Here is a 72,089-nt window from a genome sequence, read left to right as displayed (position 1 = left end):
AGGAGACACCTAAACCCCAGCCCTGACAGGATGACTGAGAGCCGTAATTAGGCTAGAGACCCCCCCGAGACCTGCTGCTACCGTGTGTGTCTGTGTGTGAGATGAGCAGTAAATGTGTTATGTATGTGTATAAAAGCAGAGAAAAAGTGTGTGTGTGTGTGTGAGAGAGAGAGAGAGAGGGGATGTAAATATGTTAGTAAGTGGATAAAAGCAGAGAAGTGTGTGTGTGTGCGTGTCCGTGTGTGTGTGTGTGTGTGTGTGTGTGTGTGTGAACACTGGTGTATGCATTTGAGTGTACATGTGCTCTTAATATCTGACACGTGCATCAATCACTCCTGGCCTTTGGAGGCATTACCCACAGCAGCCTGTAACCTTTTCAAATTATGTCAATGCGCATTTGGAGATGAATCGATATCTAGCGCTGTAATCCACAGCTGCCCTGATAGAGATCAGGCTTTAATCTGGCCCAGCCTGATATGACAGATGGTGATGGATCCTCTTCTCCGCCCGTCGTGTTACCCACATCCTCAACGGAATGGTGTAATAATGCAATATGGCCAACATGCCAATGGGGGGTTTTAATGCCACTTTCGTTTTGTGGGATAGTCTTTCAAAGAACCATGGAGAGAAGAAAATGGACACTTTAATGTAGATGCAATGATGACCAGATTTTGTTTTGTGAAATTAAAAAGCAGTATTTCTTTTCGAGAATACATTTCAGCTAAACTTAGGCAGAAACTCTCTTAAAATGTGGAATAAATTGCATGTCTACCATCTGTTTATGAAAAAAAAACATAAAACAAAATAATGATACATTACAATGTTACCACAAGCGTCAAACTTTACAGGCAAACTTCAAATGGACAGGGGGACTGAATGTGTGTTTCTTGGCCCTAGGGGGAAAACACAGAAGGGCTGAGAATGTTTTTCATCTATGTTATCCTCTCTAGTTAAAGCTGCCATTTGCTGTCTACCGCAACGCCTCGACCCAAGAGCTTCTCCAGGGTTTGTTTCCCATTCACATAACAACATTTAGAGCGGAACAAAACGTGTAAACATGAACTCACGCACGGTTAAACTACTCTGACATTGGTCACATTGTTGTTTCGAATTTGACAGATGTTTCGATTGGAAATGGGCTGACACCTCTAGGCAATCTTGGCCTGTTTGTGCTGTTCAAAAAGAGAGGGTGATTGGCATGTTCCCATAACCCAAATTAACCGATCTTTGGGTACACACACTTTGCGACTGCTCCAAACATGCCAGGGGTAAAAACATCCTCAAACAACCATCTCTCTACCCCACCAATCTCCCCCTCTCTCTCTTTAACCCCATCAATCTCCCCCCTCTCTCTTCTTAACCCCACCAAACTACCCTCCCTCCGCCTCTAACCCCACCTAACTATGATTTTCCCTCTCTTAGCTCACCAACCTGGCCTCGGTTTTACCCCACCTGCCACCCCTTTCCAAACTACCAAACTCTCCCTCCTAGTATAAGTATATATACTCATTTTTTCTCCTAAGGTACACTCTCACATCTTCTCTCTGCCTACAAACAAATGAAACATGTCTGTTCTCCTCAGAGGGGTGGAATAAAAAAATAGATTTATGTGTGAATGTCAAGAAGTAGATTCACCAAGAGAAATATATTCAAGATCTCAAACTTTAGGTGTTAAAAATGTGTGTGTGTATGTGTGTGTGTGTGTGTGTGTGTGTGTGTGTGTGTGTGTGTGTGTGTGTGTGTGTGTCGCGCACATGCATGTGTGTGAATGTGTGTGTGAATGTGTGTGCATGTCTGTGCGTGTGTGTGTGTGTGTGTTCTTACTTTTGTCATCCCTGAATCACCAATTGAGTGAGTTATCACATGGATAGCATGGAACCATCATTTTTCGTTTTGATCTGTAGCCCCCCCCACCCCCCCTGGACCCCGAAGGAGGGGTAGGGCACAGTTCTCTGTGAATATCTTGAGAACTGTAGGGCCTAGGATGACCATTTTTTTCCGTATGTTTGCCTCCAGGGGTCATGTTAACCCATTTCATGTGCACACATGTGCACAAACAGATACACACACACACACACAAACATTCACAGTACATACATATGACACATACTCACACAGTAGACATATGTACGCTTGCATGCACAGGCACATGCACAGGCACATACGCAGGCACACACACAAGCACGCACACACACACACACACACACACACACACACTCACATAACATAAACATAACACAAACAATCAAGAATTTCTCAGAATTATGAACAGGCAAGATGGAGGTGGGGTTGTATAAAATGAATTTTACATGTGAAATCTATGAACTAATCATGTTTTGGTACTTGTTGTCTAGCAGATACCAGTGAGAATTGAGTGTGGATAATGCAATTTAGTGAGACAGTTAGAATCATATAGGCCTTTCAGCGTGATTTCTTTTTGTGGAAAAAATGTGCTGGACTGGGCGGCGGTCATATTTTGTACCGCTCTGCGGTACATCTAGTTTAAAATACTTTGCAATGGCCCCAAGATATAAGACACAATTTAAGAAAATTTGAATATTAAAGTTTCCCCTTCAGTTTTCATCTGTCAACATGGGAGTAGCACTCTGTGCAGGTGTGACTATGGAGACACACACACACACACACACACACACACACAATAATATCATTGTACTGCTTTGGTAGCATGCCACCAATTGATGGGGGCCATGGGGTTGCTTAGGCAATTATATGTGTCATATGTTTAGATATTAGAGACCAAGCAGGGAAGTTGCTACTTTTTCTTTTCTTTGCTTTTGTGTTTTCTTTCCTTTTGGCAGCCTCTAGAAATGCATGGTAAATAGTACTGAAATGTGCCACACTTACTGTGGCAGGGCCCCATCTGTTTACCTAATACGTTTACGCCTTGAGTGCTCTAGCACCACCATTTTGGGTTTCACTGAAAGGTTTACACGTTTCAAAGTAAGACAAGTACAAGCAGCAATGTGGAGGCCAAGCATCCCGGCAGGGCATAGTTGCCATGGAAATATGATGTCACCAAGCACTGAGGCCAAGTTGTATATTAATTGCCCATATATTGGCCCAGATATGAGGTCATTTAGCTATTAGCTTCACCCTAGTGGGTCTGGAAGCATTTGTAACATCTGTTGACACAAAAGAGGTGTTTGCTTGCATTATTTCCAAAAGAATTCAGTAAGAGTTTATTAAGTTTAATGAAACTGCTGACTATATGCCCCTTTGAAATAGAAAATGAACAGATAGGGCCTAGCCTAGAAATCTAGACGCGCCCCTAGCGGCAGCGAATTACATTTGCTGCCAGGGCTAGTCTAGCAACCCTCCGTTGGCTTGTGAGCTCCAGAAATCGAAACTTAATCAGGCCAATGAAATCGTGTATAGAGTTGTTAGGTGGGCTTAACATAATGATTGATGGCAGAGTTGCAACGGTTTGGCTTGAATTCCCTGCTACTTGAAAACAAATAAGATGGATGTTGCTGCTGGCGAACAGTGTGACACGAGTTAAGCTTTTATTAAGTTGGCAAAACTAGCCAACTAGCTCCGCTGGTGGGAAACGCATGGGACTCATAGCGCTGCCGCTGTCCTATTGCGTGCAGAGGGAATTTGAAAGACAACTGATTATCCTGCCCCTCGGACTGAGTACTGCGAACGGTGAGTGTCCAGACCCTACATTTTAATGTGGGTCTGGCTCGTCAGGCTAGATAGGGCCCAGACCAATACCTCTATTGAAAATTGAAAATCAGCAGGGGGTCCCAAGTCCATAATATTAAGTTTGGTGCCATTTCATCAACTACCTATGATCTCAATCTCTGTTTGGTGGCTTAGGGCTGAATCTTCTGAGCTGTTAGGGAGAAACAACATTTTGAAAACAACTCTATGAAGCTTGAAAAATCCAGCTATGTCAAGGCACAGATATGACGCTTGAAAGTGAATCATGATGCTGTTCCTAGTAGCTTTGCTGCTCGGTCCCCAATAAGAAAAGGAAAACACACATTAAGACACACATCCTTAGGTCCCTGCTTGGCCTCCGGTTATTGGTGGAAACACTAGCCAAGTTATTATAATATTGGTAAATTATTGCATAATTGGGTTCTGAAAAAATAATGTTAAACCCAATAATTTAATACACTCCCTTCATTGTAAAATAATACATTGTATTATATTATTTGGAAGTTATTATATTATTAAGTCTCACTCTCTCTTTCTTTTTCTCCCATTGCCTTTCCATCCACCCTCACATGTCCTTCAACACACCCCAATTAGAGCCACGTGAAGAAAAGCCAAGCCATCGGCCAGGGGATGTAAGAAAGTTTTGACATCCTACCCCCTGGGAATGCGGTCAACAAAACAGCACACACACACACACACACACACACACACACACACACACACACACACACACACACTCAATCTGTGATGTGCGGAACCTCAAGGTGAAAAGAACAGCACCTACTTAAACTGTGATGTAATTTCATCCCTCGCAGTGGCAACCGATATCCGGCGTTTTCCAGAGCCTCGTGTCCACTCAGGGACTTCCTGCTGCTGTGATGTACCCCCTGCCCCACCCCCTGTTTCAATCTGACTCTCAGTGAGTCCGCTGGCCACATCATACTGGACTGACAAGTCAGGAGCTCTCGCACTGACTCAAGCCCAGTCAGCCCTCAGCCCAGAGTGGAGGTCCCTCTTGCATCTGAGTTTTGAATGGGAAAGAGATCGACACTATCAGGATCAGTGCAGTTACACACAAACAGTCCGATTTCAGTCCACTTCTTTACTCCGATTTAAAAAATATCATGTGTCATGTAAATTCTGAAATCGAATTAAAATCCAATTTACAGTTTTTCTTGATTGCTTTGACCTGCTTAAAGAAACTGGGATCCACTTGGCCTTCAAGAACACCTTCTTTGCACAGCAGAGGTCATCTCTTGCAAATGTGTTCACACATTTCATTAGGTTCACACATTTCTCACACCCTTTTGCAAAACAGTTAATACAGATGTAATTCGTCTAAAACTCTGAAACACATGTGTGAAACTCCTTTGCACAATTCTTCAATCAGCAATCATTCATTATCCATAAGAGATACCATGGGTGTGTTCCAAACGGGAGACAGCTGCCTACTGCCTCCCTCCCTACATAGAGAGCTGTCTCACTAGACATGACTTTGGATTAAATGCATCTTTTAAAAATGAGCGTAGCACTCTAGAATCTTTGGTTAACACTACGGTATGACGTTAGCAAAGGCCTGACGTTAAACTAAATTAGCTTACGTAAGCTAGCAGGCTAACGGTATAAATTAGTTTTACGGCCGGCAGATATATCAGACCAGACGCTATTAATGGTTACAACAATGGCATAATCAGATAGTAAATTGTTTATTTCTAATCTGTAATCTGCAAATCTAAGCAAAATAAGATCACACAAATGACATTTTAAACAGATTCAGCAGCCATTACCGATGTCATCCGCCATGTTTGTTTACCTTTCACAGCTGTTTCAGACGTTGCCGCAAGGGATTATGGGTAGGAGGCAGCATGAAGTGTGCATCGATGCTGCCTTCAAAAATGACCGTTATTTGGGAATTCTAAGATATCTTAAAAGGCAGCAGAATTTGTTTTTTTGGTTTCGAACCGCACTTGCTGCCTTGCTCCCCAGTTAGATATCTTAAAAGGCAGCAACTTTACCCGTTTCGAACACACCCCATGTCTGTTCTGTGTTGCTATTTGCAACTATCGATCTAAGGCACATATATATAAAGTACTCTACTGCCTATTTGGTGAAGAAAACAGTACAAAAGGTGTTTACTGTCTGTCTATTTCAATGAAAAATGACAAGTTGTAGTTCAATGAAATTTGTCTTGTATAGGTGCTTACGGTAGGTCTTACATGTCAATGACAGATACATCTTGAGAAGAATGAAATCAATTCATTCAATCATTTTTACAGTATTCAATACATTTAGTCTTTTCAAAGTATTTACTTTTGTGAGATGAACTAAGGATTTCTGAGCAAAAGACTGGCTTTTGCAGGAAATCCATGGTGTTTTGCTATTTGTCTGAATTGTTTTGAAAGATGCACTTACTGTTTTGCAAATGTCAAGGATGATTCGAGAAATGTACCAAAGCGACTGAGAAAAACAAAATGTTTTGAGAGTGTTACAGTCTTTTGCAAGCAAAATGTGTCATTTTGGCCAGAGTGATTCTGTTTAGACCTGTGTGTTAACTCTTTTGACAATGTGATGTCAGAGTTGACGCAAGCATTGAAGCGGTCGAGAAAAACTGTAGGTGTCAAACTGAGTCATTGTAACCTATGACTTACAGAAAATATGTCAAACCCTATACAAACTGCTTAAAATTTTGCAAATGTAACAAGAACACGGGGTTGTTTTTGTTAGCTTTGTTTTGAAAACAAATTGATGCTAGATTTGAGAAAATGTTATAAGACTAGCATTAGTAGATTGATCCTTGTTTTGTTTATTCTAAACTGACTGTCAGTCTGTATTCACCTTATTTTGGTGGACATGACACATCTAAAATAATTAAAGCAAGCAAACATGCTTTAGGGAAATCTTTTTATGAAGGGCCTTCAGAATTACATCATTATGGTAAGTCTGGAAACAGGTTTTTACAACAACAACAAAAATCCCTACACATTTTTGGCTCAAAAAGCCCTACACATTACACCTTTAAGGCTCTGCTGCTTTGTATTCTTACAGCAGCGTTTTGAGTCTTGGATTTTCCTTGCCTGTAATTTTAATGAAATATACCACCACCCTCTAAAAGGCTATGCTTGTGTTTTGTGTTTTTTTCTCTACTCCAAGTCATTTCATACTCCTGGGGCTTCAATTTGCCTATGAAAGCATTTCCGCTCCCTCAAATTTTCATTAGCCATCAAAGTTCCTTATTCAATTTGAGGAGAGAGCGGGGGAGATTTAAATAGCATTACATGCATGGTTCCGATCATGCCTGGCCTCATTGGCCGCAGCCATGCAGCACGCGCTCAATGCTGATGACCCATGCAAGAAAGAATACAGACTGCAATACTGAGTGGATAGGTCTATCTGGCTCTCTAGCTAAGCCCGAGGTAGTGAAGTATGGGAGAGGACAGGAGAGAGGGAAAGAGGAATGGACAGAGGGATGAGAAGGAAGTAAGGAGAGAAAGAAAGAGACAGACAGACAGACAGACAGATAGATAGATAGATAGATAGACAGACAGACAGACAGACAGACATACAGGAAGACCGACAGATAGATAGATAGATAGATAGACAGACAGAGAGACAGACAGACAGATAGATAGGAAGATTTAGCCTATTTGTAGTTCACTCCTCTGTTTGTGTTTGTTTCCTATTGCTTTCTGCCCTGGTGGTCTATTTGTTTACCATTTCAGAATACTTTTGAGCCGTGTTTGTGTGTTTTGACCTCATGGCTTCCGTTTCTTTCCTCCTTCATGGTGCACCAGGCTCTCTCATCTCCATGCAGCAGACTCGGGGTATTTGTCATCTTTAACACCACACAGATGTGCTGCTGCTCCCACCGCACAGCTGGGTTCATTTCTATGGCGGCAAATCAAACCATCAGACGCTGAAAAATTAGGGTCCCATGTGTCTCCATGGAAAGAATGAAAGAATTAGGGAGAAAGAGAGTGAGAGAGAGAGTGTGTGAGAGAGAGAGGGGGCAGAGGAAGACGGGGAGGGAGGGAGAGAGAGAAAGGGAAGGAGGGAGAAAAATAGGGAGAGAGGGACACTTGCCAGTTTCACAGGGGTATTCTGAGCTGGTTAAATCCTAGAATTCCTAGCCTGCAGTTTGTCTGCTGGGTGCTGCCCCACTGCTGGCTGGTCCACAGTGTGTGTATGTGTGTGTGTGTGTGTGTGTACCCGGGCGAAACAGATTTTGAGGGCTTTTTTCTCGCTGGGTGTTCAGTAATACCATCCACTCCCACAAACAGATGTGCCTTTGCCCAACACACACAGATCGGTCCAAGCAAAAACCATGGGCAAGCTTGAAAAACCACAATGTTTCCAATGACACACGGGGAGGAGAGAGAGAGAGAGAGAGAGAGAGAGAGAACAACATACATATATAAATTCCCCTTCAGTAATGAATGATTGTGAAAGTAGCTAAATTATTTTGTTTGTGATTCGCCAAAAAACGAGAGCATCAAAGTCAGAGAGCAATTATGGGCTTTTCTTTGGTGGTGAGAAAAACATGGGAGACATGGGAACAGTCACTGAGCTCTGCGAGACGCACCAAACAGCCGCAGACGCACCACACTGGGTATCACACAAGAAGATGGACAGAAAGAGAAGGAGAGAGAGGGAGAAAGAGATGATGAGAAGTGGGAAAGAGAGAGAGAGATGTTGAGAAGAGGGAAAGAGATAGATAGAGAGAGAGAGAGAGAGAGAGAGATGTTCAGGGTGACAAGCTTCAAAACGTGTGTGGGAAACTGTATAAAGACTTGATTGAAGGGACAGAGAAAGAGTGAAAAGAGAAGGACAGAGAGAGAGAGAGAGAGGGAGGGAGAATGAGAGAGAAGAAGAAGTAAGTGGGGAGTGAGGGCTGACAGTAAGGACAGTAGGGTGGTGTGTGGTGGGGATTTCTCATAAGCAAAGCTACACAAGGGGAGGGAGAGCTGCAAAGTCAGCACAGCAGGCCTAACACACAGGGCTCCTACTCTCAACACACAAACACACACACACACACACACACACACACACACACACAATTACATACATACACACGCACACACACACACACACACACACACACACACACTTGCAGGGCTCCTGCACACCACTCAGTATGTCAGGCTGTGTGTGTGTGCATACTGTATGTGTGTGTGTGTGTGTGTGTGTTATATGAGTTGTGTGTGTGTATGTGTGTGTGTGTGTGTGTGTGTGTGTGTGTGTGTGTGTGTGTGTGTGTGTGTGTAGTGCATTTATGTGTATGGTTGTGGGGGAGGGAGAGTGGACGTAAATCCACTAGTTGTTCTCCTCATTGCAATCCTGGCAAACACACAAACAAACACACACACACACATTATTAGTGAACGGTGAGCCATCCCATGGTCCCGACTCCCCCGCCTAAGAAAGTCCCCATAAGATGGAGAGAGCAGTCAAACCCTCACAGCTGGAGAGACAACAGCATGTGTGCGCTAAATTTACTCTGCCGTTGGCTTTTGCAGAGTGAGTCTGCACACATTAACCTAAAAAACAACCATTCAGAGAACAGAACAGCAAGCACTTAGGACAAATAGTTCCACAGACACAGTCTACAGTATTTTAAAGACTATAAATAGCAGCACTGGCAGACTGATGCTGCCCTCCTGTTGATTATGTGCATTTCACATGCAGGTTTTTGTCACAGTGTTCAGAATTTGTAGACATATCTGTTTAGCCTTCAAATTCTAACTCTTTTATACAGCAACAGCAACAACAAACAACTGTCTCCCTAAAACCAACTGGAAAGGGAAAATTACTGTGATCATGTATCCTTTAGGTACTCTGTTACTCTGTTTGCCTATTGCTTAAACTAAAAATGTATTTTGAGGCAGCCGTGGCCTACTGGTTAGCGCTTTGGACTTGTAACTAGAGGGTTGCCGGTTTGAACCCCGACCAGTAGGAACGGCTGATTTGCCCTTGAGCAAGGCACCTAACCCCTCACTGCTCCCTGAGCGCCGCTGTTGTAGTCAGGATTAGTGTGTGCTTCACCTCACTGTGTGCTGAGTGTGTTTCACTTATTCACGGATGAGACTAAATTTCCCTCATGGGATTGGTGAGTTACAGTAAGTGTTTTCAGGTATGTGTGTGGATATTACCAATTACCAGATATGCTTGCATTTTGAATGGAAGTATTTTCCCAATGATAACAGATTTTAACAAGAGATAACAGAGATTTCATTTTTGAACAAAGTGTACATGTATGTAATGTAAGAAACCATGTGTAGTGTTTCACAATATGTGTGTTGCAAACATTGAGCAAAGCATTTGTCTAAGCATTTGTCTAAGCATTTGTTTTTGGTGTGTAAACAATGGGCAAAAACTGTAAATTAAAGCCTTTCATGCTTTCAATCTCAAAAGCCATCCGAGGCCCAAAATCCAATTGCATGGTGATCAGTCAGGGTCAATGTCAGCTTTTCAGCTGGCAGAAGACAATTCCCTTCCCCTGTTCCCCGCCTCCTCCCTCCTCCTCCGACACCTCCCTCCCCCGCCTCCTCCCTCCTCCTCCGACACCTCCCTCCCTCGCCTCCTCCCTCCTCCTCCGACACCTCCCTCCCCCGCCTTCTCTTCCTCCTGTGAACTCACCTCTGTCCATCTCGGGTCATCTACAATCCCAATTCCATTTCCAGAAGGTTCCAACCTATCCATATTCAATTTCCCCTAACCCTGATCAGACCCTGTAGATAGACTCCAAGGGCCACACTAATCAATACCAAACAATGGCTCTCCCAGTCTGGACATGTTTTATCACCCTCAGATCTCCACCAGACAGACGCCTGAGCGTTTCATGTGGCAGAACATAAGGTCTCTATAGCAGGGGTTTTCAACTGATTGTTACACAGGAACCACCATTTCAACTAAGGAAACATTCTGAAGACCACCATTGATCAAAGGTTGGTGATGCCCAAAGTGTCATTTACAGTAATGGTATGGTCAGGGACTACCAGCAAAGCCACCAGAGGGCCTTAGAGAACTGGCTGCTGACCCCTATACACCAATCCGCCGCAAACTTTATGGGCGCTGCCATCTTGCCTGCCGCCATTACTGCGTGCCTGCGGAGTGTGACTGTGTGACACTAAGCCGGTGCCTTCTAATGGCTTTTCAATGAAAGCATCCTGTCAGAGAATATCAAATAGGAGATCCTGCTCATGAAAAAATGTCAGCTGAAAGGGAACATTGGGTAGATGATGTCAGGCAGTGGCCAAAACTTACCGATTAAGGTCATTTATTGACAACATAATGTATTAAGACGTGTATTAATTAATGACAACAATAAAATGAATCGACAAGGAACTCAGTGTAATCTGTAAGCCTGTAAACATGGGCACTCAATGTGCAACAAAGGTTTGTGAAGTTTAATTCTAGGTCTGTATATTCCTACTGTTGTTAAAATAGCCGACCACACAACACGCTTTTCCCGGCATCACTGAACAGCATACGTACTAAATAAAAATTAAGAAAAAGAAGATTTCGCATCTACAGCTAACGTCTGCTACAGCCGCCTACGGGATCAACACATTACTTCGCTACTTCCTTAGCAGCAAGGCAACGCAGTAATGGTGGCACTGCTTTACTTCCGTGTTTCGCCGGATTTGTGTATAGGAATCAGTTGTATCTTACAGTAAACAACACACAATGACAAATAGATGGTTAAGTAAATAAATTAAACTTTGTAAAGCTGATTTTTGCCTCTTACAGTAATACTCATGACAGATCCACAACTGATCAGGACCTGGCGTACCAGAGGATTATGGTGACCATGGCTTGGTAGAATTTGTTGAGGCGTGTGTCCAGAACATCAGTTAACTTTTGATGGTTGCACAAGTCCCATTTGTCATGTAAGTTAAAAATAGACTCAAAGTAGCAGAAAAAAGGGATTCTACAAACAAGTCAGTTTTAGTTGTCAAAATATGGAAATTGCAGAAAGCATAAAGACAATTTAATCACATCTTTAATTAATTTCACATCTTTTAAATTTGAGAACAAAATACGGCAAAGTAAGAAGTAAGAATTAGAGCTTCCTGAAAGAGCCAGAAGACTATGCTGGTTGGCTATGCCAATGGATGATGACAATCATAGCAGGAAATCATAAATGAGTCTCTCTCTCTTTCTCTCTCTCTCTCTTTTTTCTTTCTTTCTCACTGTCACTTCTCAATTAACCTGACTCTCACCAGATTTTCATTCCACCTAGCTCCACTCATCCATCTGGGATCAATCCATTGGAGTGTTGCTTCAGAAGGCTGGGCCCAATCAAAAAATGCTTGCATATGATTGAATAAGCCACTTTTCCGTCATCTATTGACATATTACTTCAACCACTCACATCGAAGCCAACACGTGACGCTGAGAACAGTCTCACAGTCGCTTCGACGCTATGTCATATCTATGAAACTCCCGCCCTTTGATGTTAACCTGTGATGGGGAACAAAAGTTCATGCACTATGATATGACAGAAAGTGAGAGGGAAGGAGGGAGAGGGACAGGACCAGATCAACACAAAAATGCTCCTTCTCTCTCCCTCACACACACTCCCTCCTCGCGCTGCCCTCTTGTAGAACTTTTGTCGGCTGTCTCTCGAGCACAACGATGCTCCACTGTGGCGGGAAATGGAGACCCCGACCCTCCCAGCAGGCTCGGGACACAGGAACTCACACACAAAACGTGAAAAACATTGCGCAGACTTGTGTCGAACGTGCGCACTTCAAACTTCAAACAGTCCACAAAACGATAGCTCCCAAGGCTCTACAGGTCGACGTTACCCTCTTGGTCACTAGCTGGAGCACCGCAAGCTCCCGAACCAGCAGCTATGACTCCATCACACTCTCGACCGGCAGCTGACGCTCTGGAAGTTCTTCAGTAGCTGGCGGTGTGTGGCGGTCGTGTTCCAAGGTCGTCAGAGAGTTTGCATTCTCTATGGATGAGATCCTCGGATGACGGCAGCATCGACATCGGCGTCAAGCCGGGAACTTCTTGCCAGCCGCGGACACTTCCGCGACATCTGCCGGGACCGCTTCCTCCAGCGCTGGCAGCTCTCGTCGGCTGTGCAGGGCTGGTCCCGCTGGTCGCCTGCACAGGTCCCGCGCCGGGCCGGAAGGTCCTCCATCCTCCGCAGTGGCGAGCTCAGCGAGCTGGCTAGTCCTTAAAAGGACCATTGGAACATCTGCTGAGCTTCACCGCCATCTTGCTGGTCTGGTCTTCGGCCTTCTTCTCCATCTTGATCTGGCGTAGATCTTCGCGCCCCGGGAGGGGTCCATCCCACTTCTGACACCAATGTAGCGATCTCACCCTCAGACAAGAATCACCTTTGGCCAGGACGGTCATTTATTGGAACAGGAAGACTCATCCGTACACAGACATACGGACAGGGCAACACAGGGGTAGTCTCAGCCGCACATGCTACACACAATAAGGGTTTACCACACACATCAAGACGAGGATAAACACATGAGGTACAACCAAAGAGACTAACACGCTAACAAATACACAACATGGTAAATGTAACTACAACTATTATAACCGACATTACACATTCTAGCACACACACACATACACACACACACACACACACACACACACACACACACACGCACACACACACACACACACCCCTGCCTCCATGTCCTGCAAGGATTGGGTAGCCCCTAACAAGCATAAACACAAACATACAAAAACATATACAAGCTCTCTCTCATATAGCCTACACACACACACACACACACACACACACACACACACACACACACACACACACACACACACACACACACACACACACACACACATGCACACACAAGCACAGACAGCCTTGGAGCTAAGAGGATGAGGTGAGATGAGGAGGAGGAGAAGGAGGAGTAAGAGTAAGAGGAGGAGCAGGGTGATAACTCTCATCTATTATTCCTCTTTTCGTTCTCCGAGCATTTACTCAGCCAGCAGCAGGTCTGAACAGCAAAGGACCCCCAGAGAGGGGAGCCGTTCTCACTCACCGATACGCGCCTCGGAGCGGCCTACCCCCCCAGTGTATAGTCAACACACACCCGGGATGAAGAGAACATGATCAGTGTGTGTGTGTGTGTGTGTGTGTGTGTGTGTGTGTGTGTGTGTGTGTGTGCATGTGTGCGTGTGTGTGTGTGTGTGTGTACTCCACCCACCACAGACTACAGCAAATTACAGAGTGTTTTCATGTGCAAAAGTCAGTAAATAATCTGCAAATAAAACAATAGAATAAATGCAACAAAGAAAAATATAATATGTTTTTCATAATTATAATAGTTAGTACTGTCGTCAATATACTGGATATATCAATATCCAGTCTTTGGAGATAATGAAAAGTTAGTGTTAGCACAGTGTAGTTCTCTCTGATAGCAATAATGAACAGATATTTTGTTTGTGCTTTCCTTGCCTAGCAGTGTTGGTAGTTTTAATTTGCTGAGCTCTGTTTACGATTGCTATCTCCACAAATAAATCAAATGACTCACCAGAGTCTCCACAAGATGTATTTTCTTTATCATTTAGAGATGAATTATGAGTGCATGGAGCCAATTCTGTCTTTGGTTTGGGGTTTGAGCATCAGAGCCTTCCATTCTGGGCAGCATGCACTCTATTGCAGATTAGTGGAGATGACATCATAGTCAGTTTTAGATTCGTCAACCGCGCTCTGACACTTGTCTTTTGTAGGAGAGCCAAATGACTGTCTTCTTCGACATGGGAAAAGGCCTGGGCATGCACACACGCACACACACACACACACACACACACACACACACACACACAGACAGTCAGAGACACAAATACACAAATAAACACACACACACACACACAAGCACACACACACACACACATACATACACATACATACATGCTTACACAAAAGCTAAATACAAACTAAATAAGTAGTATAAGTATATATACTCTTTTGATCCCGTGAGGGAAATTTGGTCTCTGGATTTATCCCAATCCGTGAATTAGTGAAACACACTCAGCACACAGTGAACACACAGTGAGGTGAAGCACACACTAATCCAGGCGCAGTGAGCTGCCTGCAACAACAGTGGCGCTCGGGGAGCAGTGAGGGGTTAGGTGCCTTGCTCAAGGACACTTCAGCCGTGCCTACTAGTCGGGGTTCGAACCGGCAACCCTCCAGTTACAAATCCGAAGCGCTAACTAGTAGGCCACAGCTGCCCCAATGAAGTTGGGCTGAAATGAAGTTAACTGATGACAACATTAAAAGGAATCAAACGTTTAGCGATCATGAAATAATACAATACATGATAAAATGTCAACAAGCGGGAAAATAATCAAGAGCAGTAGTTCTACTCAAACTTGTACACGTAGGCTATGGAAGATTGGCCAAATCTAGCAAGTAGGAATGTTTGAGTGGATGGCGTGAAAGTGAAAGTAAAACATTTGAAAGGCAAACAAAAGGGGCAGCCATGGCTTACCTTGAGCAACGCACCTAACCCCTCACTGCTCCCAAGTGCCTTGCTCACTGCTCTGGGTTAGTGTGTGCTTCATCTCACTGTGTGTTCACTAATTCACAGATGGGATAAATGCAGAGACCAAATTCCTTCTATGCAAGTATACTTGGCCTATATAAACCTGATTTACATTTATTAAAACCCACAATTGCTCTCGCAAAATGCCTCAAATCTCCAGCAAAATGACGCAAACATGGCATCATATTATAAACACGTTTGTCATGTGACATTTTGGATACATCGTGTACACACTGTTCAAAACCTAAAGCTCTTTGGTCTTTCGTGGGCTTCTATGGATACTTCCGTACAAGCGTGATAGTTATCTACAGAGAGAAGTTGAAATATACAGTAAACGATATTGAAACCAAAAATAGTGATTTTGTCCCCAAATAGTTTGCTGTTATGAATACAGTATTACAGTTTTTTGCAGCTGTACTTTTTAAACTCTGTGACTGTTTTCCAAAACTCTACACACAAAACCCAATTGCTCACACAAAATGCAAAATGTCTCATATCTCCAGCAAAATGACAGACAACATTCAAAATGTCAGAAACACATCTCTAAAACAAACACTTGCCTCACATTATAAGGACATCATAATGGGACATTTTGGATACATCACACACTGTTGCTCAAAACCTAAAGCTCTTCTGTCTTTCATGGGCTTTATATATTTCCATACAAGAGTGAAGGTCATCTACAGAGAGAAGTTGAAATACACAGTAAACATTCAAGCAATATTGAAAGCAAATTGGAAAAAATGGGCCCAATTTTCAAAATTGTGCTTAACCAATTTGAAAAAAAAAACTGTAAAAGAATGCCATTCTCCACACTAAAGAATCCATCTGATTGTATTCAGTCATTTTTTTTCGTCTACTATGTTTTTTTATTTCTGAATAAAAAACAAAGTAGACTCAGCTTTGCTTGTGACTGCCAAAAAAGGACAGTAAAATAACTGAGGGGGGAAGAAGGGGAACTTACACAGAGCTCATTGTTGCAGCGTCCGACAGAGAACATTTTGTAAAACAGTTCTGTGATTCTGTAAATCGTGATTCTGTCTTTTTAGCCAAGTGAAAGGCCACACACGAACACGGACGAGTCCATAGAGGTGGCATTGTGGCTTTAACCCTCCAGACTCCCCCTCCAGTGTGTGTTTATTGCAGACATGATTAAAAGACAACTGGGTCATTTAGGAGGGCCCTTGGGAAGAGTTTACAGAGCCAGGGTCCCTCTCTGTGCCAGAGCCCAACAACATCAACTGACCACATTCATACATATTTGTTATTCCATTATCCAGTCATCTCCTACAGTTGTGCCTCTGGATAGGGTTTTTAAAGGGCATTTTAAAGGGCAGCGGTTCACCATAAGTATGCCTGGCACTCTGAGCAACACCTTCCTTTTCCAGGCACCATGTGAGGGGAAGGGGACAGAAATCTCCCATAGGAACATAGGCCACTAACCAGCACGACGTCTTTGAGTTAACCACTTCTGCATTTCCTGAAAGAATTGTTTAAAAAGTACCATAGTCATAGTACCATATATAATGATAGAGAGACTCTCTCTACAGACTCCACGGTTATCATAGTGGTTGTACAATGGTGTCTTCTGAATATGTTGATTGTGGATAGGACCTGTTTCTAATGCACTTTAAGGGTATGATTTTAAAAACAACATTGAGACACTTAGATTTAGTAGTCACTCTATCACCCCAGACTAGTCCAGACCTGGATGTGCATAAATGTCCAAAATGAGTCCATATTTTCCATAAAATAGTCCAGTTTATCAGTTTCAACATTGAATGTATTGTCCATTTTCTTTTTGCAGATTATCACATCATATTTTATTTACATTTTATTTTATATACAGAGCCTCACAACACTTTTTTAGAAATGGATTTAAATGCAAATCTATAGTGTGTACACACATAGTATATCAAATGTAAATAGAAATGTTTACTCTACAGTCAGACCTGAGCATACACTCTCAGTTTATGGCATTAGTAAATACTTATGATGTACAGCAACTGAGTAGTTGACCGATCTTCTGCGTCTGTCCAGTTTATGGAGGCTAGTTGTAGAGGCCCAGCCGTGGTGCAGCTGAGCCGCCCATGGGTTCAGGGGGTAAGAAGGCCTGCAGGCTGGCCTGGGGCCATAGCTGCTGACCAGATCTTTAATGGGCTTTCTGGTCATTAGTGCAACCCAGGCACCTGTGCACAGATCTAAGCAACTGAGATGCATGCATTTTGATGAAATTGTGCCACTGTGTGATGCCTGTGATTCCTCGGTCACTTGATAGGTCTTGTTCTAATCATGTTCGCTCTTGTGCTCTCTGTTTTGTTTGTTTCTTTATGTTTTTATTTTTTATTTTTTGTTAGCTCCTGTTACTTTCATTTCATTCACAAGGCATATCATTCTCCTCATCTCCATGTTTGTGACACATCTGGTCTTGGGTGTTATTTCACAAATGTATTCTGTTATTTCATGTAGCATTGTGCTATCTTGTTACAAATCAAACATATATAGTGAACCTGACATATTTTCTATTCCTTTTCATTTTGATAAAAAAAAAACTTTTCTCCTTCATTTTGGCTTGTTTGTTTCTCTTTTCTGAAGAACACCTGCCACATTCTTTTTGATTTTTTTATCAACAATCAAAAGAATACCCCCAGCTTTTCCCCTGCCATCTCAAAAGTTCTACACTCAGAAATTGGTGGAAGAGCTGAAGAAATACTTAGACTTTGTTTGAAATTGGGCCTTGTTTGGTGACTGCATCTAGTCTACTTCTCCTTAATCTCTCCACTCCTTCTCATATCTCCAAAACAATGCTGCATGCACACCTTGCAGCCCTATCGTGCACTCCCTGAGAAATTGTGGAATTTGTGCCGTTTGAAGCAGAACTGGCTGCGCAGAAATAAAACCCGCTTCAGCCATGGAGATCACAGGACAACCAAATTGGCACCAAAGTGTGCCGTTGAAGCACAGAGGAAATCAGCACAATATGTATCTTCCCCGAGTCTGCCAATTCATGATTGTGGTCCTATTCTCTGTAATTGAAAGCTCACATTGTAAACAGAAGATCTAAGGGGCCTTAGAAATATAGTTTGTTTCCTTTCCACTTTTTTTGGACGAACAGACCCGAATAATTTACAGCATTAGTGATTCTTTCTTTCTGTCTATCTTTCAATCCTTCTTCCTTTCTTTATTACCAATTGTAAAACAAAGTTTCTGTTCATACTAAACACCACCATGCTTTGTTCGATCCAATCGAATCAAATATAGGCCTACAACATGCAGTATTTGAGCGCAATATAAAGCAGGCCTTGTTGTCTGATCCTTATTAAAGGTAAATAGAGCAGAATAGCAGAGGCTGTGATGGAAAGGATAGGCTATGTCAATAAGGAAATGTCAGCGTGCTGTAAATATAGACATGGTTTTATTATTCACCTCCATTTTGTCAGAACCAATTTGTCATGTTATTCTCCTTTCAAAAGGTTGTGTGACATTACACATCACAGCATTATTAGATGTTCAAACACATGTATCAATGTGTACCATACTTAAAGGCCTACTGGTGTGTGTGTTAGAATGATATCTATGTTGATAAAGATCCATTTAACATCCATCTAAGCAATCAATCACTACTGAAATAACTACAGCTTCAGCTATTATGGTAGTAAAGGTATTATGTGTATGTTGTGGCATATCAGAGTCATAGCCCCATAGTGACTATAAGGAATCAATCTGATCCTGGTGATTTGGATATCTCTATGAATTTTGCTTTTGCTGATTGCGTTTATTTTCAAAACATATGCTGGCTGATGGTGCATTGACCTTCAACAGCATGACCAGTGCCAAGACTGTAAATGTATAAATTAACCACTAATGGCTTTCCCCCTCAGTAAACAAGGAGTGTATGTCCTTGCTAAAATTGCACAGCATGTGCCAAAGTAGGCAAGCAACAATATGAACTTCTTACCTCCCAAAACTGACACCAGCAAACATCACTGTCAACACTGATGTGATTGTGTTTGCATCACATTATCGCCCCATCCACCAGGTGTTAACAAAGGGCTCTCGTTATCCTGATTCCGACATGTATTCCTTACTCACTGCTGGGTAGTACTGTATGTTCAACTGTGTGAGATTTTATATTTCATGTTGAACTTTGTACAGCTGTGTTGCTTTCTGAAACTCTGGCACTATTCTAAATGAGAACTTTTCCCTCAATATCTTTTTTTTTTTTTATTCTGGGGCTTAAATAAAAAGCTTGATTGATTGACTTCACTACTCCTGACTGTATACTGACTCTAGTGTGAACCCTTCGTTGACCTGCCTGCATGTCACCTGTGAGTGCTGGCTTAAAAAGCTGTGCCTCTACCCGTAGACTGCCTTGTCAGGTCCAAGAGCTGCTAGATCAGCCCGCGCCCCCAATCTGTCGCGGTGAGTTCTCAATCACAGATGTCATGCCATGTCACCAAGAGCTGCCATCCTACTCCACACTTGTCAGTTTACCCCAGAGCTGAATTAATATTCAATTCCAAGTCATCAAACTGGTCTGGGAATTCTACAGAGTGAATATGGAGCAGATGTCAATGGTTGTGTGTGTACGGTAAGGCCAAAGGTTGCACTCTCAACAAAATAGCTCACCAATTCACATTTATTCAGTATAGAAAGCTCTTGGCAATGATCGTGATCATATTACATGATATGCATCCCATGACTGTGCACATGCATACAGATAGTAAACATAAAGTATGTCATCAGAGAGAGAGAGAGAGAGAGAGATTTTGTGAGACAGAAGGGTAGATGCACAAAATCATAAGCTCCTAATTCTTCACCATGAGCGCTTTCAAACATGGCATGATATGTATGAACAGACCACATATTGATACAAGTGCATTTTGCCCATCACAAGAGCACTGCGTGGCAAGCTGGGCCTTTCTCATGTACTGTATGCATGTTTGTTCGTGGGAAGGTTGAGGGAAAAGGGGGAGGCTGGTGTAAAGACATGAGGAGAGAAGCATTAACGGTGGTAGATTAGGTATTCCGGAGTTTATATATGGGTGGCAGCACATACCTTTTGCTCATTAATCGTTAAAAAATCAGGTGAAATCCAGACTGTGGTTAAAAGTGTGAATAGTAGGAACTTTCATGAAGAAAATATAATCAGTATTCAAAGCACCAGTTTTGCTTATTTGTATCATGTCAAAGCCAATCTGTTTTGCAAATTGCAATCTACTTTTGTTTGCCATTTTAATATCTTAATTTCACTTTTTTACATCATCCATGTCCCTATAGCCTATGCCTCCTTTGCGAGTCCTTTGCAGAGTAAAAAGCATCAGTGTTGTTGCATCTGCCTCGGAGTGTAGGACGTGTGTAGGGGGACGTCCTGAAATCCCTTTATGTATATTATTATGGAGGCATTGTTCTCTGATGTTTGCTAAAGCAAGCAATGTGCTGCATTTTACTGCTGTGATGCGCTCATCAAGACTCTACTGAATTAGCACAGCAAAGAGAGACAAAGACCACCACTCTAAGTGTTAATGGCTTTTTAACAAGCTGCTAAACTCATTTACCCTTTGACCTCCCAGCAATTATTAGGCCCCTAGAAATCAATTGCTATCGTATTCCTTTTGCAAATGAATTGGCCTTGTCAAATGACATATTCACATATGGAGACCAGACCGGAGGGTAAATGTATAGTTCTGAGGCACGCTGTGAACAATGAGAGTGTGTTTTTCCCTGTGATCACCAGTATGGTCAGTGTTACAGAGAGACAGATCAGTGGCCATGTGTGTGTGTGTGTGTGTGTGTGTGTGTGTGTGTGTGTGTGTATGGGGTTATATACAGTGTCTGCTGGACACATTAGGGGGGACAAAAATGAGGTGTACTGGCAAGGTTTCATTTGTGCTGAAGCGCAATCCGGGACCTCCCAGATTTGGACCACATACACACACACAGGCACACACAAAGTTCTACCTATCTACACTAATCTACTATTGTATCTGTATCTATCTATTAATATTGGCACATAATATACGATATGAGATCCATATTTTTCAATCCTGCTGTTACCTTTTAGTGCTGACTACCAAGTGTTTTTTTTATTTGAATGTGATGAGTGAGTCATTTCTACTTTACATAAAAAGCAATGCTCAGTAGTAAAACACTGTCATTGAAATAATTATTGTAATTGTGCGGTGATGACTATAACATTTTTTTGACAATACTTTCTATAGCACTCATATGAATGAGGTGGCTGGCTGGCTGGCTGGCTATTTTCACTGCAACTGGATATGCATAGAAACACAGACCTGCATTAGTTTAAGAAGACCTGATCCATTATCCTTTACTTTCCAATGAGAGTGCGAGCCTCAGACAGTAATGATCTGCCTGGTTGACTTGGCCCTCCTCTGGCACCAGTTCTATGCCAGAATCAGGCCAGATCCAATGCAGGTTCAATCTGGCTTTGGTACCCACGCAGCCAAAAATTGCCATAAAGAGGAAATTTTTAAAGCTCCTGTCTGTTTTTCTATTCAATTATGTTTGTGCATGTCCATTTTCCATGGCCAGACTTGGAGAGTGTGTGTGTGTGTGTGTGTGTGTGGGGGCTGGGGGGCAAAAAATCAATAGAGCCGCTTGAGAAATTCTATGAAAGCCATTTGAGGAAACTCGATCATCTGTCCAGGATCCTCTGCTCTGCCATGCTTTGCTCTGAGGTGAAAGCTTAAAATCTGTAGCAGCCATCCATCATGCTATGCACCACCTCTGATGTTCAAGCACAAAGGCAGAAAATAAATAAATAAATAAATAAAGGTAGAAAAAAGATAAGAGGAAAAAATAGCAGGCAAATAATGGAAACCTTTTATCATCAATATCCATTTGTCCCTGCTGTCACTCGTTTCCAGCAGCCTTCCTCCAAAATTGTGCATTAGCAAATTGATAGGCTAATACCAAATAAAACATCACCTTGAAACCGAACGTCCGCATCTGTCTTCATTTAGCCGGCGGGCCTTTGACTGGCCTCTCCCGCCGTGATTCTCCTCTTTGTTGTAAAGATAAACACATGGGGGCATAATGCATGGTCAGCGCACTCGCCACAAGGCATCTCTATGTGGAGCCCAAGGTTGAACACTGGCATGGCTCAGCAGTGATCGTTTGTTTCCCCTCTGTGTAGTAGGCTTCACTTCATCATGGAATCATTTATCTCAGACAATTTGGAGACATGCTGTCTAAAAGCTTTATGGTCTATGGAAAAAAGCAGTTGAACTTCATACATTACATTACAATACGGTAATAGGTGAACAAATTGCTTGAATAGATGGGCCTGGAGTTAGGACTGATTAGATGAGAACTAAGTAATTGTGTTGGTTTATAATACAGTGTGTCAGCACCTACATGCAGACACAGAAACACACAGAATAACACACTCTCTCTTTTATTCACACACACACACACACACAGAAACACACACACTGAATATAATCAAACATGAAAAAAGACCAACAGATGATAAATGATCATACAAAAAGATGGCAGGCAGCAGTGGATATTACTTTATCAAGTCCTGATCTGTCAATCCCCTGTACATCATCCCTCCCTCTGTAAGGATGCTGGACTCAGAGCTGCTATATGGCTCCACAAAGGCAAGGCAGAATGTAGATGCTGGGATACGGTCTGAATACAACAGCCCGGCTGACAACTGACGACTGACCTTATCAGCTCACCGCACGCCGCCACTAATTGGGCACAGTAGGTGGCTTGGCATCTGCTGGGAGCATGCTCAGTATGGCAGCGGTGAAGACGACTGGACCGAGGAGCGCTCAGACCAAAAAGAGTTGCATTTCAGTACTGCACGTAACCCAGCGTTCTTTGCTGGCGTCAAAGGGATGCTGACATTTCTAACGTCATTGGTCAGCTTAGTGCTATTCATTAGTCTCATAATGGCGTCTTTCTCTACTGGCAGGCCTACCGCTGTTTTCTGCACAGTACAGAGTCCTGAGCTAAAGGTTCTCTGATGGAGAATGAAACATAATTGAATTACTTCTGAGTGTCACAATGGAACTACCAAGTTCCCAAGGACAGAGTTTAGTGTGATTTGTTTTGCAGGGATTAAGGGGAAAAAACTGCTCTTGGCCCAGAACTGAAGGGATATCAACAATCATACAGCCGCCCTTGGGTTTACCTAAGAAATAGAGTGAGATGGAGAGAGAGAGAGAGAGAAAGAGAAAGGGAGAAGGAGAGAGAAAGTGAGGGATACAGTACAGCCAGGCATGAGAGAGAAAAGAAGTAAGAGAAAGACAGTCAGATAGATAGAAAGAGAGGAGGTGAAACAGACAGAGAAAGAGAGAGAAGAAGTGAAGAAGTGAGAGAGAGGCAGGCACACAGACAAAGTGATGTATCAAAGCAGACAGTGTGCAGCCGCATGTGAGATGAAATTTGAACAGGGATCCTCATACAGTTAGCAGGCCTGTCGACTGCTCATTGCACACAGCCACAGATGCACACACACACACACACACACACACACACACACACACACACACACACACACACACACACACAAAATACCTGTATTCACCCACATACAGTGTGACTGGAAAGTTTTCAGACCCTTTAAAGTTTTCCACATTTTGTTATGTTTCAGACTTATCTTAAAATGGATTCAATTTTTTTTCTCGTCAATCTACACACAATACTCCAACACTCCACAAAAAAGCAGGTGTTTGGAGTTTTTAGTAAATTTATTAAAAAAAAACAAAGACTGAAATATTCCATTTACATAAGTACAGTATTCAGACCCTGTGTTATGACACTTGCAATTGAGCCCTGGTGCATCCTACTTCTATCCTTCTATCCTTGGTCCTTGAGAAGCTTCTACAACTTGATTGGAGTCCACCTGTGCCTAAATTAATTCAGTGGACAATATTACGAGAGGCACACATCTCTTTATATAAGGTCTCACAGTTCATGGTGGATGTCAGAGTGAAAGCCACAACGTCGAGAGAATTGTCCGCAGACCTGCGATACAGGGTTGTGTGAAGACACAGATCTGGGGAAGGATACAAGAACATTTCTGCAGCATTGAAAGTGTCCAAGATCATGGTAGCCTCCATCATTCTCAAATGGAAAAGTTTGGAACAACCAACAGTCTTCCTAGATCTGGCCACTCAGCCAAACTGAACTAGATGTACCGCAGAGCGGTACAAAATATGACCGCCGCCCAGTCCAGCACATTTTTTCCACAAAAATAAGTCACGCTGAAAGGCATATATGATTCCAACTGTCTCACTGAATTGCATTATGCATACTCAATTCTCACTGGTATCTGCTAGACAACAAGTATCAAAACATGATTAGTTCATAGATTTCACATGTAATATACATTTTATACAACCCCACCCCCATCTTGCCTGTTCATATTGCCTGCGTATGTGCCTGTGTTTGTGCATGTGCATGCATGCGTGCATATGTCTACTGAGTGAGTATGTGTCATAAGTATGATTACTGTGAATGTATGTGTGTGCGTGTGTACATCTGTTTATGCACATGTGTGCATATGGAATGGGTTAACATGACCCCTGGAGGCAAACATACGGAAAAAAATGGTCATCCTAGGCCCTACAGTTCTCAAGATATTCACAGAAAACTGTGTCTGCCCTACCCTCGGGGGTCCAGTCCAGCAGGGGGGGGGGGGTTCCATGCTATCCATGTGGGGTTACATGCCCACCAAGTTTCGTGTACCCCGGTCTTTCAGTGTCCCGGGAATCCTTGACGGAAATTTGGACGTGAAAAAAAAAAAATCTGACTAAACCTATATGAGCGCCGCTTCGCTGCGCGGCGGTCATAATAAATAAAAATTCTGACTAAACCTATATGACCGCCGCTTCGCTGCGCGGCGGTCATAATAATCAGGGACGAAGGGCCTTGGGCAGGTGTAAGGATCCTGTCTTGTCTTGTTTTCCCAGTCTAGTGTTTTTCCCATCATGTCCGTTCCTCTTGTGTCTTCCTGGTTGCTTTGTTTACTTCCTCTGTCTTGTGCCATGTGCTCCTTTAAGTTTAGTTTAATTATGGTTTCCACCTGTCTTGTTCCTTGTCCACCTGTGCCCTGTTACCCCTGTGTATTTAAACCCTCTGTCTCCCCTCAGTCCCTGGTCGGTTATTGATGTTGTTATACGTGGTTGCTGTTTAAGATTCCTGATATTAAAGATTCCTGATATTAAAGATATTAAAGATTCCTGATATTAAAGATTCCTGTTTGCCTCGATCTCGCCTTGCCTCTACTTGCCCTGCACCTCGGTCCAGCTCTCCCCTTACAGCTACCATGACAGCAGGTAACCAAGGACCCAATATTCACTATTAATGAGATCCAGAGTTCCAGATGTTTGTTCTTCATTATGCTTCTCTCATCTTCTCAAAGGAACTCTGGATTTCATTTATAGTGACCATTGGGTCCTTGGTTACATGTGTGACCAAGGCCCTTCGTCCCGGATTACTCAGTTTAGCTGAGTGGCCATTTCTAGGAATCTGAAAGGGTTAAAAAAAAAAACCTTGAAAGGGTCCATCTAAACATTTAAAATAGGAAATGCTTCCTGCAATGCAATGCTTGAAGGAGTTTTCATCTTATTAAGACCTTCACAGAGCTCCGCCTTTGAGATTGTATAAAAGGATAATTACCATTTAAATGTAAATTCAGAGGAATGATATTTGTCTGACTTTGTGTTATTGTACTTTAATTTCAGAGTGAATTTTAATGGCAATAATATGGTGCGCCAAAAGATGATTGAATATGCAATAAATGAAACTCCAACTCATTTAGAAATAGGCCTTATTATTGTCAAAGAACATATAGCTTGCATTTCATAAGTAAATAATCATAAATAATCAACATAATCAAAACTAAAACATCTAAGCCATCCTATAGAAGCACTAAAATGGTATTTTATTTATTTATTATCAGTGACAGTGAAATCAACATCACATAAATGCTTCACTAATCATAAGCAGACTTGATTGATAGGAGGCGGACACTGAGGAGCATGGTGAGTGGCTCGTCCATGTTCACCACTTCACTCCTGGCTGTCCCACAGTATTGTGCGCGTGTCTATGACAGATAAACAAATGAGGGTGAAGTGTGTTTATCACCAGCGCAGCTCGTTTGACAGTGATTACTCAGCGAGGGACGTCCACCCTGCTCGGCAGGTAAAATACGAGCGCAGATGGACCACAGGGTCAAATGCTGGCTCACATTTCCTGCCCACATAATCAAATCTGACAAGCTACTTCCCGCTAGACAGGCAGGGGCGGGGAAGGATCCAGAAAAAAAACTAAAAGTGTGTCTACTCAAAATAATATCAAAGCCTTATTGTATTGATTTTTTAAAGCTCCTTGTGTTACTGACTGGTATTCCTGACAATATCGAGAATAAAAACATAATAAAACAGAAACTGCAACAATTATTTTGGGTAATTTACTTTTGTATGCCGTCAGATTTCCCAGTGGACACATTTCCTGTGGTGACAGACTTTTTTTCAGCTACAAAATGGATTTTAAAAGCAAAAAACAACTCTTCATAAATAATTAAATACAGAACTCTCACTACAGTAAATTATGTGATCTACAATAAGCTTGGATGACAAATGATGCTACTCCTTAAAATGATCTTCCATTTTGGTCATGGCTTGTCACGGCATACAGTAGTGGAACATTTAGACAATTGTTGTGTACATTTATATCAGTGAATCGAGTGGAGACAAGACCATCAGAGAAAAAAAAACGTTGGAAAAAAGTGTCTTTCTGGCTGACAGGAGAGAATAATTTAAATCCTCTAAAAATATATGTTTTTTATCTGGTTGGTTGAAGCTGTAGCAGTTTAATAAATCCTGTTTTACTGACATAGGAAAACAAAAGTGTATAGGAGTCAATATAAATTTAAGTTACTTGAACAATACCTATAAGCTGAGTATAAGTTATGTACATTAGCTAATCTGCACTACAATTAGCATGATTGACCTCCTTGGCATGAAGTGGCTATGCATGAACATAATCTGCATAACTACAACTACTAATAGAGACTAAATGAGAGACTAAATGATTACTGTCTTATGCGCTAAGTGTTTTTTGATAGGCTAATCATGGCAGTAGGCTCCATGGGTATCTGTGACATTTTAATGGAGACATGTATGTTCATTTGGGAAGATGCACAAAAAGAGATTAATTAACTGTATAATGAACAAGCAACTCCTTCTAGTATAAATCGTCTGTTGTATTCCCTATATACGACTGTATGGCTGCACGCGAGTCCAACATCATTGATAAGTACACTGATGACAAAGCAGTGGTTGGCTTCATTTCTGACACCAGTGAACAAGCTCACCTGAATAAGGTAGATAGACTAGGACACTGGTGCCAGGACAGCAACCTCCTCCTCAACGTTACTAAGACAGACAGAGGAGAAGTTTATGGATGCAGGTGCATTTCAGCAGAAGGTAAAATGAATGGCTCTCAGGTGGAGAAACTTTTGATTATCTGAATATTACTGAAGACCTGATGTGGACCAAACACACTGATTCATTCGTGAGGAAGGAACAGCAGCGTCTTTTTCAAGAACTTCAGACTGCTCTGACAACTGCTAAAGAACTTTTACAGATCCACTATTTATTTTTTTGAGCATAATTTTTGGCTTTTTACCTTTATTGTGACAGGATAGTGAAGACAGAGACAGGAAGCGAGTGGGAGAGACAGTTTGGGTGGGATCGGGAAATGACCCAGGTTGGACTTGAACCCAGGTCCCCATGGGCACTTCGACCCAAATGTGGTACGGGAGCTGTGGCCAGTTGCGACACAGCACCCCCCACAGATCCACTATTGAATGTGTTCTTACATGCACTTCAGCTTACATCATATAAGCATATTAATTTTACATTTATGCACATTTTATTATATAACAGTAAAACTGATCTTTTAATTCATTTATTTGTTTTAAGTATTTATATCTACAATGCACACTACATAGTAATCTAAGCCAGAACACTACTTTGTATAATTGTATATGACAAATAAAACTTTATTTGTCTTAACTGGTTTTGATCAGATAGACAGAACGATTTGTGTAGCCTATGTATGCGTGCTGATGGGCCATGGACATATTTTTGAAAATTAGTGTGTGTGTGTGTGTGTGTGTGTGTGTGTGTGTGTGTGTGTGTGTGTGTGTGTGTGTGTGTGTGTGTCTGGACCCCGAGAGAGCTATGTCATTGTGAGCCAACAGACACATTAATCACAGCAAATGTCACGCCTGTCCGACCTTCCCAGACCCGCGACACAGCAGCAAACACGAGGCAGACCACACCACACCACATCGCATCACACCGCCGCCGCAAAGCACTGAGAGTGACAGGTGCTTCAGGAGGCACACGGGGGGGTTGGCTGGGGAGGGCGGTTGGGGGGACAGGATGCTGCAGATATTGAAGCCATCCTCATTTGTAGGTTCCTGTATCGCTATCTCGGCCTCCATCAATGTCTCAGCCGTCGCAAGTTCAATCTCTCCTGGCCTGTTTTCCTGTTTTCTAATCATGGCCTGAGTGGCTATCCACCGTGGCACAAATGTCAGGCTATCTTCAAAACCTGTCTTTCCCTTCAGAGGGGCCAGTTTCAACATTAGGAGTCTTCCTCCTCTCTACTCTCTCTCTCTCTCTCTCCATGCTTCAAGTCACTCTGCCTCCCTCTCTCTCTTTCTTGCTCTCTCCCTCTTTCTCTCATCCCTCCTCTTACTCTCAATTCCTATCTTCCTCTCTTTTTGTCTTTACGACCTCCTTTTTCATTCTCTCTCCCATTCCCACTCTTTTCCTCTCTCTTTCTCTTTCTCTTCATCCCTTTTTCCCTCTCTGTCTTCCGCTGTGGCCACTCAGGGGACTCTTCTGCCCTTTCACTGAAGAGGGAAGCAATCAATTAACCTCTGTGACAAAGGGAGTGACACCCCTACCATACACTGCGCACACACACACACACACACACACACACACACACACACACACAAACCCGACACAGACCCCCATGACCCAAACACCTGTCTGGCATTCAGGACAAAAGAGGCAGGGGGTGTGGAAGATTAAGGCAGTGGAATTGGAAACAATCTGCCCCGCTGTGGATGAGGAAACACACACGTCAATGCAGGCCACAGCAGGGCTTGTGCTCTAGGTGGCTATGGATCTGCTATTGAAGTGCACAACCCAGCTGTCGATGGCCAAGCTAGACCAGGTGCCCCGGTGAGAGGGTCCATGGGTCAATCCAACCATTAGCATTTCCTTTTGTTTTCTGGATCCAGAAACAACAAGGCACCATGGGAAGGGTTGGCTGGGCTAGAGCCTATTGAGTGGCCCAAGTTCTGCATCAACCCAATTATTAGTCCAGGTACACACACACAAACACACACACACACGCACACACTCACACACACACACACATACACACACACAAACACACACACACACACACACTCACACATACACACACACATACATGCACACACACACATGCACACACACACACACACACACACACACACACACACACACACACATGCACACACACATACATGCACACACACACATGCACACACACACACACACTCACACACACACACACATACATGCACAAAAACACACACACGCACACACTCACACACACACACTCAAGAGGGTGAAGTAAATATGTTTGCGGTGACTGCTCCTGGACCTAGAGGAACCAGTGGACACAGGGGACGGCAACCATAAAGAGCAAAGTGCCTTACTTCGTCTCTCCTGCAAAAAAAGAGGAGCCTTGGCTATTGATCTGGAAGGGCCAAGTTTCGTTATGAAAGCAGATCTGTGTACATGTGTGCAGCTGTTTAACAGGCTTCACAGTCGGTCAGATGCCTTTCCATTGATCCTCAGGTGCCTGATTACTCTCTTAAATACAACTGGCCAACAGAAACAAGGGCAATGACTGATCCGGTCCCAGGGTGTAACCAGGAGCACCTGCAAAGGCACTGTGACCAAGGTTCAATTTAATGAGAAAGAAAACACAAACAAACTAATACATTTATAAATACACAAACAAATAAATACAAAATAGATAAAGGTAATATAAAACTGAATTGCCCAATTAAGAGAACACTAACTGTGTTGTGTAATTACTTTTATAATTAATTAAACGTTTCAGTGTTATATTGCCCACACGCAAGCAAATCTCTAAGAACTACATACACAAACATACAGACATATGCACACACGTACTAGTGTTTTTGAAATGTAAAACACCCATCTATGTTCTTATAACGTACTGTGTTTTAAAGTGTGCCACTTGAAAATCAGATTTTTATTCAATCTCAACTCCCCTCAGAGAGTTGGGGGTGCAAACGCACCTCCTGGGAAATAGCCGAAGACCCAATTAAAAAAAAAAAAAAGGTATATCTATTTCCAGCATGTCTTGCAGACTTTGTGCTATTATCCAGGAGAAGGCCGCCTACACTGTGTCCTTGGACAGAGATATGACATGTGCTGTGCTGCGCTACTCGCTAGACGTAATAAGTGTTAAACAAAAGGACTGTCGAGCCATATAGAAGCAATTACTGTATCTGCTGGAGCTATATATGAGTCCTAGATAGACACAGCCTGTGTCTCACATCTGGCCCAGATATGTCCCACATCTGACTTTGACCTGCCCTGGACCTGATGGCTAATATGGGGGTTTCACACAGAAACTGACCAAGCAGCGATAATAGTTTCATTAGTTTGAGCAAAGTCTTGTTGTGAAACACTATTTTTCTATTCACTGTAATTTCAGCCTGTGTAAGAATCTCATGGCTTTGATTAGTCAGAATGCGTTAAACTGACCTAGTATAACACACTACCTTTTGCCACAATACCATAAACATAACCATATATCATCAATGCAATATGGCTTGCTACCACTGGTCAGTGTGATTGCAACTCTCTTCTGGGGTCTGGACAGCAACACTGACTGAGCCAGTCCTCTGGGAATCTTCATTGCAAATGCACTCTGATCTGCCTAGGTCCATAAAAGACAAACAGCGCAACTGCCATGATGTTCATACAGAACAGGTTACACTAATAAAGTTTTACTGTGCTCAGACTGCGCTGACTGTATGCTGTTCTGACCTTCATAAAGAGCAATGACAACAGCCACACGGGGAGCTGGTCTTGTCTTGTTTTTTCCTCCCTTGTGCAAATGTTGGCTTTTCAAACATTCATGGCCTGATAGTGGGTAAAGGAAATGCCTAGTTTCCTGTCAGAGAGTAGACTTACTCACCATGCAGAATACTGCAGTGCTTCTTCCGCGGTCAGATGATATGGGACGAGACACCACAGATGGGGGTCCAGATCCCCTGAGATAGACTAAGAAAGTCACCTACGCAGGTCTGATTATATTCTTTTTTTAATCTTCTATTACAGACACACTATTGACTTAGGAAGCTCAATGTAAGTCTTTGCTTCCCATTTTGAATCACTGGCCTAAACTTATTTTGGCTCTGTTTGTATTATGAACACACAAATGAATTGGAACCTGACATGTCAATAAAATGGTGTGCTTATGATGAAAGTGTATTCGTGTTTTCTTGTTTGACCTCCGTGAATTGATTGCCCGGCTGCTGAATTTGTTTTTCTTTGAGTAAGTAAGTATAAGTAAGTATATATACTCTTTTGATCCCGTGAGGGAAATTTGGTCTCTGCATTTATCCCAATCCGTGAATTAGTGAAACACACTCAGCACAGCCTGCAACAACAGCGGCGCTCGGGGAGCAGTGAGGGGTTAGGTGCCTTGCTCAAGGGCACTTCAGCCGTGCCTATTGGTCGAGGGTTTGAACCGGCAACCCTCTGGTTCTAGGTCCGAAGCGCTAACCAGTAGGCCACGGCTGCCCATAAGAGGTCTTAATAATATTTTGCCATTTGAAATATGTTTGACAAAGACAAATTATATAAAAAAGAAAAACATATATCAAGAAAAAAATGCTACATTAGTACTGTAGGCTCACCCCACCATCCCTTCTGTAATTGCCTACCATCACGATCCTCACTTTAATATATCACCAGAGAAAGAGCCATTCAATGGTAATCTACTTCAGGAATATGCTTTTTACAAAGTGGCACTTGCTAAGTGATTTATCAGGTGTGGAGATTACCAGTGTTTATTTTTCAAAGTGTTTTCCAAGTAAATGTCCACAAGTGCTTTTAGCATCAGTCATGCTCACATCTGTGATGGGAAGGCAATAAGGCTGAGTGGCTCACAGGCATGTACCTCAACTGCAGAGCCTTTATCACTGCCCATTATGGCATTTATGACAGAATAAGTCACACACACACACACACACACACACACACACACACACACAAACATACATAAACACATGGTTGAGAATACACAGAAGGCAGATAACCTGCAAACACACACACACACACACACATACACATAAGCCCACACACAGAGATACACGCACACACAAACACGCACATGGTTTAGGACACGGAAAAGAACTATTTTCATTGTACACTACTTTGTGATTACAAAGAAACTTTTGTGGCACATTCATTGGCGGATGGTTAAAATTATGACTCTATTTATTGCCCGTTGTCAAAACTGCTGTCATAAATCTTTGCTGGGACGCAGAGAGAACACAGCGTCTATTCACTCCGGCCCTTCTCAACACTTCTCCCATACTGCCAGATGCTCTGGAATCAATTTCAGGGCTGGAAATGCACTCCAGCCCACCACGCTGTCATGATACTGCTGAGTCTCGCATGCAGAGCCAAGAGGCTTTTGTTTGTGCCTCTTTGTTTTGTGGCTGCCAGTTGAAACTGTAGTCGTTGGTGTTACTAGTGCAATAGGCATGTAAATGGATTTGATTTTTAGAGTATTGATATCGTATTACATTGTTATAACAGTTAATGTTTCCCGTGTTAACACATTCATTATAAATTATATATATATTTTAAAGAAATACAAACATGGGATGTTTTGGCTATAAACATGTTTGTATTTCTTGTTGTTCAACTTCCCTACATGAGTGCTGAGAGCAGTCCTACTCCCTAGACCCTGTTTACACAATACTTATCTGACTGATCATTTTCATGCAGTTGTTATATATTGTATATATTTGTTATATGTGAGGTATCTATCTATCTGTCTATCTATCTACAGTATCTATATATATATCCATCGATAGCTATCTAGCTATATCTTCCTTAAATGTTCTTCAAGAACCATCCAATTATAATTCAGTTAGAGGAACATTCTACAGGTTGGGTACTGGTCAGATGGACACCCTCCAGTCAACAGCAAATAAGCAGTTCAATGATTTCATATTATTCATGCCAGTGAGTCTGATTAAATATGGATTTATTTCAAGTCTTTCCATTTGAGAGGGCTTATGGGAAATAGTTACAAAGCCTACTGACTGAAGCAGCAGTTAAATCAGTCTCCACTTGTGATATGGTAAACTCATTAAAATGTCAGTATTATGCCTTTTTGAGAAACCATATTTCCATTCATTTAAAGTTAATGCCATTCCAAATTACCACCGATGATTCCTGGAATGCCTTTGGTGTCCATGACACAACATCGGAGTATTCCTTGAATATGTTTATGCCACAGTATTGGTATGCTTCTCCTACACATTCATGGCACCACATGGGCATGTTTTTTTTTCCCCCTGTGTGCCCGCCCATGGCACATCGTGGGCACATTTTTCCTATGGGACATATTTCTCCTGTGCGTGTGTGGTGCGGGGCGGGCGCGTCCCTCCTGCCACAGATGAACATCAGAGGCACAGACAGAGCTCTCCTCGGAGGGTGACTGACGGCAAGGCAAACAGATTTTGGCACAGAGCAGAAGCACAGAGAATTAGTTAAGGGCTGATCTGAATTCATCACGCCTCGTCCACATGGGACAGTGAGAGACATGGGAGAGAGAGACGGAGAGAGAGAGAGAGAGACAGAGAGAGAGAGAGACAGAGAGAGAGAGAGAGACAGGGGAGAGAGAGAGAGAGAGAGAGAGAGAAGGAGGGACAGAGTGGAAAGAGAAGACAGCTCAACAGATGCCTCCCTCTACTAAGCACTCTCCCACCTCATTCTCTTTTCTGCAGCTGTACTTATGAGGCTATGCTCATGCAAATTCTCTGAAGAAAAGTATCTTCACATACTCGTTAAAAACAGCCTACATTTAAACTTTCTGTATTTGATCACACCCATCTAACCTTTTCCTCACATCTGCCCTGGTGTCATGGTCTCTACACTCTATATATCCATCTCTACCTATCTATCTAGTGACCACTACTGGCCTTGTCCAATACACAGGAAGCTTCTTTTCAGAAAAATGTATTGACCCTTGTAGACCCCTCCAACCATGAGGAATTCACAGACAAGCTCAGGGAGATGAGATGATGGTGTTTGAAATTATGGTTATAATTATGGTGTCATTATTTCACATCACAGATTTGGGCAGAACTGAGAAAAACATGGACAAAGAACTCATGTCTCAACTATCAACTCTCTGGGAAAATTGCTTCTACTTAAGGTCACAAACATGTGTGAGCCCTTTGAACCTGAACTTTGAAGACAGCACCATTATGTTGAAGAGCAAGAGACCAAAACTGGGATAATAGCAGTAATTTTCCTTTGAACTGCTGAGGTGTAGCCCATATAGTGCACATCATATTCTTTCATATTCACTATTATCAATGGCTACACCATAACATTATATCTTGATGGTTAAAAATATACCCCTCTGATTTCATACTAGGAAGGATTCTATTTTCTTGTATGTGTCTGAAGCTCTTTTTATGCATTATGTCAGTGTGTCTGTATATAATGTGTGTGCATGACCTCAGAGGACTTGCCAAATTAATTGTTTCATTTCCTGTTTTTCTCCCAATTCCCGTCCGTACAACCACACTGCATATAATCATTCACAGCCGGCGAGTGTGTTGTTGACAAACAAACCTCGTTCGGGTGCTAGTCCTGTAAAATTGGATTGTTTGCTCTCCAGAAGAGACAAACAATAACAAAAGCTCTGTTGCCTGTTTTGGTTTAACAATGCGCTGGCGGAAACCCTATCAAAGAGACAGAATGCCAAGAGGTTAGAAAATATGAGGCATTCATCTGTCCATTCAGATCTCCCACGGCGAGACATTGTGGTTTAAATTACACAGTTGATTAGCAGCTCTCTCAACAATCAGATTTTTTAATCTTTAAATGTCAGGGCCACGCTGTCTTCTCAAGCCATGTTTATTTGAAACGCATGCTCTAATTTAGTCCACGGGCTGCATATGCACGTCAGCATCTATTTGCCTTTAGTCAGGGTTCTTGTCTTACCATAAGCTAATTTTTCATCCAGGGGTGACAGATCTGGGTTGAAAACAGAATTAAACTACAGATATTTCTATGTATAAACCTCTATATTTTTCATCGATTCTGTCTTTTACAATTTGAGGAGAAACACTGTACATGTGTCATGTGGTTATGAGTCAACATTTAATCTTAGGTTCACACATCTGAATCTCATAAATTGTGGAGAAATAAAATGAGAGCAGTGTCTGCGGACTGTTGGCTCGAGTGTCGGACGACTAATTCTCCCGTTCCGCTCTCCTCCCATCCTGACAGAACGCTCCTAGATGACGGCTCGGGTTCCAAGCGCAGGAAATGGCAAATGCGCGTCTTGTGTTGCGGGTGGCTGTGGCAGCAATTGCCCAGCCTCTCAGCATCTCCGCTCTGCATGCCCTGCCTAATGCTGCACAGACGTGCGCATACACTGAGCACGCGCAAAGATCTGTGCTGCTGCCATAGTGCAGAGCCAGCATGGGTTGGGTGTGGTTCGGCCCGGCCTGACTGACTCTGGACCACCCACACCGGGCGCTGGCCTGGGAGCTGCTGGCGGGCCCATGGAGGATGCCAAGAGCAAATTGATATCTTCAATTAATATCTTTAGATATCCATCCATGCGCCTCTATTTATAAGGAACAGGGTTTCAAAAAAAAAAATAGTATTTTTATGTGAATAGTGCATAGACATGCACTCACACAAACATATACAGATGCACCTTGGACCCTGGGAGAGGACCTCCCTCTGAGATGTGTGGTTCTGTTTAGTCCCAGTAGTGATTTAAGAAGGAAATCATCAGTATGCTTTGGTTATTTCTCCCACCAACACGATCAGCATGTTTGTGTTGCTTGCAAGCAAGCCTGGTTGCGATATCCTAACATACAGGCTGAGTGTTTGACCAAAGTGTTCTTGAGTTTCAAGGGAAAATACAAAAATATGACCTTACAAATCGAACACCTTGCAGCACCACCCATGTGAGACTGGACTTCCCCATGGGACAGAATTCAACTTGTCATTTTATCCCACAACCATGTGCATAGTGACAAAATAACTCCAACATTTTCCTATATACATGCTGTGATTTGTATAGTTACAACGTGTACAAATAACAATGTAGAATGAGACACAGCCATTTTATAAGCATATACATACTTGGAATTATGTTTTCATTCAGGGAAATCACTGCACCTTGGGGTTTGAAGAAGTAACACCGGAGATTTTCAGGTGCTGCCTGCAAATCACTCCGACCAAGTAGTAGTGCTTCGTCGGCATGTGAACATAGTACCAAGTATGTAAGTCCATAGCAACTTCGCAGCTAAGGGACTGTTCGTTATTTATAAAAGGGACCACCGGAGGGATTTTCAGTGCTTCAGTCAAAAGTTGCATGACCCTCCCTTGCCTGCAAGAAATGTTTCAATAACCCTGCAACAGAATTTTTAAAAGAGACATGACCCTCCTCTGCCGATCATCATGTCTTCCGCCCGCACTCCTTTACGCTACGAAATAAGTTCTCCTCTAGTTAATAGTATTCACATGAAATAAAACAATAATACATTGAGACCATTCAACAAAGCACACTGGGGAATAACAAATTCAACACATGAATTGGTTGCTATCGACTCATCTCTAGGCTTACTCAGTCATTGTAAAGCTGCCGAAGCTGAAAAACTTCTCAGACGAGCGTCAATTTGGGAGCTTGCATGCTCTTCCTTCTCAAATGACTTGAAAAGGCTATTTGCACAATTTCACAAATAATCACAGGGACCGAAACATACCTAACTTTTTCCGGGTTTATCACGTATATTAACTTTTCCCCCACTGTCTTTTTTTCCCGTAGAATATCCCATATAGGCTACTCTCATAACATTAGTCCTGCCATCTGGCCTGTCTCTGTGTTGTCCTGTTGTTACCCCCTTGCCCTTCCAGCAAAACAGATGTCTTCAAATCATCGTTTTGCTTGCTTGAATGCGAACTTGAGTGATGTTAACCTATTTAAGTTAACGGCGTGGTTGTCGTGAGAGCACGATTCATTGACGCTTGCAGTGTTCGGCCGTATGTCTACGTGCACACCTGCCTGTATACCATCAGGCTACTCAGCTACGAGTAGACAAAGAATTTCCCCTGTTTGTATATTCACTCCAAGTTGGCCTACCATAACTTACCAACTCTACACTGTAGACCATAAACTGGCTATATATGAAATAACCAAATGTATTTGTTCAACTTTATGAAGCAGAATTACGCACTGCTAATTGGAACGTAACACATTTTTGTTTGCGCAGGAGAGAGAATGACAGCATTAACAAATTGCACTTGTTGGTTACAATATATATTTTTTTGCAAACAACAAAAACAGAAAGGATGGAGACAGCAAAGCTAGAGATGGGCAGGAACAAGGTCAATTAAAATGCTTGTCAAACCGTTAGGAGCTGGATGTGTGGATGAATGAAGCACAAGTATGCTTTACTATGTTAAGCATCCACACTGTTTACAGTTAGGCTACACGGTAAACTAAAAGTAAACCAAAGGTAAATTTAGCCTTTTTAGGGCTGTACAAAGTTGACCAAATGAATATAGGCTGTTAGGCATGAATAAAGTAGGCTAGGCTACTTTGTTGCTCCAACCCTTCCGACGTTAATGGGGATGAATGTTGACATTTTCCCGTATTTTGGGTGAGAAACACCCAACAGGAAATCGGGAAACAACGGGAAATCTCCCTAATTTTTTATAATGTTCAATGTTGACAGCTATGGAACGAAAGAGAATGTTATATGGCGACAGAAATCAACAATCAAACAAGCCATTTTGATTTTTTGCTGTTTTCATGAATACAAAAGTTGGATGACCCCCCTCCTAGACAAAAAAAAGTTGGGTGACCCTCCCCTCAACAAAGAATAAAAAGACATGACCCTCCCCTATTTTCCTCCGGTGGCCCATTCAATAAATAACGAACAGTCTTAATAAGCTTAATAAGCTATTAGTAGTGTTCAGGTCGACATAAAAGTGTGGAGCATTTTGCAGACATTTCTCACAACTGAACATCACACAGATAGCAGATAGCAATACACTGAAATGCCATTAGCAATGAAGACATATGTACTACACAGTTGGACAATAAAGCCAAAACTGTGTGACATCTAGGTGCTAATCAATGGTATTTGACTGGGTAATCAATTTCACAGCAATTTAACAGCTTGCTTTTCTCCCATGTTGTTAAGGTTCATGTTAGGTAGGCCTGCTGAGGAGGAATCGCTGTGAGCGGGCAGGGGTGTAGTTTTGATGTAGTGTACAGGACGCAATGAAGCTGGATGCGTCAATGAAGCTGGATGCGTACATATGGCCAGTGGATTTGGAGAGTGTGCTGATCCTTGCTGCAGAGCTTTGGATTAATTGGAGCTGGTGGAGTAGCTTATTTGGGATGCCAGGATGGAGTTGCCATAATCAAGACGCATAGTGCAGAAGTCCTAGCCAACTCTTGTCTTGCAAAGTTGCGTAGGTGGAAAAATTCACATTTTAGTCTCCTTGGAAATTTGAAAAGGCATGCACTCGACTTTGGTTTGGACATTACAGCAAGTGACCAAGGGAGACAGAGGGACGTGCCTATACAAACACTGGATTTATACTGTTTCTTCACAATTACTGAGTGAAACACGCATATGTCTTGTAAGGATCATGTTCATGTTTCACAGCACTTATAACATTCTGAGTATGTTAATATCTACAGTCTAAAATCTGCCCCCATAGCATAGCTTTGTAGTTGCCTGGCTGCGCTGCAGGATAATTTGAGTTATGCAGCATCGATAAAATAAAAAAAAATACAGTACTCGGTGACCTCGTACATCTATGTTGTAAATAGCCAGAGTTCTCCTTTTATTATGTTACATCATTTTTTTCATTTAGTTTGACTGTTTGGGTGTGCAGTGATATACAACATTCTAATATCATGTTAACTCTGCTGAAACTACTTCCTCTGTCCATCTTTTTTTCTTATACGGAAGTTGCTACCTGGATGTTATTCTTGTAAATGTGTGTCTGTGTGTGCGTGCCTAAGTGTCACATAAAAACGTCAAGTTGTATTTGTTTGGAGTTTGTTGTCTGACACACAATTTGCTGCCGAGGAACACACCCTGTGAGCGCCAGCACTAGACAGCAGCGGTGTAATGAGGAGAAAATGAGGCTTTGTGTGAGGCATCTTTTCCAATATGCATTTGCTACACCTATTACGTACACAATAACATCAAGACAAATAAAGCAATTACCAGCCCCTAATTAGTTTTCACAGCAGTCTGCGCCCAAGTTGCCTTTCACCGCTGCCACCGTGGCATTAATCCCCTCGCCAGCGTGAACGCATAGGTCTGAGCCATCACTCATCTCGAGAGGTCAGAGTTTCCCCAAATCTCATTATCAGGACCCAGCCTCTGAAGGTCAGGACACGCTAAACGGAAACTCCATTAGAGCTCCAATGGCCGCCTCTGAGTGTCGGGGGGCTAAGAGGAAGAAGAAGAATCCATCGGAATGAGCCATCCACCATCGCCACCACCACCACCAAACTCCATTTCAACTGTCATAACTTTGAATTAGGGGGAGATGCATTATCACCCGTGATAATATTTCACGTTTGCCAGGCACCACTGTGCCGCCAAGAGGCAATAAGCAAAAGCAATTACAAGGGCAGGTCTGTGTGGAGACAACCTGCCAAGCCTCGGCAAGGGACAGAGATTTTATATTCTAATTCTAATGAATAATTCAGATGTTATCAAACCCTTGACATGTTTAAATGGACACTGTTGATCAGTGCAGGTATAAGCAATGTGGTCAGTGCTCTAGATGAGTAAATATTTATGTTTAGGGCAAAAAATGTGTGAGCAATGTAAATGGAAAATTACATAAAATTCTCCAGTGTTTACTTTTTGGGATATTTCAGATATCACTAGGTCTCCAGTTTGTCTTTCATTAGCTTTTTCTGTTAGAAATGAATAAATTAGACTACCTTCCACAAAACCATGTCTGTCCCAAAGAGAAAAACTACCTCTCAGACATGTCTCAGCAATACAAACATGTAGATTTCGCAGAGGTTCTGCTGTCAGACAACATCAGAAATGTCCCAACTGTTCCCAGTTTGAAATCTAGACTTCAGACCAAACTGTTCTCAGATACTTTCTGCTAACTAATCAAATGCACGTATTTTTAACCAGATGCATTTGTGTTTTATGTCTTTTACCTTACTTTTAATGAATCGTTTTGTCCCTCTATGCCTTTACTGCTCATTACTGATACATGCTATATGTTATTAACCATAATTTACTATTCTTTGCCTCTGTTTAAGGCATACTGGATTGAAATGTGCTATTAAAAAACTTGCCTAGGCTTGCCTGCTGCTGTCATTTACATATGACTGATCTGCACCACTAATCACACCAGTATGACAGAGAATGAGCTGTTCATATCCAGTAGCTGTCCTCAGGCTTTCTTCCGGACCAAAACAGCACTGGATCTGGCCCACAGACCTGGTCTAGAGCAGGGTCCTGATCATTGGCAGGAATGTTCCGGATAGTTACACAGTGTCCTAATCGAATACAGCACAAGTGACTGTTAGGGACAAAATCCATTTGATTGCTTTGTTTTCCATTTATATCCTGACTCATTGTGAGTGATGCAGTGCTGTGCAGCTTGACTCGGTGTGCTGTTTTAGAGCAGAACTTTTGTCTGAAGCTCTGTTTATATTTTCTTCCTGTTGCTTGAGTTGAAATGGTGCATTGGATAACAGACAGACAGAGAGAGAGAGAGAGAGAGAGAGAGAGAGAGAGAGAGATAGTTTAATGAGGAGGAACATGATGCAATAGAAGTGCGTAGTTAATGAATTCAGTGTGGAGAACACTAAATGCTACACAACGCTCACTTGCTGTTAGGACACGGTGTCTGCTGTTGTTATCTGAAACAAGGAAAGTGACTGGAGATTATTCTCCTTCACCCATTAGCTGACACACATCTTATTTCTCATCTTAGTTAATGTCATGGGTGGTTTCTGAACATAGATGCATATTGTTCTGCACATATTGATAATAATTGAAAAGCCCACGGCAAAGCTACAGTATGATCCTTCGTGGCTTAATCTCCATTTCCTTGAGCCATACCAGCATGAGTTGGTACTGGGTGAATATGAGATATATTTTTGAATGAGCCTTTGGGAAACATGATTCATTTGTGTATATGCTTTTCTCCATAATGTATATTTATCACTCAGAATTATGTGTTTTATATGCAGTAATTCAATAACTGAAAACAAACTGTCATACGGTTGATTTTATCTTCCAAAAATTTCCCAAATTCAAGAAACATGGTCAAGTGTACATTCAGCATTGATAAAATCCCAGGGCTTCACCTGCAGATTTGTGTAAATGAGCATGTTCTCCAAAAACATACTCTCTACTCTACAGCATGGACGTGGGGAGCACAGGCGCTGGGTATCAGAACCCGCCTGTACACACTATAAAGTGCACACTCAATATACTACTACTGGCGCAAATCTCTTGCACCCCCAAACACAACACACAGGCAATATCCCCTCCCACACACACATTAAACAGATGTCTCACATACACATACACACACATAACACACACACACACACACACACACACACACTCCTGAACTTCACCCCTCTCTTGATGTCTCCAAAGCTTTACTACTGTGGCGTCTATGCCCCCAGCCCCCAGCCCTGAGACGGCTGATATTGATTCAGGCATTCAGGCAGTTTTGCTGAATCTATTGGGTCTTTCGCGGAAGAAGGGAGAGAGATAGGGTGAGTGAAAGATGGAAAGAGAGAGAGAGAGAGAGGCCCCAGGTCTCTAAGGCAGTTAGCAAGTGAGACAGGAAACAAGATCCCAGGCCGTGTTGGACTCTTTAAGAGGCTGACACTGCAGGCACTTTTGCCCTGCACTACCACTGTCGCCGCTGCTGTTTCTGGGAGATACGCTCCGCAGCTCCCCACGAAAGCAATAAACTGGCAAAACAAGATACCTCTTCTGCACCGAGCTCCAGCTGTTTCTGCAAACTAGTCAGAGAGTTCAGACACTTTCCAAACGTTTTCATATTACGTAAAAAGTGCTCTTGGTCTTGTTGGCTGGAACTTGGAAGGCTGAATGAACAAAAAAATCCCCACAGAATAAAAATACCAAAAAATAAAAAAAATAAAAGAGCCATTAAATTGACAGTATTGTGGAGTACCAGAAACCAGTTAGTCAAAAAATGTCAAAAAAACAAAAAAAACACTTCAACTGTACAGCAATAGGCCATGTTTAGTCTGTCTCAACATTCTTTTTCTTTTCCATAGCTAAAATGTTTTTTAAAGTTAGTGACGCCCTGTCTGGAGGAAGAGAGAGGCTGTATGTTAGTGGCTGCGAAGCAGTTCCAAAGAGAGGCCTGCCTCCCAACATACACACTCAGACACACAGCTATCAGATCTCAGGTACAGCATGATATTAAACACTTTCTGATCTAAAAAATAATATTAAATAAAACATTTCAAAACATCAGCATATCATGTTTAACATGTTTTTAGTATATTGGTATTTTTGGCATAGTTTTATTTTGCATATGGAAACTGAACTGACTGACTTTCTCGCTTATCAGTGATATCAGACATTTATTTATATGTGTGGTTTCAGCTAAATATTTAATCAAAACCTTCTTCTGAAACAGTGGCACGGAGAGAATTAAAAGTAATGTGTGTGTGAGCGTGCATGTGTATGAGTGTGTGTTTCTTTTTAAAAACCCTTCCCTCCCACAGCGGCTCTGCAGTACAGGCACAATCACTAGCGCCTCACCCAGGCTCACCAATTCCCAGAAACCACTGCAACTTCTCTATTTGTCAAAACAATGGATGCAATCAGACGTGGTGTCTGCCGCCGTGAGAATGACTAAGCGCAGTGCAAGAGTGAGCGTTTCTGAGACTCTGACTGGAACTCGGGGAATGGGGAACAAACTCCCATTAATCTTTCCCAAAATGAGCTGACTTAATGGAACGAGTTTCTGAGCCATGAGCCAGCTCTATTCAGGTGACCTCCGCTAAATTGAATGGGAAATTTTCTCCCTCCTATAGTTTATGGGGCACACTTGAGCCAAGCCCATTACAAAGGCTGAAATATGTTGCAACAAAGAGGAGAGGAAGTCATGCACTGTGTTTGTGGCCATCATATTTAATTTAGTGTTTGAGTTCACGACTGGAATAACTTTAGCGATTACCTGTCTCATGAAGAGGGGGAAGGTCATCTTCTTGCATTCTTATCAATGTAGAGCCTGTGACATTTTAGTACCAGACAAGAGGAGATTCATAAAAAACTGACAGAGCTGACACCTAACTGGGGGAACATGACACCTCTATCACATATTATACTCCAATATAGTAGCTGTTAGCTGCAGTGGAGGTCGATTGCAATGACAGGACGGAGAGCAGCTGGGTGGAGGCCTTCCTGGAACAGCTCAAAGCCTCCTCTCCTGCATCAGTGTGGTCCCAAGGCATCACTCCTGGACTTACCTCTCGCCACTCTCACAGGCTCCTCAGGTGCAGCCATACATTAACACACCTGGGACCCAGGGGCACATCTGAGTCGTTTGTGATGAATAGAAAGGAGAAGAGTTCCGAGGGAGATCTTTCCCAGTTGAGTGGCCTTATGACTGCACAAGATCTATTGAGATAAACACGAGTTATTTTTGTTTTAGTTTTGCCCCGCTGTTATTTTTTCTAATCTATGAAATATTTACTATTCTAGCAAATTGCCTGAAATTAGACTGCATTTGCCTTGCTATCTGCCCCCAGTAACCACTCTTCTGTTGTGTGTGTGTCAGTGTGTGTGTGTGTGTGAAAGAGAGAGAGTGAGAGAGACAGAGAAAGAAAGAGAGAGAGGCTTAACATACCTTTCTTAAAACAATATTGGATATTTAAATACTACAGAATAAAACCACTGACTAAGTGCTACAGCCTCAAACAAAACTATACCAATCACAATTCAGCACACACCTTCACATTTTAAAAGCAACCTGCCCATCCTTCCCACCCTCACACAGCAACACCCTAACCCCATACTGTAAAAAAGCCCTCAATGTCATTAACCAACTTATACAGCACAGTTTTGATCCCCCCACCATCCCCCAAAAACCCTCCTTGGTTAAAACTAATCCAGATAGCCATATCTGTAAAACCCAACAAAACATGGTTGATGGAAAAAGAATTACATCTCATTTGATGCACTAATTTACATTTGATGCACTAATTTAATATGCTCGCCATAGGTGGATTAGCAAGAGTTAATTCGACAGTAATGTGATGGAAAAGGGTTGGAGTGTTGTAAGTTACTGTGACGCCTGCTCAGAATGTTCACAAAGTTAGCGCGAAAATCTGAATTATCTCGCGCAAACCAAATTTACCTCACAATTATGGGGCGCCAAATGTAACATGCCTTATTTCGTGGACAGAATGACTTTTGTGTGACAAAAGTCCACGGAACGCACAAATTGGTTTGCATTGTGTCAACGAAACACTGAAGAGAGCACATAATTTTGTGGACTGGTGGCCTTTTCCTTTCGTGGACATAATGCTGAATGCACTATTCACTGTCGTAGACGAAATAAACTCTTTTTTTTTGGTCAAAAGTAATTCTGTCTACGTAAATATGGAATGTACCTACACGCATCATTCTGTGTATCCCATTTCAATTTAGTCCATAAAAGTATTGTGTTGTGTTACAGAAGGCATTCCGTCCACGCACTAGTAACTTAATAACTTATGAAATGCATTCAGTGACATATGCTGTCATTCTGTGGACGAAATGCATAATAGAATCACGTACAATATATTTCGTGAGTCAGCAGTTTACGAAATGAATTATGTGTCACGATCATTTCATTACGTGGACGAAATGCATAACAGAATCACGAAATCAGTTTTGTGACCTGCTACAATACATTTTGTGAGTCAGCAGTTTACGTAATGAATTATGTGTCACGGTCATTTCATTACTGTACGTGGACGAAATGCATAAGAGAATCACGAAATCAGCTTTGTGACCTGCTACAATACATTTTGTGAGTCAGCAGTTTGCGGAATGAATTTTGTGATTTTCTGATTCTGTTCGTCCACGTAATGAAATGATTGTGACACATAATTCATTTTGTAAACTGATGACTCACAAAATGTATTGTACGTGATTCTATTATGCATTTCGTCCACAGAATGACAGCATATGTCACTGAATGCATTTCGTAAGTTATTAAGTTACTATTTCGTGGACGGAATGCCTTCTGTAACACAACACAATAATTTTGTGGACGAAATTGAAATGGGATACACAGAGTTTCGTCTACGACAGTGAATAGTGCATTTAGCATTATGTCCACGAAAGGAAAAGGCCACCTGTCAATTTCGTCCACGAAATGATGTGCTCTCTTCAGTGTTTCGTGGACACAATGCAAACCAATGTGTGCATTCCGTGGACAAAAGGCGTTATGATGTAACATGGTTTCGTAATGAATATATGTATTTTGTCACACAAAAGTCATTCTGTCCAGGAAATAAGGCATGTTACATTTGGCGCTCCATAGACAATAGTGTTCCATTCTCTACTTTTGATACATTCACTAGAAGTGTTCCATTCGCTACATCCGTTGATGGAAAACCATTGCAGTAGAAAAATGTGCATTAACAGGGACATTATGACATCATTTTAATTCTCTAAAATTTGTTTATTAATGGAAAACCATTTTGGGGATTCTAATATTGCTCAAAATGATATCGAATTGTGAGTTAATTCACTTGAAAACTCCCCATAACCCAGCATGAGATAAATACACAGTGAAAACATCTCAGAGGGATGCACACACACACACACACACACACACACACACACACACACACACACACACACACACACACACACACACAAGCACACACACACACATACACACACACACACACACACACACACACACACACACACACACACACACACACACACACACACATACACATCCAGACTTTGGGTCTTCCAGGAACCAGGAGCTTCTCCACTATATATAGTTGAAATCCCCAAACTCCGACTCTCTCCCTGCCCTTGGGAATAGCAGCAAGTAGGGCAGGAGCAGGAAAATGGGCCGCCGGCATGGATGTGGGGAGGTGGGGACGCAGTGCCTGGGTGTGACGGTGTGGCGCGGTGCTCGACTCATCCAGGGTATCAATAATGAATGCCATGCTTGCCATGGGCACAAGCAGCCACCCACCTGTCCTAAAAATACCCCCTCCATCCGCCCAGCTACACACAGCGAGTACTCAGAATTCAAGAAAAATAAAATAAAAAATCTTCAGGCACTGAGGAACATAGAGGACGCTTTGGCCTTGCCCTGATGTGTGAGAATCCATAAAAGTTTTACAGTTTTTCTATGGCTTTGTTTCTGCTGATGTATCGTTACGACTTTTTAAAGTGATATGAGCAGTCAGAAAACTGTAAATGCAAAACAATAAGAGCACATGCAGCAAGACAATCGCATGGAAACATTCAGGCATGATGCCACAGTACATACTGTATATGTAGCCTTACACTGAAACAAGGCTCACTCAATGCACCCACTGACTGCTATAACACAAACATCTGAAGAAACCCAGTTGGTGAAACTTTACAATCAAACAGCAAACCTCAACCCAGATCTGTACTATAAACTATCTAAACTATAAACACATTTCCAGCCTTACACTTTTTTTTTAGCAAAACATGGCGCACATTAGTTTGCAAATCACTAAACATATATGCACATGCACATATATTTTACTTCTCTGCTATTTCAAAATTCCACACTCATAACCCCATTGCTCAAATATGGTTAGGTGTAAAGACACCATGGCGCTTTACTGTAAAATCACCTATGAGGCCAGAGGCAACAGGTGAGTGCATGTCTTTTCAACAGAAATGGAAAGCAACCAACATTACATTAAGAGGAAGAGTGAGGATGAGAGGGAGAGCCTGAGGAAAAGCTTATGGGAGGAAGACCTGGAGCATTACATGAACAAAGAAAACAAGGACAGCATTTACATATCAAACCAGATTCAAGCAATACTGGTTGACTGTTGTAAAGACTAGTTTGAGTCATTCGACCAAAATAACACAGGGTCTGTGACAGGATGCTTAGGGTTTTTTGTCACAAATGTTTCCAATACATTATATTCTATTTAGAATATGTTCTGCTCTGATTCACTGTGCTAAATTCAGCGTTTAGTAATGGATAGATGTATTGAGTGATTTCACAATGTAGAGAGAAAATAAACATCCTCATTGTACTGTACTGTACATGCTTGGTCTTGTGTATTGTGTTTGGTCAATATAATCTTGTACTCTTAATGAATCTCTAATCATACACTAACAATATCTTCAGAAAAACTACCCTACACTATATCCAAATATGTCCATTTTAGTCCAGTTTAGTATTGCGTACAGTAATGTGTAACTGATTCAAACAGAATCAGAGCATATGACTCATGTATGTAGTAAGATGGCAAAATAGATGAATAGCTGAAAATTAGCCATGGTCCTAACTCTAGCATATTTACATTTTGTACTTGTACTGATGTCCATGATTATGCACTGTCCTTATCTAAATAAACAATTACATAATACATAAAATAGGATTTTATGAATAATTATATAGTTTTAATTGAAGGGATTTTTTTTTGCAAAAAGATCTGAGGTGTTCTGCTAGTTAGATGTGGGGCTGTGTTAACTGTGTCCAGTGTTTTTACAAAATGGGCACTGTTTTCAAAACTTTGCTTGAGAGAAAAAAAAAAAAAAAAAAAAAAAAAGTAATCTTCCTCCCACACTCACATACACAAACCAACTGAAAAAGCTTGGATAAACACAGCTCTGCAATACTTCAGTCTACAGGTCGCTAGTCGTGACTATTTCATAAGTCAAATAAGAAAAAACAACAACCACAGCACATCCGTCAGCAGTGAGCACAGGGGTGAGGCTCAGACTGGGGCTGAGGTGAAGGGCTTTGATAGGGCTCAGTCTAACAAGAAGAAATCCCATTAGTAGATAGCACATACACACACACACACACACACACACACACACACACACACACACACACACACACACACACACACACACACACACACAAACAAACACACATACTGGAGTGTCTTAGAAAATTGTGGTGAAGGGCGTTCTTGACTGTGTTGTTGGGGAAGGTCATGGCTGGAGGTGCTTTGCTTGTTGGAGACAAAGGATGCTGCATAATCTGTCTTATTTTTCTCTCTGTCCATCTATCCATGTGTGTTTCTCTCTCTCTCTCTCTTTCACTCTCTCGCACCAGTCTCTCCTTTCTCGCTCCCACGTCCTGTTCGTCTTCTCCTACCCTTTGTCTGACACGTCTCTCTCCCTCTCTCTCTCTCCATCTCTTTTTCTCTCATTCTCTCTCGTTCTTTCGGTTAAACCCTGATCTTTCTGACCCTAACATGTTTCCTGCTCCGGACCTTCATACTCATTGGTTGATGAGGTTCCTGTGGAGGTTGTGTAAGGTGCCCTGATTGGTTGTAATGCATGGCGTCAGAGAATTTCTAATGAGGAGACAGGGCACTCAAAAAATCCTCCATAGAAATGCATGGGGCTAGTTTGTAATGCCAATATGGCCGTTGTCTACACATATCCCACCCCTTCCTTGGCAAAACGTTGACATGTAAATACATTGAGCCATGTGGTGTGATGTGAATACATTGAGCCAATCATATGGTGTGTTGTGAAGACATCTTGTCAAAGAGTGGACTGCACGCACATCTGCAAAATTTAAACAGGTGCTGGGTATAAGGCTTAGCCAACAATTGAAAAATAAAAAGATACCCGCACACTGTTTCTATAAGCTCCCAGAGTGGTTTATTAACACAACGTTTCGACCAAAGGTCGACCCTGAGGATACCTGACGAAGACCTCTGGTCGAAACGTTGTGTTAATAAACCACTCTGGGAGCTTATAGAAACAGTGTGCGGGTATCTTTTTATTTTTCAATTGTTGTGAAGACATCTTACCAATCATGTGTTGTGAACTCGCCGCTGGAGCAAGATTGGTGTCGTGAAGCCTTGCGCACGCGCATTTCTGCTGATTAGGATGCCCAGTGAGTGCCCAAAAAGCGTTGCTATATGGCCGCCGAGTAGAGGGACTTGTCTAAAAGGACTTTGATGGCGTGGGCAAGGTCTCTGGTAAGAGAGACAGGTCTGAGCATTGAAGACGCACCCTGCTGATCCTCGTCACTGCAACTTATCTCTCTGGTTGAGGGAGAGGGAGAGAGGGGGGGAGAGGAGGAGAGAGGGCAGGTAGAAAGAGAGGGAGATCAAGAGAGTGGGAGAGAGACATATGGAGAGGTCTCCAGATTACTTTAAGTAGTCAGTGCTTGGTGCTCAAATCTGGAAGAAAATACAAGATGTGTTGAGTCTCTCTCTCTCTCTCTCTCTCTCTCTCTCTCTCTCCTGCATTCTCTCCGCTAAGATAGCCCAGTGTGTAATTCCAGCTGTGATTGGGATAATTAGCGTTCTCTCATTAATTAATCCAGGCAGTGATTGAGAGCACAGGCTCAGCGAATCTCCTCTGGATCGTTGGCGTGTTAATCAACTGCTAATTTCCAATAATCCATGCAAATAAGAGAGTGCCAGTGGTTTTTAGGCGCAATGCATTTTGAGGGGCTCCTTCTGTCCAGTGATTAATCGTAGATGGCGTGCAGGCCAGTCCCTTCAGGCCTACACCAGACACGGATTGAAGGAGATGCAGTTACTGCCTTTGGTCTTTTTCTACTGCTTCATCTTCTTCTTCTTCTTCTTCTTCTACATGTTTCTATGAGCCCCTCACTCAAGTAGCAAATTGCATGGCAAAGAAAACAATGAAATCTCACACAGCCAGATGATTTTAAACCCATGTATTTTCACATTTTTGTCTGCTTCTCTAAGGTACTGTAATTAATCCCTACTTAGCGACAAATAGGTGAAGCAGTATAGTAAAGGGTCCATTTCAGTGAAAGAGAGAGCAATTATATTTTTTTGCTATTGCACAGGTCTGAACTGAAGACTTCGAGGCTTGGCAATTTTTTTTTTGATGAATCGAGCACCTCAGAGCTGAACCAAATTAAATAGAATCTGTTCTACTGTGTCGTAAAAAGTTCTGAGTTTGATTTCTTTCTCCACATCAAAATTACTTTTTGAAAAGGCATATTTTAATGATTAATGCTGTAGGTATCCCAATGATAGAGCAGAGAGCTGAGAAAGTTTTAGAGAGTTTTCCAATTGTAAAAAAAATGTAAAATTCACATGAGAAAAGATGGGAGACAGGAAGGAGGAGGCTTATAAGGCTTGTCTCATTAGGTTATTATTCAGCTGTTACCAGACATAGCCAGCTGTTTTGAGATGTGAATCAAAAACGAGATGTAAATCCCTCACCACTACTTCTGCTCCAAATGACTTTCTCCAACTGAAAACAGTGGACTGGAGACTTTCACCACACCGCACACCAATGAAGTGGTGAAAGTCTTGTGCTTTCTGTATGTGTGCTTGTCTGTATGTGTTGCTGTTTTTCAACATGTAGAAAGATATTGATACATTATTGAACATGTTATTGCATACTGCATGTTAACTTTAGATACTGAGGGCCAGATGTACTAACGCTTTTGCGCCCACTTCAGGCGTATTTGTTTCGCAACGTGCATGTAAAATCATTGTGAGGTATGTACAAACAGGCCGCAATGATGTAAAAGCGCAAACTGCCTGTCGCGGGAGCTGAAAATGGCAGATTGCGTGTTTCATGTAATGCATATGCATTCAAGGTATGGAGTGTAATATGTGACAAAATGTTCAAACAATACTTTTCAAATTCAAACAAAAATCAATTAATCAAAATACAAAAATAAAGTCAAACAAAAAAATAAAAACCCGCAAAAAACGAATTATTTGTGTAGTTATTTGCGCCTCTGATTGATTAATCACCACTATGTGGATACTGTTTTTAGAATTGATTTAGATTAAGTGTTAGTTAGTATAATTTTTATTTGAGTATATTTAGCATATTCTTTATCTTCTACTGTCCTTATTGCTTAGTTGTGTTTTTATTTTATATACTTTAATTACTCTTTCTGCTGTTAAAGAATGTGTTTGTGTTGTCTGTATGCTGCTGAGACCTTGAATTTCCCCTGGGGATCAATAAAGTATCTATCTATCTATCTATCTATCTAGTTGCAAAATAAATTTGTCTTTAACTGTTTGAATAACTTCTCTTTTGGTGACAACATTTGTTTGTTTGCTGGCTTTACAGTTCACATGTGATTCTGGCTTCCGGCTGATGCGTTTTGCTGACAGCTGCCTGTCTTTTTCGTTTTGGCAGTTTTGACGGATTCTGGCACAAAGTTCACATGTGGGTGGGTTTCTCTGGGGTGCATTCCTATTGGCTGATGCGTTTTGACTGACAGCTGAACTACAGTCAAAACGCATCAGCTAATAGAATGCACCCCAGAGAAACCCACCCACATGTGAACTTTGCCAGAATCGCAAACAAAATGACAGGCAGCGCAAACACGAGCCAAATGTAAAGCCAGCAAACAAATGAATGTTGTCACCAAAAGAGAAGTTATTCAAACAGTTAAAGGAATTATCCGGAGTAAAATGCACTTTAGATCAATTTACGGATGATTGGAAGTACATACGTTGAGTTGACATCAAAATCATGTCATTCGGATGTGTTTTGAGAAAGTTCGATTTTACCGTTTTTATTCAAAACTTGTTAGCCTGGAAGTGACCCGGGCATGTCATTTTGCCGCTACAAAAACGTTTTTTTTATACCTCTTCTACAGTTCCAAACATTACACTTACGTGGTCGTGAGTAGAGGGTCCCTAAAGCCAAACCGAAGTATCCCGAGGTCTTTATGTGGTCGGATAGAGAGTCCAGAATGAATTTCATCAAGCCAGTACCTTTCCGGAAATGTTGCTGCTGCAGCTGCCATCTTTAGGGGAAAGTCCGTAGGAGTCGATTGCCGAGTGTGGAGTAACACGCTCTGGAAATTCACGTTTGATTCTTTTTAATGTTGTCATCAGTTAACTTCATTCAACTGCGTTTGTAGGCTCTGCCATTCAGTTGTGGACGTTCGTTAAACGATTGATAAATACGACGGAAACTTGGGTCTGTCAGCGTTTGCAATCTGCGGTTTGTCCATGACGCTGATAACGTTACGTTCACAAATGTACGTACATCTGGCCCTGAGACTCAAACGCCTTGAACACAACCCCTCTCATACATATGTAGGTAATGCATCTTATTCTAATGAATGAAAAATGCTTTTCAAAGATGACAGACAATACACACAATACCCTGCTTCAATCTGGAGATTATTATGCATTGTGCAGACACTTTGTCATCTTAGTGTTGCATGTGTGATGCAATTGAACTAGTCTCATGTCATTTTTAAAAATGTACATCAATGTTTCATAAGGGTGCTAGAGCATTTATGATACAACATTTGCTTTTGAGCATTCTGTTGCATCCAGGAAGCACAAGGTTTATCTGCAATTATAATGTGTACTCTAATCATTATTTGATGATGAATAAATTCATTGAAATTCTGGAAATTGCATCTTCAAGTCATTTCCAACTAAATTCCGTTTAAAAAGTTCAAATAATTGGAATAGTGAGATATTGACTTGAGGATTTATCTGAATGTGAATTAACCATATTCAGTCATGTTTGAAATGTTTATGGAAAACACATAAAATACTTCCCATTTTTTTGCAGGCAAGCAGCCATAAGAGCCCAGAGAATATGCCGTTTGAGTCATCGTGGAATGAGATTATCTGTGATTAAGTGTAATGAATTTTAATATGGCCCAGTGACATGACTCATTGAGATTGATGAGGCAGTAGAGAGTAATGCAGCTCAAAGTTCAAATTAATTTCCGAAGGAAAAGAGTCACATTTTCTGCTGGGAAAATATCCTTCAGGTGTAACTTATGACACAGCTGCTTATACAGAGAGAGAGAGAGAGAGAGAGAGAGAGAGATTGAGATTTTAACCATACTTTATTCCAGTGTTACAAAACCAAAAGCAGGTCAATCAATCACTCTCTGTCATCACAAATTAGAGATATAAAAAAGATAATAAAACCATTTTTATAAAAGATGGCTAAAATGCAATTCATTTTCAATCACAGTGCAAAGTGCTTGTTTGGTACACCACACCTCCTCAAAGGTTTCCAGATTTTGCATTAACTTATAAAACCGGAAGTCAAAAAACTCTGGCTTTAACCAGGGCAGGAAACAGAACAACAACATTAGTTCCTGGTAGGTTCTCCACCGTATTCCTCCTTGTGATATAAATAACCCTTTTGGCTTGCCCCAGGATAAAATTCAGAAGTTTGCATACATTTTGTCTTTTTTTGACATATTTAAAACCAAGGACAAACATCTCTGTGGAGAACTCTTCACTGAACGCACAAAATAAACCTTGTAGCATGCAAAACAAAGGTTTTAACCTTAAACAAAAAGAAAAAGCATGAAAGACAGTTTCCCTTTGATAACAGAAAGGACATTCCTGACTAGCATTTGTGTTTATCACTGAAACAAAAGCATTGACAGCAACTGCTCCATGAAGAATTCTCCACTGTAAGTCACCCACTCTCTTAGCCAATGGTGGTTTGTACAGTGCTCTCCATTCAGGCCTCACCCCACTATTCAGTTTGAGAGCAGCGCTCCAAGGTGTGTCAGCCCTGCTCTCTAAACCTTTTCTATTAAACACCTTTACACAGGCATGGTACAGCTGTTTCCCCGTGACCATATCCAGCAACATAGTGTTTGGGCTCCTAGATGTTAAAAGTGGACCTGTACACCCATCCAAATTGGGTGAAATTACCAGCCTAGGAAAAGGGTCCAGTTGGTCAGGACGACACACCCCTGAACAATAGTCCACAAGTAGCTTAGTTTCATCCAAGGTGCAGGCAGCACGCCATTTTTCCAGGAGCTGCGACACAACCCGAAGTGACCTCAGTCCCATGGAATCAGCAAGCCCCCTCCTATTCCCCAAGTGTGGCCCTGTCCGGTCAACTACATCTTTCAAAGTGACAATCTCGGCACCACACAGCATCTTCTGAAGCGAAGGGAAATTGGTTGAGGAGATATCCAGGCGTGCACCTCCAACCACAGGCTCTCTCAGGAGCCAATATAAGGAGACTGCAGAACCAAACATTTTGACATTAAACAAGGCCCAAACTTTCAAGCAACTACGATAAAATGGTGGCAGATTTGAAAACACCATTGCATCTGGTCTCATCAAAAACAAGGATTTGTCCAACCCCAAATTCCCACCCATTTTCAGTATTGCACAGCTCAAACACCTCCATGCAACATTTGTAGGCCCTGTCAAGAGCCTTTTAAGTCTAAAAGCTGCAGTCCTACAATGCAAGTGTATGAGGCCCTGCCCCCCCTCATCCTTAGGCAAAAACAGAACAGATTGAGGTACCCAATGCAGCCCATCCCCAAAAAAATTCCCCAAAACAGACTGAATTTTTTGCAACAGGTCAGGTGGAGGGTCTACACAGGATAGTCTATGCCAGAAGGACGATGCTACCAGATTGTTAATGATAAGTACCCGCCCCCTGTATGACATTTTTGACAATAGCCATAGAATGGAAAGCCATCTTTCAAGCCTTCCATTAACCCGCTCAACTGCCCCCTCCCAATTCTTCTCCATAATTTTATCATTCCCCAGAAAAAACACCCAAATACTTGAAACCATCTTTCCTCCAGTTCAAAAGATCTGGAAGACTGGGCACTCCCTCCACCCATTGACCCAGCAATAGAGCCTCACTTTTTGACCAATTAACTTTGGCCAATGAAAGTAACTCAAACTCCTTAAGAATGTCAACAACCATCTCTATATCCCTTCCCCCACTAATAAGAAGAACTATGTCATCAGCATAGGCTGACAACCGAAGAGGTACATTACATCCAGGCACAGACACACCCTTCAAAGTTAGTCTTATTTGCTGCAAAAGAGGCTCTATTGTTAAAGAGTATAGCATACCAGACAAAGGGCAGCCTTGCCTTACCCCTCTGCCAACTTTAAAAGGAGCACCTAAACCACCATTGACTTTGAGAACACTCTCCACACCATTGTACAGAACCCTGACCTTCTGAATAAAGCCTTCACTGAATCCAAAGGCATATAACGCGTCCCAAAGATAGCTGTGCTCCACCCTATCAAAAGCTTTCTCTTGGTCTAAAGAGACCAAACCCACATCAAGCCCCAAAATTTTAGCCATGTCTATGACATCACGGACTAAATAAACATTATCAAAAATGGATCTACTGGGAATACAGTATGTTTAGTCCGGATGGATGACCTGATCTATCACCCTGCATAATCTGTTAGCCAGTGCTTTGGACAACAATTTATAGTCACTACACAGGAGCGACACGGGTCTCCAGCACTTTATATCAGTGAGATCACCCTTTTTAGGTAGAAGCGTGAGGACTGCCCTACGACAGCTCACGGGCAGAAGTCCTTTAGCAAGACTGTCGTTAAGCACGGCAAGCAAATCTTCCCCCACCTCAGACCAAAAAGACTTATAAAAGTCTATGGGGATTCCATCCAGGCCAGGGGCCTTGCCACACTCCATACCTTGAAGGGCCCTCTCCAGTTCCTCCAACGTCAGAGCGGAATCAAGTTCAGCCAAGGATTCCTCTGAAACCTGAGGCAATCCCCTCAAGAACACACTGTCAGCCTGTACACCGCTTAGTTCGCTCCCGTATAGATCTTTATAGAACTGTGCAGCTCTATTTCGAATATCATGCACACTGGTCAAAAGTGTTCCAGACTCAGATTGCAAAGAATGAATGCATTTCCTCTAGCCATTTTTCTTCTCCAAGCTAAAGAAAAACTTTGAAGGCACATCCATCTGATCCACACACTGAAAACGTGAACGGACCAACGCTCCTTGTGCATTAACACCTAGCAGCTCAGCTTGGTTGCCAAATTGTCAATGTCATCATGATCCCCAGTAGAGAAAGCCAAATTCTGAATTTCTACTAACTCTGCTTACAACATTTCAATTGACCGGGTTCTGTCACTTGTGATATTTCGAGTGTACTGTTTACACAGTTGTTGGATTTGTAATTTGCCAAAATCCCACCACTGTTGTAAGGAGATACAAGATGTTTTGCATTCACAAAAACATCCCAGAAAGCTTTAAAAACATCTCTAAATTCCTTATCATGGGTTAAAGTGGTATTAAAATGCCAATAAGCACTCTTTGGCTTCACTGAGCTCAGGAACCCACTGCACACAAGGAGTACAGGAGTAATAGCACAGTTCTTAAAGATATTAAGATGATGTTTAAAGCAGTAAAACCTGTCAAGCCTTGCTAAGGAAATCATATTACTATGGACATGAGTCCAAGTATATTGTCTTTGATCCATGTGAAAATTCCTCCACACATCACTTAGGTTATGTGTCTGCATACATTGACTAAGCTTTCTGCGTGAAAGCATATGCGGCTCAACATGATTCCTGTCCATGTCCTGCTCTGTGCAGTTAAAATCCCCCCCAATAAACAAATATTCATCACCATTGCATCCAGCTATAACAGTAGACAATGTTTCTAAAAATGCCACTCTTTCTGCTGCTGTAGTTGGTGCATACACACAAACAAAAACAAAAACATGATCCTCAAAGACAGCTCTAACTTTTAGCAATCTTCCCTCTATAACTTCCACCACCTCATAAGAAATGGGAGTAAAGCTCTTTGAAAAAAGACATGCGACTCCCCCACTAACGTTGGAGTTGTGACTCAAAAGAGAAAGACCCTCCCACTCTAGAGCCCAATCAGTCGCGTTCCTTGCATCACTGTGCGTCTCTTGCAAGAGCACGACGTCTAGACGCTTAATACGTGACAGGAGTCGAAACTGGGCTCTTTTCAAGGGATCCCTAGCCCCATTAATATTTAGGGAAGCTACACGAAAATCACCCATGATCAAAAACAAATGAAAAAGAAAAAGAAAAATAAGTTGCATGATTAAACACATGATTCTGCTTATTTGGGACATGCTGCCTTCTTTGATTTACCGTCCTTACCCAAAAGTGTATTTAACTTAGTGAGGAACTTGGTTAAACGGTAGACCTCAGGGTTAGAAAAAAGCCCGTCAGAAATGAACTGCTTTGTTCTGGCCATGAATTGTTCAATATCAGGGAAAAAGCTGTTGATCTGAACATTTCTAACATGCTTCGTTTCTTTCAGAAAATGTTTAATGTCCTGCACAGTGTATTCTTGAGTAGGGTAACCACTCATGCGCAAACTACAATCCACACTACAGTCAGAATCACTTTCTACCGAAGCGGGTTTATTTTGGCCTTGCGCATGTTTCTTTTTTGCCTTCACGGTCTCATCAATTTGTGTTCGCTTTTTACCTTTTTGGGGCATTTTAAAAACAGGTTCAACCTCAGCTTCCATTTGAGAACCTTCGTCCTCTGAATCAATCCCATCTGTCAGATCATCATCTTCCCCTGCTACGCTATTCTGAGAAAAATCTACGCTTTCGGGTTCAGCCTGGGCTGCATCTTCCCCTGCTGGCTCCGCAAGGGTAGGCCCACACAGGAGGCTCACCTCGGCTGAGGAACTTTCCTCCCCTCCCTCTGCCTGAACACCACTAGCTTCTGCACCCTCTCCATTGGGAACATTAATACTGGGGGGCTGTTCATTATTGGATTCACCCTCGCCTTCAGCGGGAGTGCCTGTACCGTTTGGGCAAGCCCGCACTAGGTGGCCAACCTGGCCGCACCCAAAGCACTTCATTTGACAGGAGGACACATACACCAAATAATGAAAACCCTCTATGGGCACATTCAGAGTAAAATCTATATCCTTATTATCCTTTAATATCATATGCACCTGACGTCTGAACGACACAATATGCTTAAGGAGTGGATTGCTACTTGAAATCGCTATCTTCCTTATCGGTGATACTAATTTGCCATGACGGGAAAGAGATTCAATTAGGATTTCATCTTTAATAAAGGGCGGAATGTTGGAAATAAATACTTTTTTAGAGGGTGATGATAAAGGTAGCACTGGGGTGAAAACACCATCAATTACTACTCCCCTTTCAATCACATCATTTGCCAACTCTACAATCTCGAGAAACAAAACAACAGCCCTGTTCATACGAGCCGCGGAGAGGATTTTGTCGTGACCGACCATCTCACCAACAGCCAAGCTACATTCTTCAACGCAGGCATTAGCTGTTATTTTAATGGCATGTCGCCGTGTTAAGGACCCAAACACTCCTGTACCTAAGGCCGCCATGCTCCCAGGGTGGGGGCAGACGCCTCGGTATAAGTAGCAAACGGAGCGAACTACTCACAGCAACCCACCCAACCTTAACCTTAAACCCAAACCAAACCACCCAAACAAAGAAAAAAAAAAAAAAAGTAAGTAGAGGTAGAGAAAGCAGTGAAAAAAGGCACAGCGGCCACACTCACACGTCTCACTCGCAGCACTCCGCCCACTCCCCGCACATGCGCTCAGAGAGAGAGAGAGAGAGAGACAGAGAGAGAGAGATAGATAGATAGATAGATTGATTGATTGATTATTGATCCCCAAGGGAAAATTCAAGGTCTCAGTAGCATACAGACATCACACACACATTCACTAACAGCAGAAAAAAAGTAATTAAAAGAATATAATATAAAAAACACAACTAAGTAAAAAGGACAGTTATTACTGGGACAGTATACTGTATATGTGATCCACAAAGGGTGCGGAGTTCAACACTGCCATGAGGTCTCCAAAACTGTGTGCTATAGACAATCTATATTGGACGGCACGTAACTGGTGGGAGATAGCCAGAGAAAAGGTACACACTAGGGTTGAGTTTGAGAAGCAATTAGATTCAAGAACTTGGCAAAAGGTGAAGAAAAGCAGGAAAGAAACTACAACAGAACTCGTTGGGAAATTGCATACGACAATAAAGAGAGTGTGTGGACGAGGGCTTATTGCTTGTTCCAAGCTTATCCCTTGTCTCAAGCGTCACATTGTTTCTCTGCAAAGTTGACTCCAAAATGGGTTGGACCCTGTAGAATTGTGTGAAAGTTAGGGCCTGTCAACAATCAAGTCGTGAGAGAAGATTCTGGGGAGGACTTACGTACAGTCCATGTGAGCCGCCTTAAACAATGCTTCCCCGCTGCTGCTGAAGTTGACCGTAGAGAGCGAGAGCCATTTTTGAAAATCTTTTCTAGAACTAGATGTTGACTAGATATAGATGTTCCTTGTGTCCATCGGCAGCCTTGGGTCCCTGGCGAACATTAGGTAAAAAGGTGGGTAACCCGTAGAAGAATGGATACGACTGTTGTAAGCCATGACAAGCTCAGAAAGGTGTTCATCCCACCTCCTTTTCTTCTGCCTCAAAGCAGCACCCTTGGTCTGAATGCAGTCTTGCTAGACATCCATAATGAACGAACCAGCGCTTTATGAGGTTCTTGGCCGTGGTATATGCAGTTTGATTTTTGGTCGGCACAGCAACTGTAAACCAAGTAAACATGTCGGTAAGGACAAGCACGTTTTCATATCCCCCGTTGGATCTCTCGAGCATGGTGTAGTCCATTGCCACAACCTTAAGGGGTGCTATAATGTTGGTGCATGTCATGGGGGCTTTAATTTTGGGGAATACATCTTTCGCCAGGGTACAGCGTTTGCATTCTTTAATCCAACTCTGCACATCTTTGGTCATTGTCGGCCAGTAATAGCTCCGCCTCATGAGCTCAAGGGTGCTCTGTTCTGCAAAATGACCACCATGTTCGTGCTGACTTTCAAACACTCGACGCTGCAGACTTTCTGGGACAATTAACTGCCGGATTTCTTCCCCGTCTCTTGGATTACAGACAGAACGGAACAAGACTCCCTTTTGAAGGCTTTTCCTGTATCTTCTTCATCTGGGTCTGTGTTCACTGGGATTCTTGACAAGACAGCAGCATTTGCGTTTTGACGCCCAGGCTTATAACAGACTTTAAAATTGTACTCTGCAAGCTGCTGGAGCGCTGCTCCACCGCTCCTAGGTTGGCAGACCCCAGGTAGCGCAGCGGGTTGTGATCGGATACAACTGTAAATTTGGAGTACATTAGATATTCTTTACATTTTTCGGTCATTGCCCATTTTAAAGCGAGCAACTCTAATTTAAAAGCACTATAGTTTTTGTCATTCTTTTCAGCTCCACGCAGACCTCGGCTGGCGAAGGCAATGACGTGCTCGACTCCCCCCTGCTTTTGGCTTAATACAGTCCCCAGGCCCTGTAGACTTTCATCGGTGGTAAGTATGAAGGGTAAGCTAAAGTCAGGGTAAGCAAGGACTGGCGGGTTCATCAGGCTAGACTTCAGCTCGTCAAATGCATGTTGGCAGTCATCACTCCATCTAAATGGCTTGGCAGGCCCGGCTCTACCTCCTTTTCCGACCAGAGCATGGAGGGGACGGGCAAGGTGGGCAAACATGGGGACAAATCTTCAATAGTAACTCATGAACCCCAGGACTTGCCTCACCTCTCTCACTGACTTAGGGGCTGCCCATGTCTCCAGGGCATGCACTTTCTCCTGATCCACCTGGATGCCTCGAGCGGATATTATGTGGCCGAGGAACTTCACTTCGTCCCTCAAGATGTGGCACTTACTGGGCTTCAGTTTTAAATCGTGCTGCCTCAGTCTATTGAAGACGACCTCCAGTCTCTCACAATGGGTGTCAAAGTCGCTGGAAAAAACTATGATGTCGTCCAAATAGATGAGTAACGCCTCGAATGTCAGATCACCAAGCACCAAGCCCATCAGACATTGAAATGTGGCCGGGGCGTTGCATAGCCCAAATGGCATCCTTGACCATTCAAACAGGCCAAACGGGGTGGTGACTGCTGTTTTCGCTCGGTCTGCATCATCCATGGCCACTTGGAAATAGCCTGAGGTTAAGTCTAGGGTTGAAAACAGCTGTGCCTTCCCTAATGCATCAAGCGATTCATCAACACGCAGCAGTGGGTAAGCATCTTTGCAGGTCTTCGTTTAGCTTCCGATAATCGCAACAAAACCTCACACTACCCTTTCTTCAGCACGATTACAGCAGGTGAGGCCCATGGGCTACAACTCTCCTTAAGAACTCATTGGGAGACGAGATTTTGGATGTGTTTCTTAAACTGCTGGAAAACCTGAGGGGGAACCCGGCGGTGGTGCTGCTTAATGGGCGGGGCCTCTCCTGTTGGTATATTGTGGGAAACAGAAGTGGTGTACCCAAAATCTGAATCACTTTTTAAGAACACATCTTGATGCCTAGCTAACAAACTCTTGAGCTGATGGCACTGGGTGGGACAGAGCCCTTCAAGGTTAACTTTAACAGGGACAGGCAGCTGCTCTGTTTCACCTCCCTCAGCCTGGATTTGTGTCGTTTCCACAGCCTTCACATGCAGCACCCCTTCTTTCTCTTCGAACTCTACAAGTTTATTTTGCAGCACGTCCTGTGGCTTATAGACTTTGGCGATCCGGGACCTTGGCTTCAGCCTCACCGGCCTTTCACTTGAATTCAGCACACGGATAGGCACACGCCCACCTGTTGCTTTAGCGAGCACATTAGCCACCAGGAGGCTCTTTGGCAGGCTCACCCCGGAAGTAGTCTCCACTAACATTTGGCAGCTTGCTTTTGAGGGCACTCCACAACGACCCAGGTGGGCTCGCTGAGTGGGGGAATTGTGACGGTCTCTCGGCCTGCCACTAGGCTTCACATAGCCTATTCGGTCGTTCTGTCCGAGGGACCCCGCATCAGGGGTCTGATGTTCGCTAGCACCCTGTGGACTTTAGCCTCAGTGCCCCGGTACTTATTCATCATGCCGTCTGTGGCAACGAAAAGATCCTTCAGTTCACTTAGCACATTCTCAGGCTTTCATCTCATCTATGAGAGGAGTGTTATGTAGGGCATTTTCAAGACCTTGCCAGGTGACTTCTAATTACAGGGGCACCTGGACTGTCCAACAGGCAGTCTGTCTTAATGCCTGCTATCGCCCCACTTGGGGTTGTTTCCTGCAGGCCCAGATGTTGAGTCTGAACCTCTTCCTCCTCGGACCATGAGATGGCATCTTGCATTAGCTCAGAAAAAGTAAGATTCTCATTTTCCTTTTGTTTTTTATTGATTTTCCTTCTAAGGATATCATCACGGAGCCCAAGCGCAAGCTGTTCTTTGAGCATCCCCTCCACATTGGGGACACGGTTGGGATCTCTGTGCCGAATCCGCATTAGCTTTTCTTGGATGTCATAGGCATAAGAACGTATGGTCTCTCCAGGCATCTGCTTGCGGTCATAGAATTCTTTGAGCCTGGTGCCTAACGGAGCTTTGTCGCCATAAGTCTTACTTAGTGCTTCAAATATGCTCGCTGCATCCTTAGCTTTGTCGTCCTTCACATACTTGACTATGGGGACCTTCATGACTTGGAGGGCAGATTGCATAGACGAGATCCATTCTTCAATATCCACATCACTTGGCTTTAGCTAATGCCAGGGCCTCTCTTTGCTCGCTTCTAGCTTGTATCAGGGCCCCAGCCTGGTCATCAAATCTTGCCTTCATCTGCTCAATCTGTTGCCTCAGTTCCTCTAAATCGGCCATTGTTTCCGCTTAAAATTATTGCTTATTCTATCCTGTTTGTGACGCCACTTGTGACGGTCAGAATTATTACCGCCGCCTTGTAGGGGTTACAAAGTACTTACTCTGGAGAGGACTGAGTGGGACAGGATCTAGGTCCCCCACACTCAATGCCTATGGCCTCAATGTTCAGGTGAGTGAACAGGTTGTTTACTGTTTAGCAGCTTGGCCTGACGGCAGCTTCTTAGACAGGGTAAAGTGGGCTTCAGTAGGTGGCTGTCTGAAGTGTGTGTAGTGTGTGAGATAACCCCCTACTTTACTTAGGTCTAGCTAAACAGGTGAGGCGCCCCTACCCCAGGTAAGTAGCACAATACACTAGAGTAAATTAAATGGACACTAGAGTAAATTAAACAAAAATGTACAGCTGTTATTCCCTCTAATGTTTACTCAACAATAAACACAGAGCTTAAGGAAAATTATTCAAATACAAAATGGTTAACATCCCCATGGGTCAGGAAGCTCCATATGGTATGGTTTTAAAGAACACGAAAGAAAACGAAAACACAAACGTAACCGTGTTACTGATTTGAAACATGTCACTTTATATGACCACTCGACAATATTTTCACATAAAACTATTAGCACGTCAGTGGAGCCCAAACACTGTTACCGCTCTGTCCACACTGCTTGTACCAACTCTAACCTTTTTTTTCCTCCTGCGCGTTCACGTGAGCCTTAAAGCTGCAGCACATATTTGTACCCGCTACACTTGCAATGATAAAACAAACTGTTTTATCATTGTTCAGCAAGCATTCTTGGCAGCGAAGTTGTTATTCCTGGCCTGTTTGGTCTTTTGCCGTGCGCTTCACGAAATAACCTGTGCTTGTTAAACTGGCAGAGAAATTGCTCCTGTGTTTGTTTGTTTGCTCTGAGGCTTTTTTTAGTCTTTTTTTGCTTTTTGGACGTTTTTGCTTCTTGTCCTTTTGTCTTTGTGAAGGCTACCCCCTGCTGCCTCCTATGGAGGGCCTGCCTTATACTAGGCTATATTGACTTTGACTGCTGATGGCTTTTTGTGATTGTTTGTTTGTTTATGTGTTGTCTTGTGGTGTGGTTGTGGTTTTGAACACATCAGTTTTGAACATATTTCTTGAAGTCATTTTCGTTAAGTGTTTTGTGGTGCTTATAAAGTTAATTTAATTATTATTTCTTAGTTAATTTTCATTATTTCTAAGTTTAATTTCACTCTGTCTGAGTGGTGGTGGATAACCACCTGGCGCCCACCGTTACCCCATTACCGCCACAGTATGTTAGCACCCTCACAGTAGAGGAAGTGGTGCAGTGTGGTTTGGCATGATGTGGTGCGATGTGGTGAGATATGGTAAGGTGGCATTCAAACGACACCTAACTGGAGGCCAAGCTGCCTGGCACTCTTATTTGCCCACCCATCCATCACCCTGCTGAATTATTCATACAGGGGTGACGCTGCTTTATTGCCTGTTGAAGGGAGATTGGTTCCATTTTTTATTTCACTCTCTCTCTTGCTGTCTGTCTCTATCCCTCTTTCTCTCCATCGGCCCACCTCCTCATCCGCACTGTTCCTGCCACTTTGCATTTTCCCAATTAAATTAAAGGCAGCTCGGCATGGATTCTCATCAGAGGGAGTGTATACATGACAATTATAGGGGCTGTGTTACCCACCCACACACACACACACACACTGAAAAGCTAAGAAAAAGAAAGAGAGGGGAAGAGAGAGAGAGAGAGGGAGAGAGGCAAAAGCAAAGGGAGACACAAAGAGAAAGACACAGAAAGAGTCTGAGAGAAAAACTGAAAACAATAAAGGGACAAGGAACAGGAAAAAGAGTCATTTTAAATTCTAAATACGTCATTTTAGTGCGGTGTGCTGGTGATAGCGAGAAGTTTTAGAAAAATTATTTTTTTTTAAATACATTCCTCAAGTGTCCTTTTCAAGACCTACGTTACAAAGTTTGAACGAAGTTTCTACGTTAAACAGTTGAAGCTGAATTAGACGCAGAAATTTGGTGGGAAGAATAATAATAATAAGAAGACTTCGGATAACAGAACAGTGCATTTTCATGCACTGTAAATAAAGTTTCTTTCAGCTTATCTATGGTTTTTTGAACGTGTAAATCACATAGAATATGTAGGCCTATATTCGAACCTATCCATAACCCTTTTTTGCTATTTGACTCATCATTTCACATACAAAAATATAAATAATGTCAGACAGCGAATTAGTAATTATTTAAAAATATATATAATATTTTTTAAAAATCTATCTCCTGCCAGCAGGGGGTGCTGCAGCACCCTTAGCACCCCCCTTCCCGTGCCCTTGAGAGAGAGAGAGAGAGAGAGAGAGAAAGCTACTTGACCGAAGGCAGAACAGCACCACAGGTACACTTGTACTTTCTGTCAGGCCTACATGCCTGCTGCTCTCCCTACACAACAGTCAATGACGCATGCACGCACACGCACACACACACACACACACACACACACACACACACACGAAGACTGTTGGAAATAGGGTTGGGTATCGTTTGGGTTTTATCTGATACCGGTGCTAAATCGATACTTTTAAAACGGTGCCGGTGCCGAAACGGTGCCTGAACCGGTACTTTGTTTTTAAAATGTTTTAAATTAAAATGGTCTAAAGCATGAATTGATTTTTGTTATTATCGATAAGACAAATTTGAACATGAAATTGAACTGTGATATTCAATGTACTATCAATATATCATTGCGCTTACGAATAATACATTTAGATGTTAAAACAGCTTGCCATGCATGCACACACAATGGTAGGCTAAAGCTCTGCTTTCTAGTAAACCGCTTTGCATAAAACTGCCAGGTCATGGACAACGGCATTTGCAAGCAAGCTAATCTAACAGGGACTCTGCTTTCTAGTTAATTCAGTGTGTTCCCAAATGCTTCAAGAAATGTCATGTCTTAACCCATAACACGCAATAGTTTTGAACATGTTAGGCTACATGTCGGTGTTGAAGTGTTTAGATTCCCAGCGCTAGCCTAGTAGGCATTTTAACAGCAACTATGGCTATGCGCTAACACCAGTCAGCTGAGTTTAATTAGTGATAACGTACGGAGATGGTTTTGTAGCCTGTTTGACAGCTCAGTGATAGCCTGGGTGTTCCCATGCTGCCTTGCGCGCGATTTGATTCACGCTGCTAAGGCAGCCTGGAGACCATGGAGCAAATTTTCGCCTGAGATAGGGAACCAATCACAGAACAGATGGGAAAGCAAGACGATGATGAGCTATGCACAGACACATTTGATAGACATCCGTGGCACCCAATAAACGGATCTGGGCATTTTTTTCAAATACGAGAAAATGAACGTTTGGTTCCCAGACCACGTCTCATTGAGAAGTGGTGGCGCTAGCCAGGCTAGCTCAGTGACATCAGGTATGTAACCTACATATTTATGTTTTTGCCAGCTACATGTAACTTTTGACATGATCTTCAAATTCATTGTGATGCTATGCACATGAAAGATTAATATCATGCCATTATGTTGTTTAGAACACACCGTGAAATACAGTTTTTACCTTACAACTTTGCTGATAACATTTCAAATGAATGCCAGTTAGCGCATTAGCAAGGATATTTTGTAACATATAGGCTACAGTTGATGTTGTTTCATAGCCTTTTGCTTGTGTGTAGTTAGGCCCACTGCTAGATTTTGACAGGAGCTTGCGATATTGCTTTAAAGTAAGCTACTTGGGCTCACGCAAGCTGTAAAACACTGTCCACTCGCCTATGTGGTGCACCCCTCTGGTTTATACAGTGTTTATGTTAGCTAACTGTATATCAGTGGTGGAATGTAATGAAGTACAAATACTTCGTTACTGTACTTAAGTAAATTTTCCACGTATTTGTACTTTACTTAAGTAAAATTTATAGTGCATACTTTTGACTTTTACTTCGTTACATTTTACAGCAATTATCTGTACTTTTACTCCGCTACATTTCTACACCATCGTTCCTTTTTACGATACATTTTATAATCAGTTTTTTTTTTCTCTCTCTGACAAACACGTTTGTTTTACCGGGGGGTTGCTACCAAAGATTCTGGAGCGCTACATGCATTCTTAGAAACATAAGCTTCTAGTCTATACCAGGCAAAGCGTGAGCTTGTAGCCATCTGCATTCGGTAGGCTATATTCACCAGACCCATGGCTACACTGTACATGCAACTGTGTGCTGTGCCTTTCTTTGTCTGTTATCTGCAGCGTTAGGGCCTCCTCTCCGATGAGATTGCTATCCGCGGATCAGCGAAGTTACAGGCTATGCCCATGCTTCTGTCACACGTCTTATCATTTGCGGCACAAATGAATGGTAGACTATTAATGAACCGGTGGCCGGAAAAAACGTAACATTTTCCAGATTAGGAAATATTCCTTAATTGTGTGTGATTAAATAAAGATGCATAGCCTACAATTGGGGGGTAGTAACGTGAGCGCTCATTCAATGTCTATGCGTCTGCGCAGGTGAAACTGAACTTAATCATAAAGACACCTTTCTCAGCAACTTTTCTGTTCAATCAGCATAATTGGCATTACGATCCACCAGACGTTTCCCTTGTCTACCCCGTTAAACTTCAGGCTCTCGCTGAATGATATTACTCAGCAGATCACCCTAGTAGATAACCAGAATTACAGTCTCTAGAATTGTAGGTCAGAATGTAAACTGGGCCACAGATGGTAAGCACAATTGCATTAACTTAAAACTATCTAGTCGAGTATAACCTAAAACTATAATTAAAATGCCACAGCCCATACTGATTTTTCCTTTTAGAATATAGATATTAAGAGAATAAATCATTATGCAAATACTTTTACTTTTAATACTTAAAGTACATTTAAAAGCAGGTACTTTTTACTTTTACTTAAGTAGGGTTGTCATTGTGGTACTTTTACTTTTACTAAAGTAAATATTTCTCTGTGTATTTGTACTTTTACTTAAGTACTGAGTTTCAGTACTTCCTCCACCACTGCTGTATATGGATGTGTTGCTATCAGAGCAAGACGTTAGAGATGGCGCATGACATGCAGTGATGCCTCGTATAAAAAATACAAAAAAAACGCTATTTATTAAGTACCAAAATGAGGCACCGAAATCCACGTTGTTATTCGATGCAGTTACTACCGTTTGCGTCGGCACCGGTGCCATATTAGAACCGTGTTTCGGTGCCCAATCCTAGTTGGAAAAGCAAAAAAGTTTTTCTTAGTCACCTGGCAACAATTCCCCCACACACACACACATCCCTCCCCAGCCCCTGGTGTCCTGTCTGAGGGTTGTGTTGTGCAGCTCCAGTGCCAGGCTGGGTGCCAGTCCTTCTCAGCTAATCTGATTTCCATTTTTAATGAGTGAGACTCCCTCAGGAGAGGGCCACTGCCAATCACTGCACTACATTTAATTACCACAAATAAATCATAAATGAAATCTGAAACTAGTTGGTTTTGCCCCCTAAGAGCCGAAAATGAGCGTTCGGGAAGTCTGTCAGTTTATTTTAATACACTATTCACCAACTTGCCAGTCAGACTTCATTGCCTAGGCAATGCAGAATAGAAAACAAACCCATTGTGGGTTGAGATGAGGTGAACGCCTCCACCTCCCCCATGTATGAATCAAAAGTCTCATTAGTCTGGCTATACATTACCGGATTAATGTGCTCAACCTCACAGTATGAAACTGAACCACTCTTAAGTACACATTTCACATGCTCGTGTTCAATACTGTCAACAGGAATAATTATATTGATCAGAAACAGAATGTATGAGATTGACATTATACTAAATGTAACACAATTAGCTTCCAGTTGTGATTGCTATGCAATTTTATTTTATTTTATTTTTTCATAAAGCTATATAATCTCATTAATGCATGATTAAAGGTATTTGTAATGTATCATAATGTCTGAAATAAGTATATAGTTAGAAGAAGTGTGTGTGTGTGTGTGTGTGTGTGTGTGTGTGTGTGTGTGTGTGTGTGTGTGTTACTGCAGTAAAATTTGCCTGTTAGTCAGGGATGCACAATCAAAATGAGGCAATTATGGTAAAGGTCAGACACTGTATTTTTTAACATTTTCAAGTGGGTAAAAGCATAGCCTCCTCTCCTCTCTCCTCTCCATTCTGTGATCCCCTCAAACACACATACCTCACACACATACAAACATTTGTTTGCACACACACACACACACACACACACATGTTCTCTCTCTCCCACACACACACACACACACAGCCCACATGACCATTATTTCCAGCTTTAAGTGAAAGGGCTGGGCTGGATTTTTTTCCCTGTGTGACATTTGGGCAACGGCTGAGGCTTAATGAAGTGTGAATTCCTCAATTACTGTCTCGGGGTCCAGCAGAGTTGCTGGGGTGACAAATCCATGAGCGGATGATGGAGGTAATTGCTGCCAGAGAAACACATGCAAAAGTTTTTTTTTTTTTTTTTTTTTGTGAAACTGCACAAGGATATAGATGGAGTCGGTGATGGCTCCACATTATTTATCAAGCCTGTAAGAGTGAGTCACTGGAACAACACTGTCTTTATTTGACAAAGACTCAAAGCCAGAGAAGGGAAATAATGGATTGCCTTGGCATTCACAAGGTCATTTCAGAGGGCAGGTTATTCCTCTCAGATGCCCTGGTGTGTGTGTGTGTGTGTGAGAGAGAGAGAGAGAGAGAGAGAGTATTTCAGAACACCCTACTTCTCTGATGGAAATAGGTGAAGGTAAATCATCATTATACAAATCTGATAATCTGTAAGTGTAAAAGGTAAGAAGAAAAGTAAACATAAAACAGTAAACACAAACAATGAAAATGTATAAAAGGCTACTGCTGAACCCAGAGGAAATTCTGACACATTCCTCAAACCATCTACTCTGAGACAAAGGACTGTCACTCACATGTGAGGACAGATGCAATACACTGTAATGAGCCATAATGTGTTGTCCAGTGTTGTACCAGCATCATGGTAGCATTATGAGTAATTATCACACTGGCTCTGATCATGTTTATTGACCTATTATCTATCACCCAGGGAGAATAAATACTCTTTTCTGATTGGCTGGTAGGGTGGCTATTAATTCTGTATAATGGGACACCGATCTGGTAAAAAAAAGTTTAATCACCATTGCATATCAATGCTCATTTGAATGGTAACTATAACAACCAAAGCAAACAACATTTGAGCCTGGAAGCAGGCGTCACAACAATGGAGTCAACTGTAAACAAGCTAACTGCCCACTGTTATCACTGTCAGTGCCAAATGAAGTAGAACAACTAACTGAGCAAGTCGGTTTCTTTATAAACTGAACCGCTTGTTTCCTTGGGTGCTATGAAGGCATGACTATTGCCTATAAACTTGGCAACTGGGGGATAAGCGTGATAACGGCCTTCGAAGTGTCTCTATATACGGAATGAATGGACTCGACGGAGTTGCGCGTCTTGGAGTTCTTTGCCTCCGCCTTGTCCATTAATTCTGTATATCGGGACACCTCGGCGGCTGTTATCCCTTACACATCCCATGCCATATGCTAACAAGATGCCATGTCATGATACAATGAAACATTGGGAGAGCTCTCAGAATAATAACTATTACTTATGCCATGACAGTGTTATACCCTCAAACATGCATGGAACAATATGCATTGCACAGAGTTTAAAATTACATGGCTATGTCATTTTATAGGGTACAAGAAGATGGAATCAAAGGCACAAACCAAGGAGAAAGCCTAGAAGCCAGAATCCTAAATGGAGGGTATAGCCCAAGACAACTGACAAGTCCATTGAATGAAAGGATAGAATGCTACCTTGTTTCCAGTTAACTGGCTTGTCACTGTGATAGATGGCTTTTAAGCCTGATCCAAGGAGGGAAGAGAGTTACTCTGCCACTCTTGGCTAACCTGGAGCACAGACTGGTGGATCTCACTGCTCTAGCCTAGCCGTGTTCACACATTCAAACAGTGTCTATGGGAGGCAGTGATCTATGCTCCACATGGGCTGTTTTATTCTCTGTCTCTCTCAGTGTCTGCCTCTGGCCTTGCCAATTTCTCAGCCATGAAGAGCAGGAGTCTGCAGCACCTATTCTTTCTTTCTTTCTTTCTTTCTTTTTTTCTCTCTATCTCTCTCTCTCTCTCTCTCTCTCTCTCTCTCTCTCTCTATATATATATATATATATATATATATATATATATATATATATATATATATATATATATATATCCCTCTCTCTCTCATTCTCCAGTAGATGATAATATATTTGTGTATGTGTCTGTGTGTGTGTGTGTGTGTGTGTGTGTGTGCATATGTACAGTATATGTATGTGTGCTGTTGTGTGTGTGAGATAGAGTGAGTTTGTGTGAGTGTTTGACTGTCTGTATAGATTCCCTAAGCTCGTGCCCCTCTCTCTCTCTCTCTCTCACACACACACACACACACACACACACACACACGTGTTCAATTTATTTGGATCAATACTGATAAAAACACCATAACACCATAGTATCCAAATATTCACCAAGAGCCTGTTATATTTTCCATGGCACATACACACACACATACAGTACATTCAGTCACTCACACAAATACACACACACACACAAACACACACACATTCAGTCACTCACTCACTCACTCACTCACACACACACACACACACACACACACATTCAGTCACTCACTCACCCACACATACATGCACACACATACACAGTCACTCACACACACATACACACACTCACACACACGCACACACACACACACACTATTTCTCTTGTACTTGTGTTTTCTTTCCATTTGACCT

Source organism: Alosa alosa, chromosome 1 (genome assembly GCF_017589495.1).
Source record: "Alosa alosa isolate M-15738 ecotype Scorff River chromosome 1, AALO_Geno_1.1, whole genome shotgun sequence".
Lineage (NCBI taxonomy): Eukaryota > Metazoa > Chordata > Actinopteri > Clupeiformes > Clupeidae > Alosa > Alosa alosa.
This window is presented reverse-complemented; position numbering follows the sequence as displayed.